This window comes from Triticum aestivum, chromosome 1A (assembly GCF_018294505.1).
Source record: "Triticum aestivum cultivar Chinese Spring chromosome 1A, IWGSC CS RefSeq v2.1, whole genome shotgun sequence".
Taxonomy (NCBI): Eukaryota; Viridiplantae; Streptophyta; class Magnoliopsida; order Poales; family Poaceae; genus Triticum; species Triticum aestivum.
The window spans coordinates 20,871,153-20,943,241 of NC_057794.1; the positions used below are offsets into that span (position 1 = coordinate 20,871,153).

The following is a 72,089-nucleotide window of genomic DNA, read 5'->3' on the forward strand; positions in this document are numbered from 1 at the left end:
TCATAGTTCGTAGGTTCACCATGGTCAAGTGACATGACTTCCAGAACAGCATTACCATACCACTCTGGTGTGGATCTTACTCTAGTTGACCTACGAGGTTCGATAGTAACTTGATCTGAAGTTTCATGATCATCATCATTAGCTTCCTCACTAATTGGTGTAGGTGTCACAGGAACCGGTTTCTGTGATGAACTACTTTCCAATAAGGGAGCAGGTACAATTACCTCATCAAGTTCTACTTTCCTCCCACTCACTTCTTTCGAGAGAAACTGATCCATTCTTAGCAACAAATGTCTTGCCTTCGGATCTGTGATAGAAGGTGTACCCAATAGTTTCCTTTGGGTATCCTATGAAGATGCATTTCTCCGATTTGGGTTCGCGCTTATCAGGTTGAAGTTTTTTCACATAAGCATCGCAACCCCAAATTTTATGAAACGTCAACTTTGGTTTCTTGCCAAACCACAGTTCATAAGGCGTCATCTCAATGGATTTCAATGGTGCCCTATTTAACATGAATGCAGCCGTCTCTAAAGCATAACCCCAAAACGATAGCAGTAAATCAGTAAGAGACATCATAGATCGCACCATATCTAGTAAAGTACGATTACGATGTTTGGACACACCATTACGCTGTGGTGTTTCGTGTAGCGTGAGTTGCGAAACTATTCCACATTGTTTCAAATGCATACCAAACTCGTAACTCAAATATTCTCCTCCATGATTAGATCATAGAAACTTTATTTTCTCGTTACGATGATTTTCCACTTGACTCTGAAATTCTTTGAACTTTTCAAATGTTTCAGACTTATGTTTCATTAAGTAGATATACCGATATCTGCTCAAATCATCTGTGAAGGTGAGAAAATAATGATGCCCGCCGTGAGCCTCAGTATTCATTGGACCACATACATCAGTATGTATGATTTCCAATAAATCTGTTGCTCGCTCCATTGTTCCGGAGAACGGCGTTTTAGTCATCTTGCCCATGAGGCATGGTTCGCAAGTACCAAGTGATTCATAATCAAGAGTTTGAAGAAGTCCATCAGTATGGAGTTTCTTCATGCGCTTTACACCAATATGACCTAAACAGCAGTGCCACAAATAAATTGCACTATCATTATCAACGCTGCATCTTTTGGCTTCAACATTATGAATATGTGTATTACTACTATCGAGATTCAACACAAATAGACCATTCCTCAAGAGTGCATGACCATAAAAGATATTACTCATATAAATAGAACAACCATTATTCTCATATTTAAATGAATAATCGTCTCGCATCAAACAAGATCCAGATATAATGTTCATGCTTAACGCTGGCACCAAATAACAATTATTCAGGTCTAAAATTAATCCTGGAGGTAGATGTAGAGGTAGCGTGCCGACGACGATCACATCGACTTTGGAACCATTTCCCACACGCATCGTCACCTCGTCCTTATCTAATCTTCGCTCAATCTGTAGTCCCTGTTTCGAGTAGCAAATATTAGGAACAGAACTAGTATCAAATACCCAGGTGCTACTGCGAGCTCTAGTAAGGTACACATCAATAACATGTATATCACATATACCTTTGTTCACCTTACCATCCTTCTTATCCGCAAATACTTGGGGCAGTTCCACTTCCAGTGACCAGTCTATTTGCAGTAGAAGCACTCAGTCACAGGCTTAGGTCTAGACTTGGGTTTCTTCTCCTGAGCAGCAACTTGTTTGCCGTTCTTTTTGAAGTTCCCCTTTCTTCTTCCCTTTGCCTTTTTTTCTAGAAACTGGTGGTCTTGTTGACCATCAACACTTGATGCTCCTTCTTGATTTCTACCTCCGCAGCCTTTAGCATTGCGAAGAGCTCGGGAATTGTCATATCCATCCCTTCCATATTATAGTTCATCACGAAGCTCTTGTAGCTTCATGGCAGTGATTGAAGAATTCTATCAATGACACTATCATCCGGTAGATTAACTCCCAATTGAATCAAGTGATTGTAGTGCCCAGACATTCTGAGTATATGTTCACTGACAGAACTATTCTCCTCCATCTTGCAGCTGTAGAACTTATTGGAGACTTCGTATCTCTTAGACCAGGCATTTGCTTGAAATATCAACTTCAACTCCTGGAACATCTCATATGCCCATGACATTCAAAACATCGTTGAAGTCTCGGTTCTAAGCCGTAAAGCATGGCACACTGAACTATCGAGTAGTCATCAGCTTTGCTCTGCCAGACATTCTTAACGTCATCAGTAGCATCTACAGCAGGCCTGGCACCTAGCGGTGCTTCCAGGACGTAATTCAACTATGCAGGAATGAGGATAATCCTCAAGTTATGGACCCAGTGCGTGTAATTGCTACCATCATCTTTCAACTTCGCTTTGTCAAGGAACGCATTAGAATTCAACGGAACAACAGCACGGGCCATCTATCCACAACAACATAGAAAAGCAAAATACTATCAGGGACTAAGTTCATGATAAATTTAAGTTCAATTAGTCGTATTTACTTAAGAACTCACACTTAGATAGATATCCCTCTAATCATCTAAGTGATCACGTGATCCAAATCAACTAAACCATAACCGATCATCACGTGAAATGGAGTGGTTTTCAAAGGTGAACATCACTATGTTGATAATATCTACTATATGATTCATGCTCGACCTTTCGGTCTCAGTGTTCTGAGGCCATATTTGTATATGCTAGGCTCGTCAAGTTTAACCCGAGTATTCTGCGTCTGCAAAACTGGCTTGCACCCGTTGTATAAGAACGTCGAGCTTATCACACCCGATCATCACATGGTGTCTCGGCACGACGAACTTTTGCAACGGTGCATTCTCAGGGAGAACACTTGTACCTTGAATTTTTTTTAGTGAGAGATCATCTTACAATGCTACCGTCAATCAAAGCAGAATAAGATGCATAAAGGATAATCATCACATGCAATCAATATAAGTGATATGATATGGCCATCATCATCTTGTGCCTTTGATCTCCATCTCCAAAGCATCGTCATGATCACTGATACGTCCCCAATGTATCAATAATTTTTGATTGTTCCATGCTATTATATTATATGTTTTGGATGTTTATGGGCTTTACTAAACACTTTATATTATTTTTGGGACTAACCTATTAACCGGATGCCCAGCCCAAATTGTTGTTTTCTTGCCTATTTCAGTGTTTCGAAGAAAAGGAATATCAAACGGAGTCCAAATGGAATGAAACCTTCGGGAGAGTTACTTTTGGAACGGAAGCAATCAAAGAGACTTGGAGTAGACGTCGAGGAAGCTTCGAGGAAGCCACAAGGTAGGGAGGCGCACCCTACCCCCCTAGGCGCACCCCCCACTCTCGTGGGCCCCTCATGGCTCCCCTGACCGACTTATTTCGCCTATATATGTCCATATACCCTAAAAACATCGGGGAGCAGAATAGATCAGGAGTTCCGCCGCCAAAAGCCTCTGTAGCCACCAAAAACCAATCTAGACCCGTTCCAGCACCCTGCCGGAGGGGGGAATCCCTCTTCGGTGGCCATCATCATCATCCCGGCGCTCTCCATGATGAGGAGGGAGTAGTTCACCCTCGGGGCTGAGAGTATTTACCAGTAGCTATGTGTTTGATCTCTCTCTCTCTCTCTCTCTCTCTCTCTCTCTCTCTCGTGTTCTTGACTCGGTACGATCTTGATGTATCGCGAGCTTTACTATTATAGTTGGATCTTATGATGTTTCTCCCCCTCTACTCTCTTGTAATGGATTGAGTTTTCCCTTTGAAGTTATCTTAACAGATTGAGTCTTTAAGGATTTGAGAACACTTGATGTATGTCTTGCATGTGCTTATCTATGGTGACAATGGGATATCACGTGATCCGCTTGATGTATGTATTGGTGATCAGCTTGTGAGTTCCGTGACCTTGGGAACTTATGCATAGGGGTTGGCACACGTTTTTGTCTTGACTCTCTGATAGAAACTTTGGGGCACTCTTTGAGGTTCTATGTGTTGGTTGAATAGATGAATCTGAGATTGTGTGATGCATATCGTATAATCATACCCACGGATACTTGAGGTGACATTAGAGTATCTAGGTGACATTAGGGTTTTGGTTGATTTGTGTCTTAAGGTGTTATTCTAGTAAGAAATCTTGAATATATCGATCAGAAAGAATAACTTTGAGGTGGTTTCGTACCCTACAATAATCTCTTCATTTGTTCTCCACTATTAGTGACTTTGGAGTGACTCTTGTTGCATGTTGAGGGATAGTTATATGATCTTATTATGTTATTATTATTGAGAGAACTTGCACTAGTGAAAGTATGAACCCTAGGCCTTGTTTCCTAGAATCGCAATACCATTTACGCTCATTTTTATCGCTTGCTACCTTGCTAATTTTATATTTTCAGATTACAAAAACCTTTATCTACCATCCATATTGCACTTGTATCACCATCTCTTCGCCGAACTTGTGCACCTATACAATTTACCATTGTATTGGGTGTGTTGGCGACACAAGATACTCTTTGTTATTTGGTTGCAGGGTTGTTTGAGAGAGACCACATCTTCGACCTACGCCTCCCATGGATTGATAAACCTTAGTTCATCCACTTGAGGGAAATTTGCTACTGTCCTACAAACCTCTGCACTTGGAGGCCCAACAACTTCTACAAGAAGAAGGTTGTATAGTAGACATCAAGCTCTTTTCTGGCACCGTTGTCGGGGAGGTTAGCACTTGTAGGTATATCTTTAGATCTTGCAATTGAATGTTATTGTTTCTTGTTTTATCACTAGTATAGTCTATAAAATAAAAATAAAAAATGGAATTGAGGGTACCTCATATGCTTCATATTTTTAATATCTTTCATGAAAATAAGGATTCCGATAATTGTGCCAAAATGCTAGAAGAAGAATGCATTAGAATGTTTGGCACTAAATCTTTGGATGATGAGCATGATTGCAATGTTGTTAGTATGGATTCTTTGAATACCCATGATGCTAATGATATGCAAAGCCACAAGCTTGGGGATGCTATGTTTGATGAAGATGATATTTTTTGTCCCCCAAGTTTTGATGAGCAAATTTATTTTGATGATAGCATGCCTCCTATTTATGATGATTATATTGATGAATGTGGGTTTGGAAGAGTGTCAACTATAGGAAGTAATGATCCCACTATTTTGGAGGGTGTTGAATCTTATTGTGATAATTATAAAAGTGGGTTTGGAGAGGTCATGACTTTAGTTAATGTTAATCCCACTATTTTGGAAGAGTGTCAACTTTTCATACACGTGGATCGTGTTAAGAATATGTTTTGTGATATCTATATTGTTGAATTTTCTTATGATCCTACATGTAATTATTATGAGGGAGGAACATATGCTTGTAGGAATTGCAATAATATCGAGTTTCCTCTCTATGTGCTTAAAGTTATGAAGTTATGCTTGTTTTGCCTTCCTATGCTAGTTGATTATTGTTCCCATAAATTGTTTGCTCACAAAATCCCTATGCATAGCAAGTGGGTTAGTCTTAAATGTGCTAGTTATATTATTCATGATGCTCTCTTTATGTTACAATTCTTATCTTTTATGTGAGCATCATTGAAATCATCATGCCTAGCTAGGGGCGTTAAACGATAGCGCTTGTTGGGAGGCAACCCAATTTTATTTTTGTTCCTTGATTTTTGTTCCTGTTTGGTAATAAATAATCTATCTAGCCTCTGGTTAGATGTGGTTTTATGTTTTAATTAGTGTTTGTGCCAAGTAGAACATTTGGGAAGACTTGGGGAAAGTCTTTGCGATCTTGCTGTAAAAAACAGAAACTTTAGCGCTCACGATATTAGCTGCCATTTTTTATTTGAGAGTGATATTTTGTTAATTATTTTTGCAGATGATTAATAGATGAATTCCTCACGTCAAGAAATTTATTTTAGAATTTTTGGGGTTCCATAAGTATACGTTTGATCCAGATTACTACAGACTGTTCTGTTTTTGACAGATTCTGTTTTCTATGTGTTGTTTGCTTATTTTGATGAATCTATGAGTAGTATCGGAGGGTATGAACCATAGAGAAGTTGGAATACAGTAGATATTACACCAATATAAATTTATAATGAGTTCACAACAGTACCTAAGTGGTGATTTATTTTCTTATACGAACGGAGCTTACGAGTTTTTAGTTGAGTTTTGTGTTGTGAAGTTTTCAAGTTTTGGGTAAAGATTCAATGGATTATGAACAAGGATTGGCAAGAGCCTAAGCTTGGGGATGACCAAGGCACCCCACGGTAAAATCCAAGGACACCAAAAAGCCTAAGCTTGGGGATGCCCTGGAAGGCATCCCCTCTTTTGTCTTCGTTCATCGGTAACTTTACTTGGAGCTATATTTTTATTCACCACGTGATATGTGTTTTGCTTGGAGCATCTTGTATGATTTGAGTCTTTGCTTTTTATTTTACCACAATCATCCTTGCTTTACACACCTTTTGAGAGAGACACACATAATTGGAATTTATTAGAATACTCTATGTGCTTCACTTATATCTTTTGAGCTATATAGTTTTTGCTCTAGTGCTTCACTTATATCTTTTAGAGCACGGTGGTGGTTTTATTTTATAGAAATAATTGATCTCTCATGCTTCACTTATATATTTTGAGAGTCCTTTAGAACAGCACGGTAATTTTCTTTTGCTATAATAAAACAACTTTCATATAAGTTCATTGAATACTAAGAGAAGTTTGATACTCGATGATTGTTTTGAGATATGGAGATAGTGATATTAAAGTTTTGCTAGTTGAGTAGTTGTGAATTTGATAAATACTTGTGTTGAAGTTTGCAAGTCCAGTAGCATGCATGTATGGTAAACATTGTGTAACAAATTTGAAACATGAGGTGTTATTTGATTGTCTTCCTTATGAGTGGCGGTCAGGGACGGGCGATGGTCTTTTCCTACCAATCTATCCCCCTAGGAGAATGCGCGTAGTACTTGGTTTTTGATGAATTCTAGATTTTTGCAATAAGTATGTGAGTTCTTTATGACTAATGTTGAGTCCATGGATTATACGCACTCTCACCCTTCCATCATTGCTAGCCTCTTCGGTACCGTGCATTGCCCTTTCTCACCTTAAGAGTTGGTGCAAACTTCGCCGGTGCATCCGAACCCCGTGATATGATACGCTCTATTGCACATAATCCTCCTTATATCTTCCTCAAAACAGCCACCATACCTACCTATTATGGTATTTCCATAGCCATTCCGAGATATATTGCCACGCAACTTTCCACCATTCCGTTTATTACGATATGCATCATCATTGTCATATTGCCTTGCATGATCATGTAGTTGACATCGTATTTGTGGCAAAGCCACCGTTCATAATTCTTTCATACATGTCACTCATGAGTCATTTCCCGGTACACCGCCGGAGGCATTCATATAGAGTCATATCTTGTTCTAGTATCGAGTTGTAATCATTGAGTTGTAAATAAATAGAAGTGTGATGATCATCATTAATAGAGGATTGTCCCAAAAAGAAGAAGAAAAAAATAAAGAATAAAAGAGAAAGGCCAAAAAAGGCCAAAAAAGGCCCAAAAAAGAAAATAAAAAGGGTCAATGCTACTATCCTTTTTTCCACACTTGTGCTTCAAAGTAGCACCATGATCTTTATGACAGAGAGTCTCTTGTTTTGTCACTTTCATATACTAGTGGGAATTTTTCATTATAGAACTTGGCTTGTATATTCCAACAATGGGCCTCCTCAAGTGCCCTAGGTCTTCGTGAGCAAGCAAGTTGGATGCACACCAACTTAGTTTCTTTTTTTGAGCTTTCATACATTTATAGCTCTAGTGCCACTAGTAGAAAATAGGGCTTTCGTTCGGGCCAGATAAGCCCATTAGTCCCGGTTCACTCACGTACTAGGAGTAATGTGAGCATTGGTCCCGGTTCGTGCGGCTAAAGGCATTAGTCCCGGTTCAAATGAGCCCTTTAGTCCCGGTTTGAGACACGAACCGGGACTAAAGGGTGCGATGCGCTTTAGTCCCGGTTCGTATCTCAAACCGGGACTAAAGATTACACCTTTAGTCCTGGTTTGAGACACGAACCGGGACTAAAGGGTGCAATGCCCTTTAGTCCTGGTTAGTGTCTCAAACCGGGACTAAAGGTCCCAGTTTCAAAACTTCAAAAATTAAAATTCTTCGAGATGTAGTTATATTACTACATCTACTACTTAGGAAAATTTAAAAACTTAAATTTGGACATGTTTTGCAAAAAAAAGTGTCATGAAAAAGTAAAATGGCCGCATCCGATTTTGACAGCCTATGGCTTGTTTCGAAAATTTTAGAATCCTCAAATTCTAAAAGGAAAAAAAGTTATGCTCAAATTTCAGTTTTTTTTAATTTTGGTTAAATCAGGTCAAACTACTTATTCAAGAAGTATTAGTGTTACTAAATAATTATTCAAGAATATTAGTGTTACTAAGTAATTATTATAGTTTTTTTTGAATTTTGGTCAAATCTGGTCAAACTGTGGTCAAACTATGGTCACACTACTTATTCAAGAAATATTAGTGTTACTACATAATTATTCAAGAATATTAGTGTTACTAAATAATTATTTCAATTTTTTGAATTTTGGTCAAATATGGTCAAACTGTGGTCGAACTACTTATTTAAGAAATATTAGTGTTACTAAATAATTACTGTTTTGGAATGACATCTTACTATTGTGAAATTATGGTCAAATTACTTCATGCTCAAGCTAAGCTCCTGATGGTTAATAGGATTGGCATCTTACTATTGTCAGGAAAACAATAAGTGCAGACTTGAAAATGAGGGGGAATAGAACCCGGAAGTTAAGCGTGCTTAGACTGGAGTAGTGAGAGGATGGGTGACCGGCCGGGAAATTAGATGATTTGTAATGATGAGGGGTGATTGGAGATTATAGGTTAAATAGAGCAGTGATGAGGGGTGATTAGAGATTAAAGTAGAAAATAATTCAGAAATTTGAAAACCAAAAAAAATAAAAAAATAAAAAAAATTACGGAAAAATACCTTTAGTCCCGGTTGGTAGCTCCAAACAGTGGCCACGTGGACAGCCTTTAGTCCCGGTTCGTGTAAGAACCGGGACTAAAGGGGGAGGCTTTAGTAACGAACCGGGACTAAAGGCCCTCTAGAACCGTGACAAATGGCCCTTTTTCTACTAGTGTGCATCCGTTGCATGGCAATCCCTACTCCTTGCATTGACATCAATTGATGGGCATCTCCCTAGCCCATTGATTAGCCGCGTCAATGTGAGACTTTCTCCTTTTTGTCTTCTCCACATAACCCCCTTTCATTGTATTCTATTCCACCCATAGTGCTATATCCATGGCTCACGCTCATGTATTGCGTGAAAGTTGAAAAAAGTTTGAGATCACTAAAGTATGAAACAATTGTTTGGCTTGTCATCGGGGTTGTGCACGATGAGAGCATTCTTGTGTGACAAAAATGGAGCATGACCAAACTATATGATTTTGTAGGGATGAACTTTCTTTGGCCATGTTATTTTGAGAAGCCATGATTTCTTAGTTAGTATGCTTGAAGTATTATTATTTTTATGTCAATATTAAACTTTTATCTTGAATCTTTCGGATCTGAATATTCATGCCACAATAAAGAAAAATACATTGAGAAATATGTTAGGAAGCATTCCACATCAAAAATTCTGTTTTTATCATTTACCTACTCGAGGACAAGCAGGAATTAAGCTTGGAGATGCTGATACGTCTCCGACGTATCTATAATTTTTTATTGTTCCATGCTATTATATTATCTGTTTTGGATGTTTATGGGCTTTACTAAACACTTTTATATTATTTTTGGGACTTACCTATTAACCAGAGGCCCAACCCAAATTGTTGTTTTCTCGCCTATTTCGGTGTTTCGAAGAAAAGGAATATCAAACAGAGTCCAAATGGAATGAAACCTTCGGGGGATTTATTTTTCGAACGGAAGCAATCCTGGAGACTTGGAGTAGACGTCACGGAAGCTTCGAGGAAGCCACGAGGCAGGGAGGCGCGCCCTACCCCCCTGGGCACGCCCCCCACCCTCGCGGGCCCCTTGTGGCTCCCCTGACCGACTTCTTTGGCCTATATATGTCCATATACCCTAAAAACATCAGGGAGCGGAATAGATCGGGAGTTCCGCCGCCAGAAGCCTCCGTAGCCGCCGAAAACCAATCTAGACCCGTTCCAGCACCGTCTACATCATCCCTCTCCGGTGGCCATCTTCATCATCCCGGCGCTCTCCATGAAGAGGAAGGAGTAGTTCACCCTCGGGGCTGAGGGTATGTACTAGTAGCTATATGTTTGATCTCTCTCTCTCTCTCTCATGTTCTTGACTCGGTACGATCTTGATCTATCGCGATCTTTGCTATTATAGTTGGATCTTATGATGTTTCTCCCCCTCTACTCTCTTGTAATGGATTGATTTTTCCCTTTGAAGTTATCTTGTCGGATTGAGTCTTTAAGGATTTGAGAACACTTGATGTATGTCTTGCATGTGCTTATCTGTGGTGACAATGGGATATCACGTGATCAACTTTGGTGTTTCGTGACCTCGTGAACTTATGCATAGGGGTTGGCACACGTTTTCATCTTGACTCTCCGGTAGAATCTTTGGGGCACTCTTTGAGGTTCTATGTGTTGGTTGAATAGATGAATCTGGGATTGTGTGATGCATATCGTATAATCATACCCACGGGTACTTGAGGTGACATTGGAGTATCTAGGTGACATTAGGGGTTTGGTTGATTTGTGTCTTAAGGTGTTATTCTAGTACGAACTCTTGAATAGATCGATCAGAAAGAATAACTTTGAGGTGGTTTCGTACCCTACAATAATCTCTTCGTTTGTTCTCCGCTATTAGTGACTTTGGAGTGACTCTTTGTTGCATGTTGAGGGATAGTTATATGATCTTATTATGTTATTATTATTGAGATAACTTGCACTAGTGAAAGTATGAACCCTAGGCCTTGTTTCCTAGCATTGCAAAACCGTTTATGCTCATTTTTATCGCTTGCTACCTTGCTAATTTTATATTTTCAGATTACAAAAACCTTTATCTACCATCTATATTGCACTTGCATCACCATCTCTTGCCGAACTAGTGCACCTATACAATTTACCATTGTATTGGGTGTGTTGGTAACACAAGAGACTCTTTGTTATTTGGTTGCAGGGTTGTTTGAGAGATACCATCTTCAACCTACATCTCCCACGGATTGATAAACCTTAGGTCATCCACTTGAGGGAAATTTGCTACTGTCCTACAAACCTCTGCACTTGGAGGCCCAACAACGTCTATAAGAAGAAGGTTGTGTAGTAGACATCAATCACCATCGTCACCGGCGCGACACCTTGATCTCCATCGTAGCATCATTGTCGTCTCGCCAACTATTGCTTCTACAACTATCGCTACTGCTTAGTGATAAATTAAAGCAATTACATGGCGATTGCATTTCATACAATAAAGCGACAACCATATGGCTCCTGCCAGTTGCCGATAACTCCGTTACAGAACATGATCATCTCATACAATAAAATATAGCATCATGCCTTGATCATATCACATCACAACATGCCATGCAAAAACAAGTTAGATGTCCTCTACTTTGTTGTTGCAAGGTTTACGTGGCTGCTACGGGCTGAGTAAGAACCGTTCTTACCTACGCATCACAACCACAACGATAGTTCGTCACGTTAGTGATGTTTTAACCTTCAACAAGGACCGGGCGTAGTCACACTCGGCTCAACTAAAATTGGAGAAACTGACACCCGCCAGCCACCTGTGTGCAAAGCACGTCGGTAGAACCCGTCTCACGTAAGCGTACGCGTAATATCAGTCCGAGGCGCTTCATCCAACAATACCGCCGAACCAAAGTATGACATGCTGGTAAGCAGTATGACTTATATCACCCACAACTCACTTGTGTTCTACTCGTGCATATAACATCTACGCATAAACCTGGCTCTGATACCACTATTGGGGAACATAGTAATTTCAAAAAAATTCCTACGCACACGCAAGATCATGGTGATGCATAACAACGAGAGGGGAGAGTATCGTCTACGTACCCTCGTAGACCGTAAGCAGAAGCGTTATGACAATGCGGTTGATGTAGTCGTACGTCTTCACAAGCAACCGATCCTCAATACCGAACGTACGGCACCTCCGCGTTCAGCACATGTTCAGCTCGGTGACGTCCCGCGAACTCACGATCCAGTAGAGCTTTGGGAAGAGTTTCGTCAGCATGATGGCATGGTGACGGTGTTGATGAAGCTACCGACGCAGGGCTTTGCCTAAGCACCGCTACAATATGACCGAGGTGGACAATGGTGGAGGGGGGCACCGCACACGGCTACACTAGTACATAACCGGGCAATAGCACCAGTTCGTAAGGCCATTTAGTGCCGGTTCGGTAACCGGCACTAAATTGTAGGCACTAAAGCCCCCCCCCTTTAGTACCGGTTCAGCATGAACCGGTGCTAAAGGGCAACCACGTGGCACGAGCCAGCTCCGTGGGCGCGTAGGACATTAGTACCGGTTGGTAACACCAACCGGTACTAAATGTTTGGGTGTGTTTTGGTTTTATTTTTTATTTTTACTTTAATTTTGTGTTTTCAATTTAATTTAGTGATTGTTTTACATTATAATGAGTTGTTAAATCATTAGGTGATTAGTTTGACTGGATGCGTGGATCCTAGCTAAGTCATCAAGTATATGTCATATCCATATTATATATACTTGATCACCTACTTAAGTGATCGAGGTAATATGGATATGGCATATACTTGATCACTTAGCTAGAATCCATCCAGTTGAAACTAATATGCAATTTCTTTCATAAATGATATAATAACTCATCATCATCATCATATTAATTAATATAAAAACTCTTGCATCATATATATCATCACCAACGGTTTTCATAGCAAAGATATCATCGAGTTCAACATGGTAATGATATTATAAGCGTTCATAACACCACAAAAGCAAATCACTCTTTGAGATTAAGTTCAGGACGAAGAACACGGACATGAGAGGACAAGTACTAAGAGCATGAACTAGCTAATTAATCACTCCTGCTGCTCTCTCTCAGGTAAAATAGCATAGAACATGTATAGCTTTGCTGATTCATCATATTGGAGCATGCAGATGAACCTGTCTCCTAATCGTGGGTTGCGCTTCTGATTGCTGCCCCCTAGTACTTCTCTGTGATCGTTCACAATTTTGCTCCAGTCTTTTACTATTAAGCATTCCTCGCTATTAGAAATCCTGAATGCACTAAAGTGCATTGTAGGATATCTTGGCCGTAAGCTAACAATATTCATGGTACCTTTAGTCTCGATCCAATCAGGCACAACATTCATCGGGAGTCCCTGTTGAAGAACATCGTATAGTAACATACTTAGCAATGAAGTTTAGCTTAAAAAATAATGTATGCAAAAGATGCACTGAGGAGAAATAGTAGAAATCTTACCATCTTTCCTAAATATATGTGACCGTAGTTCAGTACGAACACTATTGGTCGCACGTTTTGAGTACTAACATTTCTAAGTGCAGGAAAGAAATTTGTCTTGACAGCATCAAGATCCTCAAGCCATGAAACATAATGACTTGTCTCCTCGCAGTTTAGTTCAGCCCCGGGACAGTGGACGGTCCTGTCTACCAAGCGCCGGACATGTTTGCTTGATTGGAAGTAAGCTGTCAATATAAATTGAGATCTATTAATTATTCAACTGGTTCAAATAATCTCATATCGAAGACATAAATATGGTTGAGAAACTCACATAATGGTAGAACTGGAGGCGTCTGCACATCGACCCAGATGTCTCTATTACCTTCAATATCATCTTCCGGACGAATATCAAAGGTGATAACCATATCAGGCTCAAATGCATAAGCCTTGCATAGTGCTTGCCAAGTTTTGCATTCAAAATAGGTGTATGTGTCTGCATTGTATAATTTGACGTTGAAGGTATAACCATGCTCGGTCTTCAAGTAAACTCTTTTTACCTCCATAGTTTCGTTAGGACTGAAACCTATCTTATCCAAGACAAAAATTCTTGCATGGCAGGGGATACGCTAGTAGAATAGTGAAAAATTAAAATTAAAAGTTGAAGCAAATGAAGCATAAGTCATGCTTAATTACGAAAAAAGACTTGTTGTTGTGACTTACTGTATCCACTTCGAAGTTCTCATCCAGCTTGATGCTGAAGCGTCTATCATCAACTAGAAAATTTCTGCCGCACAGGCCGCGCTGGTCTTCGCAGTATTCGCACATAATGAAATCGTGTTCGTCGTCAGACGACATTCCTATGTTCATAGGTGAAACATTAAACACTTATTAGTTCTATTAATTCAACTAATTCTGTTAATTCAACTAGTTCAACTAATTAATTAAACTAATTCAACTAAGCACTTACGAAGAATATACCTAATTAATTGAACTAATTCAACTAACTAGTTCAACTAATTAATTCAACTAAACTACTTCTATTAATTTTCTTACTAAAAATAAGGTAGCTAGTTCTATATAATAAAATGTTAATTAGATAATGAAATCTCATATAACTAAATTAAATATATATCTAACATATAATTTATATCTAATTCATCTAACATTTGACATTAATATCTAACATATGTTCATATATAGGTGAAACATTAAACACTTACTAGTTCTATTAATTCAACTAAATAAACTAGTTCTATTAATTCAACTAAGCATTTACTAAAAATAAACTAGTTCTATTAATTTCTTACTAAAATAAAGTAGGTAGTTCTATATAGTAATATTTTGATTAGATCATCAAATCTCATATACCTAAATTTTCTTACTAAAAATAAACTTGTTCTATTAATTTTCATACTAAAAATAAACTAGTTATATTAATTCAACTAGTTCAAATCTCTTATATATACCTAATTAATATCTAGCTATACTAATTCAACTAGTTCAACTTGTTCTAATTCATGTAAAATATATTTGACATTAATATTTAACATCTTTTCTATATAATTCATCTAACATTATTATCTACGTAATTTATCAAACATTAATCTAAACAATAGAAAATAGAAAATAAGTAAAAACAATGTGTGTGTGTGTATGTGTGTGTGTGGTGTGTGGTGTGTGTGTGTGTGTGTCTGTGTGTGTGTGTGTGCGCGTGTGTGTGTATGTGTGTGTGTGTACGAGCGGGGGGCGGCGGCGTACGGGCGGCGGCGGGCGACGACAGGGACGGGCGCGGCGGGCGAGAGGCGGCGGCGACGGGCGCGGCGCGCGGGGGCGACGGCGACGACGGGTGGCGGGGGCGACGGCGATGACGGCGACGACGGTGGCGTGGGCGACGGCGGTGACGGCGACGACGGGCGGCGGGGCAGCGAGGGCGGCGCGCGATGGGCGACGGGCGCGGCGAAGAAGTTGGATCGAAAGAAGTACTGGTGGTCGATGAAACTGATTTTTTATAAGTGACATATATATAGGAGGGGTCTTTAGTACCGGTTGGAGCCACCAACCGGTACTAAAGGCCAATTTTCGCTAGGCCAAGGGGCGGGAAACGACCCCTTTAGTACCGGTTCGTGCCACGAACCGGTACTAAAGACCCTCCCCTTTAGTACCGGTTGGAGCCACCAACCGGTACTAATGGTTGTGCGCTGCCACCGGCGGTGCACAATGTTTAGTCCCACCTCGCCGAGCGAAGGGCAGCCGCACTGGTTTATAAACCCAGTCGTGGCTGCTCCTTCAAGCTTCTCTATATAGCAGGCTTCTGGGCCTAACTAGGGCGCGCTGCCTGTGAGTCTGCTGGCCCTTCTGGGCCTGCATTTGCACACCCTAGGTCTGGCAGGCCCACTGGGCAACGCGCCAACAAATTTTTATATAGTTTTTTCTTTTCTGCATTATTTATTTTCTTCTATTTATTTTTGAGTAATTTTTTATATAGTTTTTTTCTTTTCTGCATTATTTATTTCTTCTATTTATTTTTGAGTAATTTTTTTGTATAGTTTTTTTATTTTCTGCATTATTTCTTTTCTTCTATTTATTTTCTTCTATTTCCAGTTTGTACACGAAGTGCGTCCAGTTTTTGCCGTGACCCTCTCTACTCTTTCGCACATGCTATGCGGGTGAAATGATGATACCATGCCAAGTTTCAACATTTTCAGAATTCATTTTGTAGTGATTTTCAATTTCACGGTCATTTAGCTCTCTAAACAATTAGGTAAATGACCGAAAAACAACAAATGATGTCAGAACATGTTGGAAATTGATGACGTCGCTTTGAATGCTGCATACTGAACACAAAAGAAGTCCGGAGTTCAAATAAGTTTAAAAAACATTGAAGTGCCCGTGTAACAGATGAGTTCTCGTCCGAAACCCTGATACTCCGAAAGAGTTTGTCCAGTTTGTACACGAAGTGCGTCCAGTTTTTGCCGTGACCCTCTCTACTCTTTCGCACATGCTATGCGGGTGAAATGATGATACCATGCCAAGTTTCAACATTTTCAGAATTCATTTTGTAGTGATTTTCAATTTCACGGTCATTTAGCTCTCTAAACAATTAGGTAAATGACCGAAAAACAACAAATGATGTCAGAACATGTTGGAAATTGATGACGTCGCTTTGAATGCTGCATACTGAACACAAAAGAAGTCCGGAGTTCAAATAAGTTTAAAAAACATTGAAGTGCCCGTGTAACAGATGAGTTCTCGTCCGAAACCCTGATACTCCGAAAGAGTTTGTCCAGTTTGTACACGAAGTGCGTCCAGTTTTTGCCGTGACCCTCTCTACTCTTTCGCACATGCTATGCGGGTGAAATGATGATACCATGCCAAGTTTCAACATTTTCAGAATTCATTTTGTAGTGATTTTCAATTTCACGGTCATTTAGCTCTCTAAACAATTAGGTAAATGACCGAAAAACAACAAATGATGTCAGAACATGTTGGAAATTGATGACGTCGCTTTGAATGCTGCATACTGAACACAAAAGAAGTCCGGAGTTCAAATAAGTTTAAAAAACATTGAAGTGCCCGTGTAACAGATGAGTTCTCGTCCGAAACCCTGATACTCCGAAAGAGTTTGTCCAGTTTGTACACGAAGTGCGTCCAGTTTTTGCCGTGACCCTCTCTACTCTTTCGCACATGCTATGCGGGTGAAATGATGATACCATGCCAAGTTTCAACATTTTCAGAATTCATTTTGTAGTGATTTTCAATTTCACGGTCATTTAGCTCTCTAAACAATTAGGTAAATGACCGAAAAACAACAAATGATGTCAGAACATGTTGGAAATTGATGACGTCGCTTTGAATGCTGCATACTGAACACAAAAGAAGTCCGGAGTTCAAATAAGTTTAAAAAACATTGAAGTGCCCGTGTAACAGATGAGTTCTCGTCCGAAACCCTGATACTCCGAAAGAGTTTGTCCAGTTTGTACACGAAGTGCGTCCAGTTTTTGCCGTGACCCTCTCTACTCTTTCGCACATGCTATGCGGGTGAAATGATGATACCATGCCAAGTTTCAACATTTTCAGAATTCATTTTGTAGTGATTTTCAATTTCACGGTCATTTAGCTCTCTAAACAATTAGGTAAATGACCGAAAAACAACAAATGATGTCAGAACATGTTGGAAATTGATGACGTCGCTTTGAATGCTGCATACTGAACACAAAAGAAGTCCGGAGTTCAAATAAGTTTAAAAAACATTGAAGTGCCCGTGTAACAGATGAGTTCTCGTCCGAAACCCTGATACTCCGAAAGAGTTTGTCCAGTTTGTACACGAAGTGCGTCCAGTTTTTGCCGTGACCCTCTCTACTCTTTCGCACATGCTATGCGGGTGAAATGATGATACCATGCCAAGTTTCAACATTTTCAGAATTCATTTTGTAGTGATTTTCAATTTCACGGTCATTTAGCTCTCTAAACAATTAGGTAAATGACCGAAAAACAACAAATGATGTCAGAACATGTTGGAAATTGATGACGTCGCTTTGAATGCTGCATACTGAACACAAAAGAAGTCCGGAGTTCAAATAAGTTATTAAAATAAAAAGAGGTGCAATGCTGGTTAATTTGCTTCAGGCTTTTCGGAATAGTGTAGACTGCACTGCACATAGCTCAGTGCAATCTATGCTATTCCGAAAGGCTTGAAGCTAATCAACATGCAGGTGAGCATTGCGCCTCTTCGTCATTGTCTGTGCACTCACGGCTTATGAACCGCTCATACTGCCTCTCTCTTGGCGAGGTGGGACTAAAAATCAGCTTACTAAGAAACTCTAGTACCGGTTCATGGCATGAACCGGTACTAAAGGTCTTCGTGGGGGCCCCAGCCTGACCATAGCCTGACACAGCCTCATTAGTACCGGTTCGTGGCATGAACCGGTACTAAAGGTTGCCCACGAACCGGTACTAATGATGCCCGCCCGCCTAGCCGTTGGAACCGGCACTAATGGTCACATTAGTGCCGGCTCAAATTCAAACCGGCACTAATGTGCTTCACATTTGACCCTTTTTCTACTAGTGCTAAGAGATCAATGATCAATTGTTGTGTCTCCAAGGGGTGCCCCCTCCCTGTATAGAAATGATTGGAGGAGGGGGAGGGGCCAGCCTCGTATGGCGCGCCCCATGAGGAGTCCTACTCCCACCGGGAGTAGGACTCCTCCCTTCCAAGTAGGAGTAGGAGAGGAGAAGGAAGGGAGAGAAGGAGAGAAGGAAAGGGGGGCATCGCCCCCCTCCTTGTCCAATTCATACTAGAGGGGGAGGGGACGTGCGGCTGCCCTGGCCGCCCCTCCTCTTCTCCCACTAAGGCCCATTAGGCCCAATATATTCCCCGGGGGGTTCCGGTAACCCCCCGGTACTCCGGTATATGTCCGAAACCTTCCGAAACACTTTCGATGTCCGAACATAGTCGTCCAATATATCGATCTTTGTGTCTCGACCATTTCGAGACTCCTCGTCATGTCCGTGATCATATCCGGGACTCCGAACTACCTTCGGTACATCAAAACACAAAAACTCATAATACCGATCGTCACAGAACTTTAAGCATGCGGACCCTACAGGTTCGAGAACTATGTAGAGATGACCGAGACACGTCTCCGGTCAATAACCAATAGAGGAACCTTGATGCTCATATTGGTTCCTATATATTCTACGAAGATCTTTATCGGTCAAACCACATAACAACATACGTTGTTCCTTTGTCACACTACAAGAAATATGTCAACTTGTGACCCTCACTATTGGTCTCTAAAAGGTCATTGATTTTCATTTGCGACCTTTTTTTGACCAAAAACAGAAGGTCAAAAGCTGGCGGTCGTAAACTGAAATTAACGACCTTCTCTGTGAGAAGGTCGTGGAATTCCACGACCAAAACCAAAGGTCGTTGATTCTATGACCTTCTGTTTTGGGCGCTAGCTCTGTGCCCAGGCCACGTCGGATCCGACGTGGCAAACTGACGTGGAAAAATTGCGACCAATTGAAAAGGTCGTTGATAAGATTCAGCCAGGTCCAATTCGACACTTTACATGGGCCGAGCCCAACAATTCAGCCTATTTGTGTTTTTTCTCATATTAATTTTGGTCGGGTAGATGGGCCAAGCCCAACATTTCAGCCTTGTTATTTTTGGGCCTAGGCCTTTTTGTTTTCTTGGCCTTCACCTTTTCACAATTGATTTTTAAGCGATTTTCTTCACTTTCCCGAATTGTGTGATTTGTGGCCTTTTTAGGGCCCAAGTAGTATTTGTTTCATTTCTGATGTATCAGCAATTAATGAACTGATCCTCAAAAAACAATAAATAATCAACATTTCCAATATTTCAATCACCCAAATTTTCACAAATGGCGACCAAAATGAGTATATTATATATATTACAATCATGCATAGTTCACATCATCTGGTAATTTACAACACCCAGGAAGTGCAAACACCCAGGAACATCAAGGAACATCTCTGAAGTAAACACCCAGGAACACCCAGGAATAAACACCCAGGAACATAAAACACCTAGGAAGATAAAACTAGCTACAAAGATGAAGTGTTCCCTTCTTCGAACTTCTTTAGCCTAGAGCTCCTGTAGAAGAGAGGAAATTATGTTATCATGGCTGCCAATGAAAGCAATATCTTCCAACAAAGAACAACTAGGAAAAGAATAATGAACAGAATAATAAACAGATACACAAGCAGCTAGGAGCATGGATAACAATAGTATACTGTTGCTGAGGCATTAGCATGGATAACAGAATAATGAAGTATGGATAACAGGAACAACACCTAATATATTATACTATTGCTGAGGCGTTAGTATAATGAACAGAACTTCCTGAAGTATACTGCTGCTGCTGAAGTATACAATTGCTGCTGCTGAGTTTGCATTAGTTTGCAAATCTTACAGAATAATTTGTTTATGCTAGGAATTCATCAGTTTGTACAATACTATAAAGGGAAAATAAAACAACAGAATTGCATAGGGCAAATAAAACGTTTTAACCTGCTGTTGTTCTATACTTCAACATGGATAACAAATCTAACAACGATGGTTGTCGTCATCCTTGCGTTGATTAGTTAAAAATAAGAGCAGCAGAGCAAATATGTGTATTACGCAGACAAACAGGGGTGCTCCTGTTGGGTTGCAACATGAAAGAGCCAGGTTTTTATTACTGCTAAAAAATACTTAGCAACCACAACAAATTATGATCAAAGGAATGTCAACGAATCTAAGGGTTTATTTTTGGCAAAATATCCAAGGTTGAGAAATCCAAAAATGCAAAAAAACACCGATCAACTATAGTTGTTTAACCATGACCACACTAACGAACATGTGTTCAAGAGAGTTGTTCGATCCAAAGAATTGAAGACAAATAAACGAAAGAGAAATGTTTCAATTCTATTCAGAAGTATAGTCCAAGCAATATCTGACTTATGATGAAATGCATAGGTCCAGCCGATGACTACACAACATCAACTACTTCAGAATTGGCTGGAGAAATGCTTATCCTTTTTATTCTTCAATGATGTAAAAAGAAATGCCAACACTGCACCATCAACAACAAACTCTCACCCAACTAATATACTAGAGCTAGATCAACCAAGCATCAGTTTTAAAAAGCTCGGTTTAAGATACTTCAACGACGTAAAATCTCAGTAGCATCTCCTTGTAACATGATATGCTCAGCTGACAAACGATTCACATGCAACTCCTCTACATTATATCACACCAACACACGGAGCTGCATCTCTAGATGAGGAATGAAAAAACGTTGACGGCATGCTAAGCATCAGTTTTAAAAAGCTCAATTTTAGATCATCAAAGACCGGAAAGGCCGCAGCGGTCTAAATGTTTCACATCCTCTGCCCAGCACAACATCATCATCGTCACGGAAAGGCCGCAGCGATCTAAACAGTCAGCTATCCACAAAAACATAGTGACCCACATCACCAATGAGCTACTGTGAGCATGTAAGGACCAGATACAATGCAGAGCTACTAAGCAAATGGGATCGGGCAGAAGGGCAAAGAGAGGGAGGTGGCTACCTTCTCCACAGGGGAACTTCCTGGTGGTGATGTTGAGCAGCATCCTGACCGGGCCCTTGACCTTCAGCTGCTTCTCCTTGGCGCCCTTCACCATATCTGAGGTCACTGTTCAACACACGCACGCACAAATGCATCAGATCGGAGGTGCACAAATCCAGCCTCATCCAACCAAGCACTAACAAACACATGAATGATACTAACATAAGCCATATAGTACTCTTGGAAGTGTGTAGTGAATTTGCACAGGAGTACGTACGTACAACACAATAGAAACCTCAAGAATCATGGTGTGGAATACAATGAGGAATGTTTGTTTGGTCGAGGATGGGTCAGGCGCCCTTGATCACGAGACGGGGCAGCCCAGGCTGTTGATGCAGTACTTGCTCACACTACCCAAGAACATCCTGTTCAACCAAAGGAACCAGATCAGCTTGTTTCTTTCATACACGAAAGGTGACGCCTATCACACAAGCAGGCAGGCAACTGTCCTAGAAACTTCATGATCTAAATAGATTACAAGATGAACTCCCGGAAAAAATCGCTAAATGAACTGATCTAGAAGGTTACTACAGTGCTACTACATGGCTGCACTAAAGAATGTGAAGATGCAGTTCTAGATACGTAGGATTTGAATCAATTTTGGCTGTACAAGTAGAGTTCTTCACTGTGACCGTGAGAGATTTCCATGAAGCAGTGCAAGTCAGTTTTCAGTAGCTACTACTAAGACAGACTGCCTGAACAGTTCTATCCGCGGCATTCAGTTCTATGGAAAGAAAAGTGCTATGCCAAGGCGCAAATGCGCTACAGATCAAGAGAAATTTATCTATACACATGCAGTTTCATGTATGCAGGAGCAGATGTAACACATACTTCACACTGTATCAGATTCATAATGACACATCCTAGCAAAACTGAAGCTAATTTCGATCACGCAGTCGCCGCCATGGGCAAAGCTCTGTAGCAGGCTCGCCTGTCCACTCAGACAATATCCTCGATCTGCAAGGGCAAGAACAAGAGTAAGTTTTGGTCACGGATGGTGAAATGTACACAAGACAACATGTTTTATTGCTTCCTTCTGATTGCTCACAACAATAACATCCCGGTCCTATGTTTGCAGTACAGAAAGCCACAAAGAATTTGGTGGCAGACAGAATATTTATGCTTCCCTTTTCAATGGAGCCCCAAACCAAATACACCCTCGTCAATAATGCAAGTCCGTAGATGCAATGTAACATTGGACCACTAAATGACTATGTAAAGCATGATAATGGCCTAACTAGATCTGAGATTTCACACAAGTGGCAACTATACTAGTACAGTAGTTCACCCATGTCTCATGAAAAGCACGATCCTCGTACTGCAATTGCTTATCAGATCTAAACTACAAAACGAAATGGCTAGACATCACAGATCACATGCTTAAATTAGGAACTACGAACAGTTCATGTTCCTCATAAATTCAGAAGGGTCGCACAGATCGAACACTAATTGCCGCATTCCCCGGGGGAAAACAATTAGACCTACATGGGAAGGTAATCCAGTAATCCGATCACGGTTCAAATTGCGCATCAATTACAGCCTAAATATTCCAGACTAGAGAAGATCTGACATCGAAAGGGGCGAGAGATGGGATGAGATGGGGTATGACGAACCAGGATGCCGTGCTCGAGGCAGTAAAGTTCCCAGCACGCATTGCCGAACTGGATTACAGGAAGTCGCCAGGATGCCAATGCCGATGAGCGTGGCCGGCAGGATGCCGAAGATGAAGTCGCCGAAGGAGATGTTGTAGCTCCGAGGCGCGCGCCGTGGTGCTCCTGCCATGGGTCGGGCGCGCGAGGACGGTCGGGCTACTCCCGCTTCTCCTCCAGAGGCCTCCGTCGTGCGCTGCTCCCACGCAAGCCCTGCATGTCACCCAAGGAGAGGAGAGGAGCAATATGTTAGGAACTGCGTTAGAGGGAGGGGAGGCGTGGAGTGTCGTGCGCGTACGTGGTTGTGGCGGGGCACGCCGCCATCCTGGCCGTGGACTACCTGCCTATGGTCGCCGGGCCGGCGAGACGAGGCGCTGCGCGACAAAATCCCAAGGACGGAGTGGTTGGTTGGCTCAGAGTCGATAAGGCTAGGAGAGAACGGGAGGGAGGGAGGAGCTCGATCTCGTCTATGGTGAGGGTCGTCGATGGTGGGCGGCGGTGGATCGAGATCTGAGGGAGGGAGAGGGTGACTTGGAGATGGGGATATGGGATCGAGGGGCGTGGGAGAGGGTGGAGCAGCGGCGCTTGGGGGTGGGGGTCGAGCTCCGCTAGAGGGAGGTGGCCGACGCACGCAGGAGGGAAGGAGGAGAGGGGAGGCGACGGGGTTTGCCATGGGAGGGAGCGGGGAGGGGAGGAGAAGAGGAGAGCGAGGGGAGAAAGAAAGGAGGCGGGGGGTGAATGAAAAATGTCCACGAGGACTAGGGTTTCGGCTTAGGCGGGCTTGGGGTAAGGACAGCCGTTAGATCCGCAAAAATCCAACGGTGTTCCATCCACCATCCGCGTGAAACGCCATGGACCAGTCAAAATGCAGTACACGCATACGATGTCATGACCATCTAAATTGGTCATGGTTAACTAAAAAATTGGTCGTGGTTAACTAAAAATCAATTTTGTATTTTTCGAGTGCTCGAAATAAGTTTTTTTGTGAAGGACCTATAATATATTTGTTGCAAAATTGGATCAAATCATTTTTCTAAAATACTAGGTCATATTTAATTCACAATTGACCAAATAGTTGGGTGTAAAATGTTTTGATCCACCTCTCGTGAAAAAAACAAATTTTCGCCGATTCAGTTGGAAGCGGGTCAAATTTGAATTGTAGCTGCCTTGTAGTTTGCTCTTTATTTTTTCCAAAAATCGTTTCTAGGTACATAAGTATCTGTTAAATCAGAGAAAACACAAAAAAATTCTAAGATTCAACCACTAGCTAGGAACGGTTATTCCCGCCGTTTTGACCGCATTTTGAAACCGGCATAAAAATTCAAAAAAAATCAAAAAATTGGGAAACCTTCGCATTGTGTCGTTATATGTGGCCAAGTTCCCAGGAAAAATAACAAACTTGTAATACGTCAATTATTTTTAAAAAGTGTTCTCAGAAACGAGCTATCAAGTGTGGAGATCAATGGCTTTCAAGCCAAATGATCAATTTAAGGCCACATTCATGGCATAGTTTGTTCAAATGATCTCATATTGTGCAAAAGGGTGCATATTGAAATGGCAAACAATGTTGCCTAAGAAGTTTTCATTTTCTTTGGACGAAAAAACCATTTGCCATTTTTCGAGTGCCCAAAAGGAGGTTTTTTTGTGAAGGACCTCCCAAATAATTGTTGCAAAATTGGACCAAATCATTTTTCTAAAATACTAGGCCATATTTAATGCACAATTTACCAAATGGTTGGGTGTCAAAAGTTTTGATCCACCTCTTGTGAAAAAGACAAATTTCTGCCGATTCAATAGAAAGCGGGTCAAATTTGAACTGCGGCTGCCTCATAGTTTGCTATTTATTTTTTCCAAAAATCATTTCTAGGTACAAAAGTATCTATTTAATCAGAGAAACACCAAAAAAATTCCAAGATTCAACCACTAGCTAGGAACGGTCAAGCCCGCCGTTTTGACCGCATTTTGAAACGGGCATAAAAAATTCAAAAAAAATCAAAAAATTGGGAAGCCTTCGCATTGTGTCATTATATGTGACCAAGTTACCAGGAAAAATAACAAACTTGTAATACGGACAATTATTTTTAAAAAGTGTTCTCAGAAATGAGCTATCATGCGTGGAGATTCATGGCTTTCAAGCCAAATGATCAATCTTATGGCCACATTCATGGCATAGTTTGTTCAAATGATCTCATATTTTGCACAAGGGTGCATATTGGAATTCCAAACAATGTTGCCTAAGGGACTTTTTATTTTCTTTGCACGGAAAATTCATTTTCCATTTTTCGAGTGCCCAAATTGAGTTCTTTTTGTGGAGGACCTACCATATATTTGTTGCAAAATTGGACCAAATCAATTTTGTAAAATACTAGGCCATATTTGATTCACAATTGACCAAATGTTTGGGTGTCAAAAGCCTTGATCCACCTCTGGTGAAAAAGACAAATTCCCGCCGATTCAGTAGGAAGCGGGTCAAATTTGAACTGCAGATGCCTCATAGTTTGCTCTTTATTTTTTTCAAAAAATCATTTCTAGATACATAAGTATGTATTTAATCAGAGAAATATTAAAAAATTTCCAAGATTCAACCACTAGTTAGGAACGGTCAAACCCGCCGTTTTCATCGCATTTCGAAACGAGGCTTAAAAAATAAAAAAATCAAAAAAATTGGGAAAACCTTCGCATTGTGTCATTATATGTGACCAAGTTTCCAGGAAAATAACAAACTTGTAATACGGCAATTATTTTTAAAAAGTGTTCTCAGAAATGAGCTATCATGCGTGGAGATTCATGGCTTTCAAGCCAAATGATCAATCTTATGGCCACATTCATGGCATAGTTTGTTCAAATGATCTCATATTGTGTACAAGGGTGCGTATTGGAATTCCAAACAATGTTGCCCGAGGGACTTTTTATTTCCTTTGCACGGAAAAATTCATTTTCCATTTTCCGAGTGCCCGAATTGAGTTCTTTTTGTGAAGGACCTACCATATATTTTTTTGCAAAATTGGACCAAATCAATTTTCCAAAATACTAGGCCATATTTGATTCACAATTGACCAAATGGTTGGGTGTCCAAAGCCTTAATCCACCTCTGGTGAAAAAGACAAATTCCCGCTGATTCAGTAGGAAGCGGGTCAAATTTGAACTGTAGTTGCCTCATAGGTTACTCTTTATTTTTTCAAAAAATCATTTCTAGATACATAAGTATCTACTTAATCAGAGAAACATCAAAAGTTTTCCAAGATTCAACCACTAGCTAGGAACGGTCAAACCCGTCGTTTTCATCGCATTTCGAAACAGGCATAAATTTTTAAAAAAATCAAAAAAATTGAAACCTTCGCATTGTGTCATTATATGTGACCAAGTTTCCAGGAAAAATAATAAACTTATAATACGACAATTATTTTTAAAAAGTGTTCTCAAAAATGAGTTATCATGCGTGAAGATTCGGGGCTTTCGAGCCAAATGATCAAACTTATGGCCACATTCATGGCATAGTTTGTTCAAATGATCTCATATTGTGCACAAGGGTGCATCTTGGAATTGCAAACAATGTTGCCTAAGGGAGTTTTCATTTTCTTTGCATGGAAAATTCATTTTCGATTTTTTGAATGCCCAAAATGAGTTTTTTTCTGAAGGAGCTACCATATATTTGTTGCAAAATTGGACCAAATCATTTTTATAAAATATTAGGCCATATTTAATGCATAATTGACAAAATGGTTTGGTGTCAAAAGTTTTGATCCACCACTTGTGAAAAAGACAAATTTCTGCCGATTCAGTAGGAAGCGGGTCAATTTTGAACTGCATCTACCTTATTGTTTGCTCTTTATTTTTCCCAAAAATCATTTCTAGTTACATAAGTATCTATTTAATCATAAATACATGGTTTGGTGGCGATACGTCGAGGTTTGGATGTGGCCCAGGGCCCCAACTCCAAAGCGCGTAAACTCGCATGCCCGCCGTGGTCACCGCGTGACCTTGGCGTTGACATGCGTTCTGGGAGGCCTAGGCATGTCTAGTGGGTTGGGCACTCCCCAGGTAGGTGCTAGGAAGAAAATTACAACAGAAGAATCTCACGAGGAGACTGACCTATGCTCAAAGATGAATTAGCAGCCAAGTGTTTGATTAGCGGTACGGGAAATGCACATGGCCAATGGGCGTGAGTTTTGGCTGAGGATGATCATCTACTAAGGAGAATGTCTTAACAAATTTTTAGCTCAAAAGGAGGATCCTAGGTGGTACTTGCTTTGCAAAGTACCACGCCAGACAAAAATATGAATGTTGAAGCTGGGCTCAAAATAATGAATGGATTGAGCTGAAATTTGGTGGAGGATGGTTATTTGGGCATAGGAAAGCATTGTAGAAAATTGATACCATTTGGACATGCCAAAGTAGTACTTCCTTCACAATGCTCTTCTATGGACAGAAACTTGGGAAAACTGGTGAGAGAGATTGGATGAATGAAATGAGCTCAAAATTGGTGTAGGTAAGTTACATAGGTATGGTCATGTGCTGGTAAATTTTCAGATCATTTGGGTAAGCCTAGCTAGTACTTACTTCACAAAGCTTCTCTCGAGGTAGAAACTTTGGAAATTTCCTGAGAAAGATTTCCTAGGAAAATTTAGCTGAATATTATCATGTGGCAATGATTTGGGTATGGAAGAGTGCCCAAAAATTTTGAGAGTAATAGGAGGGGTCTAGATAACACTTGCTTTGCAACGTGCCAATTTGGCCATAAAATATAAATTGAACCTGGGCTCACATAGATGATTTGACTGAGCTGCAATTTGGAGGAGGGTGATAATTTGGGCATATGAAGGAACTGCATAAATTTCATGTCATTTCGATATATAAAAAAGTACTTCCTTCACAATGCTTCTAGGTGGACAAAAACTTTGGAAATTTGCCGAGGAAGATTTGCTAGGCAAATGGAGCTGAATTTTGTCATGCGGTAATGATTTGGATAGGAAAGAGTGCCCAAAAATTCTGAGGGCAATCAAGAATATATAAATAGCACTTCCTTCATAAAGTGATGTTGTGAACAAAATAGGAAAATGAATATTGTTGAATTAGTTTTGAACTAGGCAAGGAAGGATTTTTACATATTTGATGAATATACGACCCAAAGAATTTATGAGATTTTTTTGGGAATTTTGGGAATGGCATAAATATAGGTTGCTTCACAACCTAGGGCAAAAATTGACACATGGACATGACAAATAGGCAAAACTGATGAGGTGGCGCCAAGTCATACCAATCCACCACAATTTACAAGGTTATGACCATCTATATTGGTCATGATCAGCTAGAAATAAGGCAGCGGACTAGTGTTGTCTGCTTTATGACCATTTCGTGTAAGGAAATTACGACCTTTCTGACCAAAATGGTCGCAATGGTCGGAACAGCTTTTGACCAATTCTTTCAGGGTCACTGACAGAAGGTCACTAGTTGACATATTTCTTGTAGTGTCATCGGTATGTTACTTGCCCGAGATTCGATCGTCGGTATCTCAATACCTAGTTCAATCTTGTTACCGGCAAATCTCTTTACTCGTTTCGCAATGCATCATCCTGCAACTAACTCATTAGTCACATTGCTTGCAAGGCTTATAGTGATGTGCATTGCCGAGAGGGCTCAGAGATACCTCTCGGACAATCAGAGTGACAAATCTTATTCTCGATCTATGCCAACTCAACGAACACCATCGGAGACACCTGTAGAGCACCTTTATAATCACCTAGTTACGTTCTGACGTTTGGTAGCACACAAAATGTTCTTCCGGTAATCGGGAGTTGCATAATCTCATAGTCATAGGAACATGTATAAGTCATGAAGAAAGCAATAGCAGTAAACTAAACGATCAAGTGCTAAGATAACGGAATGGGTCATGTCAATCACATCATTCTCCTAATGATGTGATCCCATTAATCAAATGACAACTCATGTCTTTGGCTAGGAAACTCAACCATCTTTGATCAACGAGCTAGTCAAGTAGATGCATACTAGTGACCCTATGTTTGTCTATATATTCACACATGCATTATGTTTCCGGTTAATACAATTCTAGCATGAATAATAAACATTTATCATGATATGAGGAAATAAATAATAACTTATTATTGCCTCTAGGCATATTTCCTTCAGTTAGTTCGCGGATGAAGCCGTGGTAGACGGTGGCAAAGGTATATTTCCTAGAGTTAGGCCAACTTCTCACCGGGATTTGAAACACGGCACAAATGGTATTTCTCCCGGGTCTAAGTTTGGGACCTTCTTGGAATTGAAGATGTGGCTCGATGGCTACTCGGTTATGCATTATTGTCCACACAAGGTGGTTCACTCGGACGTTAATGTGCGTTACACGGTTGCATGCGAGGAGGATCGGTGTTCATGGATTGCGCGTGCAAGACCATGGAAAGGAGGGTCCACTTAGCATAGAGTGAGTTGTGTACCAAGTCACATGTGGCGAGGGAAGAAGGTGGATGTTAAGGTTGTGTCCCCAAAAACACAGAGAACTCACGTCCGAGTTCATTGCTTACAGGCTTTCAACTCAATATCCTCACTTCCAACCATGAGCATTCGACAAGTCATGGACTTTGTGAAAGCCATATTTTATTACAAGGTAAATACGTTAAGACATGAAAGGGGAAGCAAGCCGCATTTTAGTTGTTGTATGATAATTGAGAGAAAGCATACAACCGAATCCATCGTAGTGTGGCACCTTGCTATCGAGCGCCACACAAAAGGGTCAGCTGAGCGTATTTTTTCTGAAAGTAGTTCAGTTTCTGAATTCTTTTCGTCCTAAGGTCAATTTTGTCAATTTTTTTCCTTTTTTGTAATTGATGAAAATTTTCTTGATTCTGCGAACAATTTTTGAAATTGATGAAAAAAGAGAATATTTAATTTTCTTAAAATTCAAGTTTTTGACAATGAAAGACGCCATAGAAAGTGTTTCGGGAAACCATATGGGCGCTATAGAAAGTGAGTTTTTTTTTTGAGACAAGCTATAGAAAGTGAGTGATCCTTCGAGAGACAATAAGGAAGCGAGCGACCCATTGATGGCTGGCCCACCCACGGGCGCTACTTGAGGGAGCAGATGTATCACTCACTATGAGCGATATAATGTTTTTCATACAAATATAACATTTTTGAAATGTATGATTAATTTTTTTTATACATGATCACTTAAAAAAATTGTTTGACGTTTCATTTTTTAATTCACGTTCCACAGTTTTCATATACACCTGGAACATTCTTTTTACATGTCTAACATATTCGAAATATATGATTAATTCTTTTTCAATTTTTTGTGTTTGATGACTACATTTTTTGTATACATTATATATTTTTCATATATATAAAGGAATTTTAAATATTTTTGAAATATATCATTAACAATTTTTCCCGAACTAGCAAAACAATGAAAGATTTAATTACATTTGTACTTAACAAAAATGCAAAAAAGATAAGGCGCTTGCACGGGCAGGATTCGGTCTCACGCCACCACCGTCGAGGGAGATAGCTCCGGCTATTGCGACACACGCGTGTTATTTGAAGGAAACAAGTAGTACAATTTTTGCAAACTCATTATGGCCTGCCTGGCCATGGACACGGCGCTGCACAGGAGAGATTTCTTTCCGCCTCGCTTGAAGCGATACGTAGTCGTGCCCATAACTACCCCACAATTTATTTTGGTGTTATCTTTTTTAGGCAAATTTTGGTGCTAGCTTGGTCCGGCTATCATTTAATTGAAAATATGGGCCGTCTACAGGGTTTCCACACCCGCGACAAATACTAAACTAAAATAAAAATAATAAAGTTTCTAAAGAATAATGAATTTAGGGCATTCGTATTACCCTTAAAAGAAATAAGATGAAACAAAAAGTAAAATAAAATTAAAATAATGTAACTTTGTAAGAAAGAATGAATTTGTGGCATTGGTATTACCCGTTAAAGAAAAATAAAATGAAACAAAAACTAAAATGGAACCAAAATAATGAATTTTTCTTAGGAAGAATGATTTAGTGGCATTGGTATTACCCTTTAAAGAGAAAGAAAATGAAACAAAAAATAAATAAAGTTAAAATTATGAAGTTTTCTAAGAGATAATTAATTAGTAGCATTGGTATTATCCTTTAAGAAGAAAGAAAATGAAACACAAATTAAATATCAAAATGATAAAGTTTTCTAATGAAGAATGAGTTAATGACATTTCTATTACCTTTTAAGAAGGATGAAAATGAAAATAATATTATGCAAACAATGGAAATTGGCACACAATTAACACACAAATTATGTTTTTCATCGTATGCAAGAATAATCATATAATAGTGGTACTTCGGGATAAAGAAGTTTTGTAAGAAGGAATGAATTAGTGACATTCATATTACACTTAAAGAAGAAAGAAAAGGAAACAAAACTAAGAAATGAAAGGTAGATCGAATTACTGATATTGGTATCACCTTTAAGAAGGAAAAATATATGAGAGAAACAATTTTTAAAACTTGCACACAACTTAGCAAATTTTTAATATGTATATGAAATAAACATATGGTAGTGCAATTTTAACACTTTAGTACAATTTGTACACTTGTTCTATAGTAATTGCATCTATACATTTTACGCTCATCCAACGCCCCAAAAATACCCATGTAAAGTAGCTAAAAAGTAAAAAAGAAAAACAGAAAATGCGTAGAAACAGGAAAAGAACTAGCATCATCGGTCTTTTATGCAGGCAATACAAAATGGGCTTCAGCCCAATAAAATATCGACTGACCCAAAGCAGTGGTTTGTCAGACTATTTGGCCCAAAAAATGACAACAGACACAACAGAGAAAAAAGAACAAGGAGCACGAATCTTGAAGCAGAGATCAATGGCCCGCTGGGAAACTAACGATAGCCGCATCGGTGATCGCCGAGGAAGCAGCGAAGAAGAAGATCAAGAACGCCACCCCTCTGGTACCTCATCCTCGTCTGGTGCCTCGTGCATCATCTTTGGCCACCCCTACGGCTCCTACTTCGGTGCGTCAGGGCGTGCTGCTCGCTACAAGCGTTCGTGCCCGCCTAGTGGTCAATGAATTGCCTTCAAGGTAAAAAAAACTGTCTATGCAATTTTTGTAAAATGATGTACCAAATGTTTATGAATTTTTTAAAACATGTCCAAGTGTTTCAATAAATATGCTCAAAACATCTTTAAATAATGTTTACTCAATGTAAAACAATGTACGCATAATTTTAAAAATTGTTCATATCATTCAAAAAAGATTTTCTGACATTTAAAAAAATTCTAACACTTCACAAAAGTTTGTATGTTTAAAAAATTGTTCATGGTATTTATGAAAAAGAATTACATATTTTTAAAATAATATTCAGCCATACATTCATAGAATATTCAATGCACATTTCGCAAAAATGATCAATGTGTATCTGAAAAAAGTTCAACCAACATAAGGAAAATGTTCAACATATATTTCGAAACATTTGGCAAAGTATCTGAAAATAAATGAAAGAACAAACAAATTTGAAACTAAACATAAATAAATGACGGATTGGAAACCTAAAAGAAAACCAACAAAATAAAACACAAAGAGAAAACAAAGAAAAATAAACCGATACAGAAAACACAGAAAAAGATAATCTCGCACAGCAGAATGTAAATCAGGTGGCTAACTTTCTATAGAACCTTCCTAAAATCGCTCTAATCGGCCAGCCCACTAAGGCGTGCACGCACATTGGCGAGACCAGCCCAATAAGGGCAGAGCCTGGTCTACGTGTAGGTCTAGGTTGCGACCAAACACACACCCGCATGCCGGTTTCGGAAGATTATAGAATTTTCTTGGATTATCTTTTTGTTTTTTATTTTCAGTCTTGCCTTTTCAGGTTAATTTTTTTAATCATTTATTCGCTTGTTGCATTATGTAATAATTGATTTTTTTTAATTTGGACATAATTTTGGAAATCCAGAATTTAAAAAATTGTGAACATTTTTTTGAATTTGGCAACATTGTTTTGAGACTACATGAGACTTTATAAACTCAATTTTTGAGACTACAGTAAACCGATACAGAAAGCGCCACCCATCCTGCAAGTGGCGGGGGCCAATGGTTGACCGGAGTATGGCAGGTATTGTTTTTACATGTCTGGCCTTCCCATGCGTACTTAGGTCAGACACACTAGATACGACATTGTTAAAGTTTAGTCGGCTAAGATTTAGGAAAAAACTAGCCATAACAGCTCTATAAAGGAAAAAGGAACAGAGCCCTCGCTCCCATGTCGCGCCCAACGGGCGGCACCGGGGCGCCCAAATCCCTTTCTCCAGGAGCCCTTCTTCTCGTCGCTTCTTGCTGCCGTTGCCGCCGGCGTATGCGGCGGCGGTGGGAGGGCATGCTGCTCTCCAACGGATACGGCCTGGAGGGCTCTTGGTAGGCTGCGGGCACGATGCAGATCTGGAGGGGCGCTGGCTGGTCCACAAGGCTGCTCCTGGTGATGGATCTTGTGGCGATGGATATGGACTGCTCTCCAGCGAGCGTCTTGTGATGCGGAGATGCGACGGATTCGGAGGCCATTGGCTGCTGGGAATCGGAGCTGCATCTCGTCTCGCGGCGGCGCGCTCAGATCGGGAGCTCCATGTACGGTTCTAGCGGCATTCCTCGTCGGCCCTGGGGCTACTCCAAGTCGTCAGCGAGGTGCCTCTTGTGGCCGCGTCATGCTGCGTCACCGAAGCAGCGCCTTGCACGTGATGCTGCTGTTGAAGAATCTCGTTGTCTATGTGGTGTCATGAGATTATTGGGGCGGATATGGTCATTACTGTAAGTTGCCGATCACAGATTTGATCACTTTAGGGATTTTTCTTTTTTCCTCGCCTACACATAGCTTTGGTCTTATATTACTTTGCTAGTTGTTGGCATGTTTTCGTGTGTGTGAGTTGATATTGGCTGTGTGCATCCTAACTATACAGAGGCGGATGTGTGTTCATTGTGGTATGTATCTTCTTGATGCTTCATTTTGAGTCAATAAAATCCACCTTTTATTAAAAAAATAACAGCTTTTATAAGGAGCAAGGTGGTTGCACTACTAGAAAAAGGGCTATTTGTCCCGGTTCATAAGGCTCATCTGTCCCAGTTGTGGAACCGGGACTAAAGGGTCATTACTAATGCCCTTAGCCTTTAGTCCTGGTTCTTATACGAACCGGACAGATGGGCCTCCACGTGGCCATAGTGGCGAGCCCTGGCAGGAGGGCCTTTACTCCCGATTGGTGGCACCAACCGGGACCAATAGGCATCCACGCGTCAGCTGTTCAGGGGCTAGGGTTTTTGTTTTTTTTTCTAAAAGGGGGGTGGATTTAGGGGTTTTGCATGGTTAATTAAGGTGTTTCATATATTGTGTTAGGTGGCTAATTAATTAATAGAGATAAGTGTCCTCTCTTATCTCCGTGCTTGGTTGACGCTACGTACTATACCTATAGAGAGGCCTTCGACACGCTAGCTGGTAAGAAAATGAAAGAAACCATTAAGTACAGAAGTTCGTCATGCATACCGAGAGAAGTGATCGACCTCTCCTTCTCTGAGAGATTGGTCGAACAACAAGTTTTCGTATTATCTATCTGACGCTACTGGCTACATACATATACAATATGTAAGATCTATTACAATCCCCTAGCATCTGAAATAAAGTTCCACATGGTATTCTCCGGCTTTATTGATGACGTGGTCAAGAAAGAATCCCGCTAATTCCTCTTGAATTGCTTTCATGCGATCTTCTGGTAGGAGTTCATTCCGCATCTCCCACGTCTAATTTGAAGAAGGGGGTTAATACATATATATGAATGAAACTCAACAGAAATGATGTTGTAATAAAATAAAATTGTGAATATTATTGCTTACGCACATCAAATTGTCTTTTAGAGTAGCCCCGCTTATCTTTGCAAGTCGCGTTGTAGATGAACTCGCACACATAGTATCCACAGTAATCATTCATTTGTTCGTGCCACAAGCACTTTACGAGAAATAGAGGTCAATCAAGCTGATAATGAAGCATTATAAATGGCATTGATGAAAGTAGCTAGAATCAATGGGATCGAGATGCGCGGAACTAGCTAGCTAGTACTACTTACTTTCGGGTATGTCCATCGCAGCTCCCCCGGCAGTCTCGGAGCTTGTGCGGTGAATACTTTCCAAACCCTACGAGACAAAGAAAACAATTACTTGATATCAGGAAATGAACAAAAAGTTGCTGATATGGTGCGATGATGATCGATTGAACTTACTTCTCGAGCATTTTAGTCATGTCCGCATAGGTCTCGGGAGATTTTGGTCTCGAGTCTAAGATGGTTACTAGTCCCCGCTCAAGCTTAATATCCAGAAGAATATAGTGGAAGCTGCGCACGTATGCATAACTCATCAATTACATTACTATAACCTCGCTCGAGTAATAAGGGAAACCGAATATGCACGAGACAGTAACACTCACTCAAAGTTGTAAGGAAAGAGTATTTTATCTTTGTTTTGATTTATTATCAATGATTTGAGCAAGTTGGCCTCAGCATCATCGTTGTTCTTTTCAACCTCAAATTGATCTATGAGATTTGTGTTAATGAACCCAATATCATACATTTCTGCTTTTCTGCACTCGATGATCTTCAATCTGCATAATATAGTGAGGATAATCATATATACATGCAATGAAAGAGCTGAGCTATATATAGAGACTTAATGACAGAAGTAGTACTTACAGACAGTAGCAAGTGACCGTTAATTTATCCAGGGCCTTTTGATTGAACCACTGGAAGAACTCCTCAAATGGAACAGTCAACAAATCAATTCTAACGAGGTTGCGCTCCTCTCTAACTCTCAGATACAAAGTATCTGTCCCCCCAGACTATATGCAGGTTTTCATGTACCAATCATGGAATCTTCGTATCATCGTTGTTAGAGATTTTTCATCTTTGACAAGAGGCTTCCCGTAATGGTATTGGTGTTCTTCCACCTCCAAGAAATCATAATGTACATCATCGGGTAGGTAATCTTCAAGATTGCTATAACCGGGCACCATCCCCGGATCATTAGCGATAATATCGCTAGACACCTTGAGCGGGGGGCACAATTGGTCCGCTTGTTCGCTGAGCTAAGCAATTTTTTCCCAACTCGTCGTTCTGCTAACCTTCGATCACTGATAGTATTTCCCGACCGCTCCGCTTCGATATATACCTTTGCAGTAATGCGCTCATAGTTGTTTTTCAACGGAGACTTTGGTGGTTTCCTCAGGGCATCGATAGTGCGCTTTGCTTTCATCCGGTCTACCTTCTCCTCTGGAGGATGGATGTCTCTTTGCTTTCACCCCTTCAAAGAAGTCCTTCACTTCTTTTTCCACGATCTTTGCGTTTTCTTCCACGGGCCTCTCATATGGTAACTTCTCTAGAAGCTTGAGAGGTGGACCGACTCTGTATTGCCTCCCGCCTCTGGTTGTACTGCTAGACGCCGGAGGAGACAGAGCGGCTACGGCTGTCTTCTTTCGTGCTTGCTTATGAGGCGGAGGAGAAGGACTACGACGCGCCGGAGCAGCCGGGGCAGCGGCGGGTCTCTGCCGCCCTTGCTGGCGAGGCGGAGAAGGAGGAGGCTAGTGGCTGCTCGGGCGCGCCGGCGCGGGCGGAGAAGGAGGCGGAGTGCCACCACGCGCCGGAGAAAGAGGAGGCTGGTGGCCGCTCGGGGGCGCCGACACAGGCGGAGAAGGAGGCGGAGTGCCACCACACGCCAGAGAAGGAGGCTGAGTGCCCTGATCACTCGCCGGAGGAGGAAGCGGGGGAGGAGGCGGAGTGCCCTGACTCTCCGGAGGAGGAGGAGGAGGCGTCCAGTTCGGAAGGTTGATGAGCTCCTTTCGCCATAGGCATGGAGTCTTCAGACAAGAACTCATCCGAATCTCCCCGTCACCCGTAGGGTGGTCAAGCTGGAGGTCCTCAAATCCTTCTGTGATTTCATCGACCATCACCCTAGCATATCCTTCTGGAATCGGCCGGCAGTGAAAAGTTGCGCCAGGTTCAGGAGGTGCAACAGAGCCAACAGCCACCTTGAGTTTCAATTCCATCCACTACGTCATAAGGTGGAAATTCTGAGACTCCGTGATAGCATCCACGGGGTAGCTAGTAGGAGCCGTGAAGAAAGGCTCCTGAAGCAGGTCCGTGGAAGCCACGCTGCTTCTCCGCTGAGATGGCGGGATAGCTTCGGGTGTAGCAGCTTCGCACTAGTAGAAAACGGACCATTAGTACCGGTTTGTAAGGGCCTTTAGTGCCGGTTATGGAACCGGCACTAAAGTTTCGGCACTAAAGCCCCCCCCCCTTTAGTACCGGTTCAGCACGAACCGGCGCTAAAGTGTCACCATGTGGCGTGAGCTCGCGCCCTGGTACGGGGGACCTTTAGTACCGGTTGGTGTTACCAACCGGTACTAAAGGTTTTTTTTTTTGAAAATTTTGGAAAAAAAATTGATCTTTTTTTATTTTAATTTTTTTGAATTATTTGATGATTTAGTCTCTAATCACCTCTCTTAACTGCTCAAGTGTGGATCACTCATTCCAAATCATCTAACTTCCCGACCGGTCACCCATCCCTCTCACTACTCCAGCCCGAGCACGCTTAACTTTCAGGTTCTATTCTCCTTCGTTTCCGAGTCTGCACTTGTTGTTTTCCTGACAATAGTAAGATGTCAATCCTATTAACCCTCAGGAGTTTAGCTTGAGCATGAAGTCACACATTTCACCATTTGAGTTTGAAACTATTATTCTAAAAAAACAGTAATTATTTAGTAACGCTAATATTTCTTGAATAAGTTTGACCACAGTTTGACCATAGTTTGACCAGATTTGACCAAAATTCAAAAAATTGAAATAATTATTTAGTAACACTAATATTCTTGAATAATTATGTTGAATAAGTAGTTTGACCACAATTTGACCATAGTTTGACCAGATTTGAACAAAATTCAAAAAAACTGAGATACTTATTTAGTAACACTAATATTATTGCGTAATTATTTAGTAACACTCTATATTTCTTGGATCAGTTGTTTGACCGGTTTGACAAGATTTAACCAAAATTCAAAAAAACATAAATTAGAGCATATCTTTTTTTCCTTTTACAATTCGTCATTTCAAAAATTGTCCTAAACCCTAAACCCGGGACTTAAAACGTCGGAAACTCTATGCTAAACAGTAAAAACTAAGGGTTTAGACCATAAAACCTAACCCTAAACGCTGAAATCTAAACCCTAGCACTAAACGCTAAAATCGTCCAAAAAAACGTCTAAAACGCCCAAAAACTCTATTTTCCCTTTGGAATTTTGTGATTTTAAAAAATTGTCAAAACGGAAAACTGGTACCGGTTCATGGCATGAACCGGTACTAAAGGTGATCGTGGGGCCCCGGCCTAACGCCAGCCTGCCACCACCCCTTTAGTACCGGTTCGTGCCACGAACCGGTACTAAAGGTTTAACACGAACCGGCATTAATGCAAATCCGTTCGAACCGGCACTAATGGTACCATTAGTACCGGCTCAAATACAAACCGGCACTAATGTGCTTCACGTTTGACTCTTTTTCCACTAGTGTCGGCAAGTCGCGCGCTGCGGGCCTCGTCTCGTTCCTCTAGCGCTTCTACCCTTACATGCAGCGTCTGTAGTTGGGTCAACTCCTTTTCTTCTTCCTCTCTCGGCGTTTGTAACCGCCTGCGTCGGGAAATCCAGCCTTCCACGAAAGGGAGCCTGGCGTGCCTCCTATCCGTCCGGGGTGCTCAGGATTCCCGAGGGCCTCTGTGAGCTCGTTGTTCTCTCTGTCCGGAACGAATGTCCCTTGCTGAGCCTTTTCGATATACTCCTGAAGCTTCTCGACGGGTGTGTTCAGCTGCTCGTTGGTCCAAACGCACTTTCCTGTTACAGGGTACAATTTTCCCCCGACCCCGAAGAACCAAGTCCTGCAACGGTCTGGCCAGTGTCGTGTCTCTGGTTCGATCCCTTTTCAATGAGGTCATTCTCAGCCTTGCCCAACAACGGACGGGCTTTCAGGTAGCCACCTGACCCCGTGTGATGGTGATGCTTCTTCTTTGGAGCATTTTTCTTGTTTGTCGCTGACATCTTCGCTGCTCTCTTAGATTTATTTTTGGTGACAAATGCAGGCCACTGATCTTTGATCTTCTCAAATCGGCCGATGAATTCTAGAGTCTTGTGTTGGTCGACAAACGATGCTTTCAGCTCATTCTTCCACCTCCTGAATAGCTCAGCCATCTTCTTAAGAGCATAAGCCTTGATCATTGGCTTTTTAACTGGATTCTCCGGATCCTCCTCTGGCGGGAAGGTGAAATTTTCCTGCAGCGCGGTCCAAAGATCAGCTTTTTGCCTATCGCTGACATAAGACACTTGAGAGTCTTTTTCCTTAGGCTTCAACCATTGCTCGATGCTGATCGGGATCATGTCCCTAACTAGAACCCCGCACTGAGCATTAAATTTTTGATTGGTCCGGAGGGGTTCAATCCACTACTAGGGAAAATCCTATACACAGAATCTTACCAGCAGCGCGCTTTAAAATAAGACGCTGCTGCTAACTAGCAGTAGCGCTCGTGCACAAACCTCGCTGCTGAAATGAATGTATCAGTAGTGCGCCCACTCTAAGATGCGCTACTGCTATAATTTCCATGACGCCGCCGCGAGGCTAGTTCTAGCAGCAGCGCGCTTGTATGAAGAGCGCTACTGCTAGGGACCATAGTAGTAGCGCATTTACACAATAACCACGACTGCTAAGTTTACAAAAAAAAAATTAGTCCCACCTCGCTTCGTGAAGAGAGTTTGTACCACCTTAAATATGTTACTTCTCAAACTTTCACAACCACTTGGTCTTCATTGAACTCTATGTGTAAAATTTGTGGCCGCAATATGAGTCTTCAGCAGTTCCTAAACTGGTGAGGACTCATATTAACAAATCAGATTGTACACAAAAAGATCATTGATGATCAATGTATTTTTGATGTCTATTTTTACATGCTGACACATAGCAGTAGGGCACTCTTTGTGAAAGGCGCTACTGCTAGGTCGTTTAGCAGTAGCGCCTTTTGCTATAGCGCGCTACTGCTAAGGCATTCCATCTCCCCCACTCTCCGACCTAACCGATCCACTCACACTCACACTCACTCGATCTCCCCCTCAACCCACCATGCCGGTCCTCCCCCGTCATCCCTCCTCCGATCTGCGCCGCCGCCACCTTCTCCTCCTCGCTGGACTCAGTACCAGCCTCCTCATCCGTCCTCCCTCTAGTCGCCGCTGGCCGGCCCCTCCTCGCTCCGCCTTCCTTCTCCGTCCTACCTCCACTCGCTACCGGCTGGCCCCTCCTCGCTCCGTCTCCCTCCTCCGTCCTACTCTCTTCTCCCTCCTCGAGTCGCCCCTCCTTCTTCCTACTCCCTCCTCCATCCACAACCCCAACTCCCTGCTACATTCCGATTTAGTAGGCTAGTTGATTTAGTTGATTTAGAACATTTTAATTTAGTTGATTTAGTATGTAGTTGATTTACTTGATTTAGAACATCTTGATTTAGTTGATTTAGTAGGCTAGTTGATTTAGTTGATTTAGAACATTTTGATTTAGTTGATTTAGAACATTTTGATTTAGTTGATTTAGTATGCTAGTGGATTTAGTAGGCTAGTTGATTTAGTATGCACCATTTTATTATTATTTTTCTGTACATGGATAGGTAGATGCTTTTGTTTTTTTGTAATAAGTTATTTTTTTGGCAAAATGTAGGTGCCAATTTAGTTAAATGTGCCACTTGTTTTTTTAACCAATTATCTTAGGCAATAGGGGCCAGATGAGATGAAATGTCTTGGTAGTTGGTACCCTTATTTGGTAAATATTTGTGAAAAGTTTTTTCGGCAATAGGTGCCACCGAAATGTTTTGTCCATAAAATTGCTTCTCGCAGAAGAACCAAAAATATCACATGCTACTGTTTTTCTTTCCTGTGAAGTGAATCGTTAATCCTTTGCTCATATAGCTTTAGGAAAATGGCGCCACCACCACCACCGCTATGTCGACTGTGCAAGTCAAGGTGCACCAGCAGCCTTGCAACTGGCAAGCTGTTCGGCATCTACTTCCAACCGAGTTTTCATCATGCGGCGGTAAGAAATTAGATGAAATGTAACAACTATTTTATTTTTAGTGTTGGCATTACTGCATTGTGTCATTTTGCTTTTTTTACACAGATCGTCCCATGCAATGTGAGGTTGAAATTCAACAAGCTGACAGGAGACACTGTGATATTTGAGGCTCCTGGGGGGCCGTACACTATGGAGATCGAGAAAGGATGCAATATGTCGCAGATTGGAGGAGATGGATGGGCCCGTTTCCTTGCCCACATGCGTCTTACTGGTGGTGAGTTGATCAGCTTCTCCTTCAGAGCAGAAAGACCCAAGCCGGCTGTCATTTATCTCAACCTGGTGGAAGATGACGAGGATGATGAAGATAATGAGGACCCACTCGATGAAGATGATGAGAACCCACTTCATGAAGCCATCATAGCTCAAAGAATGAGGCTGAGCGAGGAGGAGGTGTGCAACCTATGGGACATAATTCTGCCACGTGATGACTTTGTCGGGGTGCCATTCGTGACCCGCCTGACAAGTACCATGGTCGATCGGCATGAAATGGTATGTTATACGTACTTCCTGTTGTAATTTGATGATATATATATGCTTTATTGTTATACTTACAAATGCAAATTATTCGATGATATGCTTAGTGAATCCGATGATATGCTTGGTGTAGAGTCCAATGATATGCTTTGTGAAATCTAGTCGATGATATGCATTAGTGTAGAGTTTGATCACATGCTCTTATTAGTGTAGAATCCAATGAACTATTAATAGTGTAGATAATCCATATATACTTATTAGTAGAATTCATGATTAGTTAGTACAAATGCGTAGTACTGTGTCTTTTGATAGTGTAGAAATCTAGACTTAATAGAAATATATTTGCAAGAGTATGTGCGAGGCTATTTATTAATTGATATGTTTTTCTTATTCAGAAATTGCCAAAGAACCTATCTGTAAGTTGTGGTATCGAGCCTGATGAAGAAGGCTCAGCTGGACTACGCCTTACCGCAAGGGGCTTCGTCACCACCTGTACTTACCGCATGGACACAGACGGTCGCACACACTTAAACTTGGTTGGGTGGAAGAGATTCCTCGTTGGCAAGAATCTTCGTGTTGGACATGCCATCCTAATTACTATCAGGAACACCCACCATCCAGGCTTGAGGATGATGATCGTCGTCGATATCATCTAGAACTACATGTGTGTGTGTGTGGCTATATCATCTAGAACTACATATGATGATCGTCGTCGATATCATGTAGAACTACATATGATGATCGTCGTCGATGTTATCTAGAACTACATATGATGATCGTCGTCGATATCACCTTGTACTGCTTGAGGATGCATGTTGAGTATATATGAAATTATTATCTAGTACTCCCTCGATTCCAAATTACTCGTCGTGGTTTTAGTTCAAATTTGAACTAAAACCACGACGAGTAATTTGGAACCGAGGGAGTACTACCTAGTACCTATAATGCTTTATGAAATTGATATGTAGTAGTACCTAGTATCTAGAAATTGATGTTTATTGAAGCTTAAATAGGGTAGGAAGCCGGGGGAAATGATGAAAGATATAGCAGTAGCGCGGGGCAAGGAAATCGCTACAGCTAATTAATAGTAGCGCGTTCCGAAAACGCGTTGCTGATACAGTCCAGAGTAGTAGCGCGTGTACAGACCGCACTACTATTAAAAGTTAGTTGTAGCGCCTTATTGGTAGCGCGGCTGCCCGCGCTGCTAATAGCCCCAAAACCCGCGCTACTACTAGGGTTTTCCCTAGTAGTGATCGGTTGGCCAGCGCGACCAATTTCGATGATCGTGTACCTTTCATCCGAGCGCAACTTTCTCTTCGGGCCTCGTCTCGTTACCGTAGTGTTGCTCGATCCGGAGGGCTATAAAAGAAGAAAAAGAAGAGAGTTAATATGTGTACATATCAAAAACAATTAATGCATCAATTAGCTATTGTCAGCACATGCTTAATTAATATATATATATATACCTGGCCGGACTTCGTTCGGTCACCGGAGCCGTCATCATGGTGTCCTTCCTCCTCCATTCGGTCACCGGAGCCGTCATCACGGTGTCCTTCCCCCTCCATTCGGTCACCGGAACCGTCATCATGGTGTCCTTCCTCCTTCATTGTTTGATCATCGTTGTAGCCTGCTTATTCATCCTGTCTTTCCAGACCATCGGTGCATGTGTCGTTGAGAAATGACAAGACGGCATCACTTCCGTGTGCGATTATCTCCCCCAACATCGCTTCTTGTGCTTCGTGTCGGGGGTGTGGATCCATAATTTCTGCAAATATTTACAACATGACAATTATTATTCAAACATGACAGATGGATATATTAGTGGCAGACGTTGAACTAGCTAGCTAAGCACAATAAGGAATCATATTAGTGGCCTGGCCTCGATGCTTCTCTAGGGTTTGGGGTGGCCTCGACGACAACGCTCTTTTAACTTGGTAAATTTGGGTGGCCTCAAGAGAGTTTGTCGATCGGGTAGGGGCGCAGAGGGAGGGGGTAGGAGACCGACATCATTTTTTTCTAGGGGGGGGGTGCTCCCGTGGTATATATATAGACTGCCCCTCATGTCAAAGTTATCCGGGAGGGGGTTATATCGAGAACGACGACATACATACATGGGAAAATAATGTTTTCGGGGAGGGGGTATATCGACCCCCCCTCGTGTTGAAGGTATCGGGATAGAAGAGAAGAAGAAAAAGTAGAATTTTCTTATTTTTTCTTAAATGTAACTTTTGCATATATGAACATACATACATAAATTATACATACATGGAAAAAATTGCTATGAACCAAAAAACATCATATATGAATATTTTATATATACATCCATATCCATCCATCCATCCATTCATACATACATACAAGGACAAAAAATGCTATGAACAAAAACATCAGTAGTAATTATTATTTTAATCATTTGGCCTCAAAAAATTCTTTTATTAGTATTTTCAAACTCTAGAATGACCTTTTTGCACTAGAACTATTTCAAATAATTCCTTTCAAATGCCACAAATTTTTTGAGAAGTCCTATGATGCCTATAGATCATTTTTATTCAAAAAGCCACTTTGGTCATTTGAAAATTTTGAGCACAACTTCCATTTTTCAGTTTTGGTCCAATCTTGGCATTGAACTACAACCCTATTTTTCCTTTCTAAAAAAATTCTGAATTTTTTACATCTTGTAGTCCTTCGTACTAAACCCTTAAGTCCAAAAGGGCAGCCCCAATTTCATCTAGCAAGTGCACCAAAAAAAATTCATGTAGTTTCTGTCCATCACTAAATTTTAATAAAACTTGCACTAACAAGTTTTTCATTTTATCAAACCAACTTGACCATCTTCACTAACATCCAAGGAGACATCATCATGCCAAGTTTCACATAAAACAAAGTTCCCTAGCTAGCCCTAGCATTTCATCAAACACCTTGTGTACATGGCTTAAAACATGCAATTCTCTGAAACTATGCACTGAACCAACTTCACCATCATCACATACATGAAGGAAGGATAGAGGAGAGGGGTGGGAGGGAGGAGGGAGTACCGGCCTGTCCAACGGGCAGTGGTGCGGCGGCGTTGACGGCAGGGCAGGGGCGTGGCGCAGCGTCGGGGCAGGGCAGGGGCGCGGCGGCGTTGGCGTCGAGGTCAAGGCAGGGGTGCACGGCGGCATCGTCGGGGCATGGTAGGGGGACGACATCATCGGGGCATGGTAGGGGCGCGACGGCATCGGGGCAGGGCAGGGGCGCACGACGTCGGCGTCGGGGCAGGTAGGGCGCGGCGACGGCGTCGGCGTCGAGGTCCAGCAGCTTGGCGGCGTCGAGGTGTACGTCGGTGTCGAGGCGTTTGGCGGCAGAGAGGCAGATCGAAGAACTGAATGAAATTTTTGACAAGTGCTGCTTATATACCAAGAGCATTCGTCCCGGTTCATGGCACAAATCGAGACCAATGCCCCCCTTTAGTCCCGGTTGGTACCACCAACCGAGACCAATGGCCTCTTTTCAGCAGCCCAAAGGGCGGGAAGCGGCGGCCATTGGTCCCGGTTGGTGGTACCAACCGGGACTAAAGAGGGGCATTGGTTCCGGTTGGTGCGACGAACCGGTACCAATGCACCCCTTTAGTTTCGGTTGGTGCCACCAACCGGGACCAAAGCCTTGCACAGCGGCGTGGTGGTGGGAGTTTAGTCCCACCTCGCTAGTTGACAGGGGCGCACAGTTGTTTATAAGCCCCACTGTCGCACCCCTCTCGAGCTTCTCTCCATTGCAGGCTTATGGGCCTAATTGTAACTGTTATGCCTGATGGGCCTACTAGGCCTTATGCGGGCCTAAATCCTGGCCCATGGATGGGTTTCTAGTCGTATTCAGGTCGTGGTGGCCCAGTAGGTGGCAATTTTTTTTCCAGTTTTTTTGTTTTCTTTTTTTTGTTTCTACTTACAACAAAATACTTATTTATTTTATTTTATTTTGTTTCTAATTACTTGTTTATTTTATTTTATGATAATTCTTTTTGCTATTAAAGTTTCTAACAAAAAGAGTTCTTTATGAAAATTCTTTTTGCTTTTAATGATTTTGAACAGAAAATACTTTGATAATTTTAGTTGCATCAATTTTATATAATTTTAGTTTCATAAATTTTAGAGGCTCCTTATAATGTTTTGAACAGAAAATATTTTGATAATTTTACTTTCAAATTTTTTATTTATTTATGTTAATAAATTTTATCTTATTTTGTTTCTACTTATATATTTTATTAAAGTTTATATTTTTTAAAATTACTTATTTATTTTATTTTATGATATTTCTTTTTGCTGAAAGACCCTGAAATTCGTATATATTATGCATTTACTGATTATTTTGAGCTATAAGACCCTGAAATTGAAAAGCACTACAAATGAACTCTGAAAAGGTTGAAAGTTGGCATGGTATCATCATTTCACTCACATAGCATGTGCAAGAAAGTAGAGAGGCTTACGGGAAAAACTGGATGCACTTCGTGTACAAAACGGACAATCTCTTTCGAAGTATCAGGGTTTCATACGGAAACTTGTCTGTTACAAAGGGATTTCATTTTTTTGAACTTTTTTGAACTCCATACTTTTTCTGTGTTCAAAATGCACCATTCAAATCCACAGCATCAATTTTCAACACATTCTGATTTCATTTGTTGTTTTTCATGCATTTACTGATTATTTTGAGCTATAAGATCCTGAAATTGAAAAGCACTACAAATGAACTTTGAAAAGGTTGAAAGTTGGCATGGTACCATCATTTCACCCACATAGTATGTGCAAGAAAGTAGAGAGGCTTATGGCAAAAACTGGATGCACTTCGTATACAAAACGGACAATCTTTTTCGAAATATCAGAGTTTCATACGGAAACTTGTCTGTTACAAAGGGATTTCATTTTTTGAACTTATTTGAACTCCATACTTTCTCTGTGTTCAAAATGCACCATTCAAAGCTACATCATCAATTTTCAACCCTTTCTAACTTCATTTGTTATTTTTCATGCATTTACTGATTATTTTGAGCTATAAGACCCTGAAATTGAAAAACACTACAAAGGAACTCTGAAAAGGTTGAAAGTTGGCATGGTATCATCATTTCACCCACATAGCATGTGCAAGAAAGTAGAGAGGCTTACGACAAAAACTGGATGCACTTCATGTATAAAATGCACCATTCAAAGCCACATCATCAATTTAGTACATATAGCTCTCATGAATAGATAAGTGACCAAATTAATAAAAGTTCATCATCACATTAAAAACAAAGTACATACATAGTTCTAATTGAACAACATATAGCTCTCCAGAGCATATAGTTAAACCATACATTGAAACTATGTAAAACCTTTCAACGCAACAACAAATGCGATCATAATCACAACCAAGGTAAAAATTGATCCAACGGCATAATGATACCAAGCCTCGGTATGAATGGCATATTTTCTAATCTTTCTAATCTTCAAACGCATTGCATCCATCTTGATCTTGTGATCATCGACAACATCCGCAGCATGCAACTCCAATATCATCTTCTCCTCCTTAATTTTTTTTATTTTTTCCTTTAAGTAATTGTTTTCTTCTTCAACTAAATTTAACCTCTCAGACAATAGGGTCGGTTGGAATTTCCGGTTCAACTACCTCCTACATAAATAAAATCTACGTCAACTTGATGGGCATAATTGTCAGAAACAATAAATGCAGCAAATAGTTATAAAAGATAATATATATATATACCACATCCGAATCATAGCCAGGACGAGGGCCGACGGGGGCGGATGCCAAAACCATCGCACTATATAATAACAAGCAATAATGAAAATAAAAAAGTTAGACAAATATCTATCTAAATAAAAAAAAATTCTTTCAGAAGAAGATGAGAGGCTCACCACGGTGGTGCATGCGACGAGATCGGCGCGGGCGATCGACGGAGGTGAGACGGGGACGGGACGTGACGGACCGCTAAACCTAGACAAATCTCGGGAAAAATGGAGCTTGGAGGTCGAGTCCGAGAGGAGAAAGCTTAACTAGCGTGGCTTGGGCATTTCATCGAACACCTCGTGTGCATAGAACGTGAGCTAGAGCACCCAAATTCCCTCTCCTCACTGGCCAGAAAAAACAGAGCACTTTGAAGTGCTCTGCTGCGGCGACGGGGTATATATAGGCAACTCATTTGTCCCGGTTCGTGGCTGGAACTGGGACTAAAGCCCAGCCTTCTGTCCCGGTTCGAGCCAAGAACCGGGACCAATGTTTGTGGGCCAGGAGCGAGGCCCATTGATCCCGGTTCGTGCCTGGAACCGGGACCAATGCCCACGAGGCCCCGACCGCCCCTCTAGGTTCACGAACCGGGACGAATGCATCCATTGGTCCCGGTTCATGGAAGAACCAGGACTAATGGGCTGGCCAGGCCCGAACGAAAGCCCATTTTTCTACTAGTGTTGATAACTCAAAATTGCAATCAACTGCTCTGAAAGAATTAATTAACTAAATATTTTTTGACACGGTACAATCGAAGCCGTTCACATACACGAGCATACACTCGTCTCTATAAATGCATGCACATACACTCTACCATTATAAGCATCTTCGACAGACTGAGCCGGCATAATATTTTGAGATTGATGAAGTTATCACAGGCAAATATGAAATTAATTAACTTTTGGTGGGTAGTAGTTTTGCAAATATGGAAATTACATGACGGTAGTTTGCACGAAATTTATTTTCACAAGTAAACATGTACACAAACAACCACGAGGCTATTATTTTGCTTATTATTTTGCACTTCACGAGAATTAATTATTTGGACCCCGGTTGGATTTTATGCTAGCTACGAGCTAGCCATACACTAACAAATGGATTCGCCACCACCAGATACGCACAACGAGCTAGAGTGCTTGTAGATAGCACTCTACTTGACTAGCTGTACTCCACCCATCACGGGTAGTTCAAGACGATCTTGTCGCACTGTCCGACCTCGTCGGCCGACTCGCCGGCGCTGTCGAGCGGGAAGAAGAAGGGGTACACCTCGTAGCGCGCCATGCAGCTGCTGTAGATCACACGGCACCCGCGCCGGTACCGGCAGTAGTTGGGCAGCTCGGCCACCGCCTGCGCCACGCACAGCCCGCAGTCCGCCGCGGTGATGTCCCTGGTGCACCACCCGAGCCCGTAGATGGTCGTCTTGGCTCCGCCGCCGTCATTTCCTAGCCGCGTCGTGTCCGTCGCCAGCCCCTTGTTCTGGGCGCCGCCGGCCTCCGACGCGACGCGGGACATGAGCTTCCCCTGCGCCCGGTCGAACGCGGCCAGGTCGACGCCGGTGGCGTTCTGGGTGTTGAGGAGGATGAGCGTGTACCCCGTGTCCGCGAGGCCGATGAAGTTGGAGGTGGAGTACCGCAGGAGGCAGTAGTCGTAGAAGACCCGGCCGTCCGAGCTGCCGCGGCAGGACGACGCGACCTCCTTGGCCGCGGCGGCGAGGCAGAGCGAGCAGTCCTGGCGCGGGACGTCGCCGCGGCACTGCGCGAGGCCCCAGACCGCGGACGAGGAGCGGCCGGCGGTGGCCGTGGCGTAGTAGGCGGCCGAGGCGCGCGGGACGAGGGCCGCGAGGACCTGGTCGATGCTGGCCTGCGTCTCCGCGCTGGTGCCGTTCTTGGCGCAGTAGGTGCCGATGGCGTCGACGGCGGAGCACGGGCGCGCCATGGCGAGCAGGAGCGGGAGAAGCAGCAGCAGGAGCAGTGGAGACGAGGAGGAGGACGCCATTGCTTGCTGCGCTTTGACGTGATGTGTGTGGGTAGGCTACCAGTGACTTGTTTGCATGCATGGGCTGGTGGGTGCGCGGGAAATTCTTATAGAGAGAGCGGGCAGTGAGTGATGGGTGCTTGGTCCATGCGCGCAGCCATAATTGACGAGAAGATGCATCCATCTCTCTTGTGTTTTAATGGTTGGAGACTGTGCGTGTGGACTGTGGCGGCACTTGATCCTGTCAACTTCTAGATCGTGCGGACTGGTCCATGGATGTGGATGAGTGTTGCTATACACACGACAAACTTGCGGCCGATGCATGGATGACTGTACGTGGCAGCACCAACAGTGCGCATGAGGCAATTGTTTTTCTTTTGGCTGATGCTTAGAGCCGTTGGGAGGAAGTATCGCTTCCAGGTCCTGCGGGCAGTGTCGTCCGTAAAGCAATTTCGGATGTGGATTGTTCCTGCCCAACTAATTAAGCGCGCTACGTAGGCATGCACGTACCCAAAAAATCTGCTCCATGCTCACTTGTTTATGATCGATTCGTGTTAATTAATTAATCGCTAGGGAATCGGCCATGTGCTTAGCTAGGTCATACCTCCAAAAAATAACCAAGTTATCTTGGTCATGCATGTGCTTAACCCAAAACGTATCCTCGCATAGTTAAGCCATTGTTTAGCAATGAAATTAAGAACAATCCATGGACTAATTTAGTGTTGGAGAAGGCCGGTTATTAGGACCTGCCGGGTCGGTCTCCGCGTCGGTGGTGACACACTAACGCAGCGCATTACTGGTCAACGCTTTTCTGGATGTGATGTGGAGACAACCATTCAATCGATCGTGACAGCAAAGTTAGGTCGTCGCCTTGCTGTGGCGGGCACCAAAGTAATACCCAGTTTTCTGTTCGTGGATTTAGGCTAAATGTCGCCATCGTCCAGAAGATTAATAGTATAGCTATTCCCCTAAACTGTAAATTTACTTTTGAAGATCGTGCAGTCAATGTCTATGCACATAGATTAGCCAAATTTGCACTCTCTTTATGTCCTGGTCGGCACATTTGGTTGGGCCAATCCCATGACCAGAGATGTATCCCACACACTATGGATTTTGCTGAATAAAAACTTGGTTTCCCCCTCAAAGAAAATTTGTTGCGTTGGTCAAACTCAAGTCATTGAAAACCTCATGCGCAATGGTATGCCTCGGTGTTTCCCGAAAGGAACTCCATATTGCCCGAACGTTCGGTGGGAGCCCTTAGCTGGCCTCCTGGCCCAACCAAAATACATTTCTCTCAAAAAATGTTAACGAAAAGGTTCGCTGGGAAGGTTCCCTCGACACGAACTGACTTTATGTTTGCTGAGTATATATCGTGCGGGGCTCGGCGGAGTTTCCCATGTGCCTTGTCCTATTGTTTGCCGAGAGCTACACTCGGCTTACATTTCTTTTGACGTGATCCCGTTGTACTGTACTCGGTAAAGGGTAATGTACTCGGTAATGGCGGTTTTTCCAATAGTGAGATAGATCACATGCGCACAAAAAATGGGTGCATGTCCTATTCGGACAGATTGACGTTAGCAAATCCATGAACGGAAAATTGAGTATTACTTGGGTGCCCGCCACAGCAAGGCGACGACCTAACTTTACAGTCACGATCGGTCGATGGATCCCGGTTGAATGACTGCCTCCACATCCATCCAAAAAAGCGTTGACCACTAATGTGCTGTGTTAGTGTGTCACCACCGACGCTGACAACAACCCGGTCCTAATAGCCGGCCATTACCAACACACTAACTCAGTCCATGCATGGGTTCGCCTTAATTTAACTATGCTTAATTAAGCGACACGTTTTGGCTTCAACACATGCCCAAGATAACTTAGTTTTGTTGGAGGTGTACGGCTGAATTTAAGAGATCTAGAACAGTTCAGTTCGATCAAGTCGTTTGCTTGCAGTTTGAGAGACGGTCCACGTACCTTGCGACTAGAACATTCACTTCATCGATCTCCTAGCGATTGAAGCAACATTGGTAAATCGTAAACAAGTGAGCATCGAGGATACTTGTGGGTACGTGCAACAAGTGAGCATGTCGCGTGGCACACTCAGTTAGTTGAGCAACAAAACCACGTACCACCCAACCCAACACCCAACCCAACAGCAATAATAATCCATTCGTGGACCAGTCTGCATGATCTACAAGTTGACAGAATCAAGCAGTGCCGCCACACATGCACACAGTCTCCAACCATTAAGACACTATTCCCTCTTTTTAAATATAAGTCTTTCTAGAGATTCCAATATAAACTACATACGAAGCAGAATGATCAAATCTACACTCTAAAATACATCTACATACATTCGTTTATAGTCTATATTGAAATCTCTGTAAAGACATATATTTAGGAACGGAGGGAGTACAAGAGACATGGAGCTCGTCAATTATGGCTGGGCATGTATCTATCTCTACTCCTAATGGAGTAGTTGGTGAATCGTCTTCACGGTTTATTTTCGCTGATTTTTTTCGTCTCTCCTCCCACCATGTGACGCCCGGGAAATTAAGCTACAGTGATCCTTTGCTAATGATGCCACGTCACCTCGTTTATAGTTGCTAATCTCGAGTTAGTTCGAAACCGATTAGGATTCAAATTCAAAAATAGGCAAACAATAAAAGTTTTCAAATATTAAAACTAAAATGTTCGGAGTGAACCTAATATTGCATAGATAATTATGGTGGAGAAACCACACTTTTATAAAATGTTTAAATACTGTTAAATGAATAAAAGGGTAGCAAAAACAATTAGTTTAATGCTTTAAAAATAATAAACATTTTCAAAACTAAAATTGTTATAAGTATTAAACTATTGTGGCAGTGGCATAATTTGTAAAATGCTATTTAGTTGCCACTTTGGTAATTTACTAAAACTAAAATAGTAGAAAACTAAAAGAAAGCAAAGTATAAAAAAGAAAACAGAAAACAAGACAAAAAAAGAAAGAAAGGGAGAACCCCCCCTTGCCCCTGGGCTTCGGCCCAGCAGGCCACAAGCCCCCCCCCCCCACCACTGGGCCCCTTGGCCCAGTTGGCTCAGCCGACCACGCCGGCCCAGCCGGCCCACCGACGGCGGCCCACCCCACTCCCCTTACCCCCCTCACCGAAACCCTAGCCCGATCCCACCCCCACTTCCCCCGTTTCCCACTCCCTCCCCACGTTCTGGATCGGGGGCGCTCACCCCTCGACCCCGACGCCCGCGTCGACCACCATCGCCGACCCCGCCGCCTCTCCCCGGCGACCGCGCCCCCCCCACTCCTCGACGCTGGCGCGCGTCCTCGGCGCCGCCTCGCATCGCCGCCGTCGTCCCCGCCCTCTTCCTCATCCCCTACTGCCTAGTCCCTACTCCCCCACCGTGAGCTACCCCCCCTCTCCCTCGCGCTCACCGCGGCCGTCCCGACGCCGCGCACGACCACCGCGCTCCGGCTGCGCACTGGGCTCGCCCGACCCGCGCCTGTTGCCCCCGACCACGTCGCCGTGCGTCTCCGCCACCGCAGCTTGCCGTCCCGGGCGCCTGGCCGCGCCGTGGCCTCCGGCCCCGCCTTGCGCCGCTAACCCCCCTGCTCCGGCCGTCTCGGCCATGGCCTCGCCCCTCTTCTGGCGTCGCCGCTGGCCGTTGGCCGCGCGCGCCCCACGTCCTGCACCGGCCGCACTGAGCAAACCCCGCTCCGGCCTCACCTTGCTACCAGGCGGGCTGCGGCTTCGCCCGCACCCGCATGGCCGGACGTCCCGACCACCGAGGCCTCCTGCCCGCCATCGCTCCGGCCACCGCTGCCCTTGCGCCCGCTCGCCGCCGGTCGGTTTTGGCCGCCCCTGGGCGTGCGCTCGTTCGGGCTATGCCCGCAACCAGCGCCCAAAACCGCTAGGCCCCTATGGGCCACAGACATGTGGGGCCCCAGCCCCAGAAACGTTTAAAAAAAAAGGAGTTTAAGTAAATAAATAAATAAAAACAATAATTAAAATAAAAACAAATTTAATTAATTAATTAATTAATTAAATTAAGTTAATTAACCTTAATTAATTAATCTAATTAACATGTTAGCTTAATTAAACAGTAATTAGTTTAACTAAATCCTAATTAACCTAACAGTGTATGACAGGTGGGTCCCACGGGACCCACATGTCAGGGTTGACTCAGTCAACCCCTGTTGACTGCTGATGTCAGCATGACATCATGCTGACGTCATAAATACATTTTTTCGAATTAATTAAATAAATAATTAAATTCCAAAATTGTTAAAATCTTTTAAAAATCATATCTTTTAATCCGTAACTCGGATTAAAATATTTTCAACATGAAAGTTGCTCAGAACGACGAGACGAATCCGGATACGCAACCCGTTCGTCCGCCACACACCCCTAACCTATCGAACTCGCAACTTCCCCCCTCCGGCTCCTCTGCCCGAAAACATGAAACACCGGGAATACTTTCCCGGATGTTTTCCCCCCTTCACCGGTATCACCTACTACCGCGTTAGGGCACACCGAACACCGCGTATTGCCTTGTTATATTTTGTGATGCTTTGTTTGCTCTGTATTCATTATTTCTTCCCCCTCTTCTCTCCGGTAGACTACGAGACCGACGCTGCTGCTGACCAGTTCGACTACGGAGTTGACGACCCCTCCTTCTTGCCAGAGCAACCAGGCAAGCCCCCCCCTTGATCACCAGATATCGCCTATTCTCCTCTATACTGCTTGCATTAGAGTAGTGTAGCGTGTTACTGCTTTTGTTAATCCTATTCTGATGCATAGCCTGACATTGTCGCTACATCTGTTGATACCTTACCTGCAATCCTAAATGCTTAGTATAGGATGCTAGTTTATCATCATTGGCCCTACATTCTTGTCAGTCTGCCTTGCTATACTATCGGGCCGTGATCACTTGGGAGGTGATCACGGGTATATACTATACATATATACATACTATACAGATGGTGACTAAAGTCGGGTCAGCTCATTGAGTACCCGCAGGTGATTCTGACGAGGGGGCTGAAAGGACAGGTGGCTCCATCCCGGTAGAGGTGGGCCTGGGTTCCCGACGGCCCTCGACTGTTACTTTATGGCGGAGCGACAGGGCAGGTTGAGACCACCTAGGAGACAGGTGGGCCTGGCCCTGTTCGGCGTTCGCGGATACTTAACACGCTTAACGAGATCTTGGTATTTGATCTGAGTCTGGCTACGAGCCTATACGCACTAACCATCTACGTGGGAGTAGTTATGGGTATCCCGACGTCGTGGTATCAGCCGAAGCACTTCAGACGTCAGCGACGGAGCGGCGCGCGCCGGATTGGACTGGAACGCCTACTAGGCTAGGTCTGCTTCCGGCCGCCCTCGCAACGTGCAGGTGTGCTATGGGCGATGGGCCCAGACCCCTGTGCGCTTAGGTTTAGACCGGCGTGCTGGCCTCTCTGTTTTGCCTAGGTGGGGCTGCGACGTGTTGACCTTCCGAGGCCGGGCATGACCCAGGAAAGTGTGTCCGGCCAAATGGGATCGAGCGTGTTGGGCTATGTGGTGCACCCCTGCAGGGAAGTTAATCTATTCGAATAGCCGTGATCTTCGGTAACAGGACGACTTGGAGTTGTACCTTGACCTTATGACAACTAGAACCGGATACTTAATAAAACACACCCTTCCAAGTTCCACAGACAACCCGGTGATCGCTTTTCCGCAGGGCGACGAGAGGAGGATCGCCGGGTAGGTTTATGCTATGCGATGCTGCTTGGAGATGCTACTAGAGATGCTGCTTGGAGATGCTACTTGGAGATGCTACTTGGAGGACTACAATCTACTCTCTTCTATATGCTGCAAGATGGAGGCTGCCAGAAGCGTAGTCTTCGATAGGAGTAGCTATCCCCCTCTTATTCTGGCATTCTGCAGTTCAGTCCACTGATATGGCCTCCTTACAAATATACCCATGCATATGTAGTGTAGTTCCTTGCTTGCGAGTACTTTGGATGAGTACTCACGGTTGCTTTCTCCCCCCTTTTTCCCCTTTCCTTTCTTTCTGGTTGTCGCAACCAGATGCTGGAGTCCAGGAGCCAGACGCCACCGTCGACGACGACCCTTACTACACCGGAGGGGCCTACTACTACGTGCAGCCTGCTGACGACGTCCAGGAGTAGTTAGGAGGATCCCAGGCAGGAGGCCTGCGCCTCTTTCGATCTGTATCCCAGTTTGTGCTAGCCATCTTATGGCAACTTGTTTAACTTATGTCTGTACTCAGATATTGTTGCTTCCGCTGACTCGTCTATGATCGAGCACTTGTATTCGAGCCCTCGAGGCCCCTGGCTTGTATTATGATGCTTGTATGACTTATTTTATTGGTAGAGTTGTGTTGTGATATCTTCCCGTGAGTCCCTGATCTTGATCGTACACATTTGCGTGCATGATTAGTGTACGATTGAATCGGGGGCGTCACACACCACCCCCTCCCACCCTGGTCCATCGGTTTATTTTTCTCTCCACTCTTTATTACAACTAGAACTTTCCTAACGTATAACAAATCACGGATCTAACTTCCTTAAATTATGCAAATCAATCGATTCCTTTTATTGGTTTAATTTGTCTTAGGAAACAAATAACAGATTTTCAGGAAACAAATAATATATTTTAATCTAACTTTCCTAACTTATCTAAATCAGTCGATTTCTCTCATTAGTGAAATTTGTTTTAGGAAACAAATAACAGACACGTCACAAACTTTCCTCCCAATAAATGGTTTCTTAACATTTGCAAACTTTCCTAATTAGACACGTCACAAACGGGGTAGGTACTGATATCACGTTACCAAACAATAAAACCCCATTTGCATAGAAATCAGTTCAAAATCCTAAGTTTCCTAAATTTTTACCTTCCCTTGATAACAACCAATCTCTACTCCTAATGGAGCAGTTGGTAGTCTCTGCCGGTCAATTTTCGTCCCACCTACTATTATTTTTTTCGTAGATTTTTTTTCGTCCCCTCCCCCCACTTCATCGGTTTACGAGTTGGTTGAATAGTCCCACCACTTTCATCTGGGTTTTTTTCGTCTGGTTTTTCTTTGTCCCACCACCAATCACCTTACCATACTGGTTTCTTATCTACCGGTTTATTTGTTTCTTTACTCTTTTATTGCAAATCAGCACTTTCCTAACATACAAAAGATCACGGATCTAATTTTCCTAATTTATCTAAATAAACGATCCTTTCATTAATGCAATTTGTTTTAGGAAACAAATAACAGATTTTCAGAAAACAAATAATCTCTGCCCAGTCTGCGGTTGTGATGGTCGGTCGGTAGTCGTTTCGTTTCGTACGCTCGATCGGTCTCACCTCTATTCACGCACAGTAAAAGGAAAGAGATCGTGCACGATAAAAGGAAAGAGAAGGAAACTTCCCTCGCTTGCCGTTTGCAATTTTCTTTCTACCAAATTAACGATGCAGCCACGCTAAAGAAAACCGATGCAGCCTCCTCAAAGAAAAAACAAACAGCCCACCAACTCCCGAGTCCCGAGCGAGGGTCCCCTGCTCGTGCGCACGCCACCTCCGTCCTTCCATTCGAAAGCCCCACGGATATCTCACACCACGCCCGACCCCCACTCCGGTTTTTTTCGTACCCAGCCGCCGGCGACCGGAGTCGCTTCTCTCCTCCATCGGCTGGATCGGCTCCACCCTCCCCAGAATCCCCATTCCCTTCGCTGCCTCCTGCTCCAACACCGATGGCCTGACGCCGCCGTCTGCTGGTAGGCCTACACGTCCACATGCTCAGCTGTTGGGGAACGTAGTAATTTCAAAAATTTCTTACGCACACGCAAGATCATGGTGATGCATAGCAACGAGAGGGGAGAGTGTGATCTACGTACCCTTGTAGACCGACAGCGGAAGCGTTTGGTTGATGTAGTCGTACGTCTCCACGGCCCGACCGATCAAGCACCGAAACTACGACACCTCCGAGTTTTAGCACACGTTCAGCTCGATGACGATCCCCGGACTCCGATCCAGCAAAGTGTCGGGGAAGAGTTCCGTCAGCACGACGACGTGGTGACGATCTTGATGTACTACTGTCATAGGGCTTCACCTAAGCACCGCTACAATATTATCGAGGACTATGGTGGCAGGGGGCGCCGCACACGGCTAAGAATATGATCACGTGGATCAACTTGTGTGTCTATGGGGTGCCCCCTGCCCCCATATATAAAGGAGTGGAGGAGGGAAGGGCCGGCCCTCTCTATGGCGCGCCTAGGGGAGTCCTACTCCCACCGGGAGTAGGATTCCCCCTTTCCTAGTCCAACTAGGAGTCCTTCCATGTAGTAGGAGTAGGAGTCAAGGCAAGGGAAAGGAGAAGAGAAGGAAGGAGGGGGCGCAGCCCTTCCCCCTAGTCCAATTCGGACTAGGCCTTGGGGGGGTGCCCAACCTCTCCTATCTCTTTCCCCTAAAGCCCAATAAGGCCCATATACTCCCCGGTGAATTCCCGTAACTCTCCGGTACTCCGAAAAATACTCGAATCACTCGGAACCTTTCCGATGTCCGAATATAGTCGTCCAATATATCGATCTTTACGTCTCGACCATTTCGAGACTCCTCGTCATGTCCCCGATCTCATCCGGGACTCCGAACTCCTTCGATACATCAAAACTCATAAACTCATAATATAACTGTCATCGAAACCTTAAGCATGTGGACCCTACGGGTTCGAGAACAATGTAGACATGACCGAGACACGTCTCCGGTCAATAACCAATAGCGGAACCTGGATGCTCATATTGGCTCCCACATATTCTACGAAGATCTTTATCGGTCAGACCGCATAACAACATACGTTGTTCCCTTTGTCATCGGTATGTTACTTGCCCGAGATTCGATCGTCGGTATCTCAATACCTAGTTCAATCTCGTTACCGGCAAGTCTCTTTACTCGTTCCTTAATACATCATCTCACAACTAACTCATTAGTTGCAATGCTTGCAAGGCTTATGTGATGTGCATTACCGAGAGGGCCCAGAGATACCTCTCCGACAATCGGAGTGACAGATCCTAATCTCGAAATACGCCAACCCAACATGTACCTTTGGAGACACATGTAGAGCTCCTTTATAATCACCCAGTTACGTTGTGACGTTTGGTAGCACACAAAGTGTTCCTCCGGCAAACGGGAGTTGCATAATCTCATAGTCATAGGAACATGTATAAGTCATGAAGAAAGCAATAGCAACATACTAAACGATTGGGTGCTAAGCTAATGGAATGGGTCATGTCAATCAGATCATTCAACTAATGATGTGATCCCATTAATCAAATAACAACTCTTTGTCCATGGTTAGGAAACATAACCATCTTTGATTAACGAGCTAGTCAAGTAGAGGCATACTAGTGACACTCTGTTTGTCTATGTATTCACACATGTATTATGTTTCCGATTAATACAATTCTAGCATGAATAATAAATATTTATCATGATATAAGGAAATAAATAATAACTTTATTATTGCCTCTAGGGCATATTTCCTTCAGTCTCCCACTTGTACTAGAGTCAATAATCTAGATCATATCGCCATGTGATTTAACATCAATAATTCACATCACCATGTGATTAACACCCATAGTTCACATCGTCATGTGACCAACACTCAAAGGGTTTACTAGAGTCAGTAATCTAGTTCACATCTATATGTGATTAACACCCAAAGAGTACTAAGGTGTGATCATGTTTTGCTTGTGAGAGAAGCTTACTCAACGTGTCTGCCAAAATTCAGATCCGTATGTATTTTGCAAATTTCTATGTCTACAATGCTCTGCATGGAGCCACTTTAGCTAATTACTCCCACTTTCAATATGTATCCAGATGAAGACTTAGAGTCATCCGGATCAGTGCCAAAAACTTGTATCGACGTAACTCTTTACGACGAACCTTTTGTCACCACCATAATTGAGAAATATTTCCTTATTCCACTAAGGATAATTTTGACCGCTATCCAGTGATCTACTCCTAGATCACTATTGTACTCCCTTGCCAAAAAGAGTGTAGGGTATACAATAGGTACACAACATGGCATACTTTATAGAACCTATGATTGAGGCATAGGGAATGACTTTCATTCTCTTTCTATCTTCTTTCGTGGTCAGGCTTTGAGTCTTACTCAATTTCACACCTTGTAACACAGGCAAGAAATCTTTCTTTGACTGTTCCATTTTGAATTACTTCAAAATCTTGTCAAGGTATGTACTCATTGAAAAACTTATCAAGCGTCTTGATCTATCTCTATAGATCTTGATGCTCAATATGTAAGCAGCTTCACCGAGGTCTTTCTTTGAAAAACTCCTTTCAAACACTCCTTTATGCTTTGCAGAATAATTCTACATTATTTCCGATCAACAATATGTCATTCACATATACTTATCAGAAATGTTGTAGTGCTCCCACTCACTTTCTTGTAAATACAGGCTTCACTACAAGTCTGTATAAAACTATATGCTTTGATCAACTCATCAAAGCGTATATTCCAACTCCGAGATGCTTACACCAGTCCATAGATGAATCGCTGGAGCTTGCACATTTCGTTAACACTTTTCAGATTGACAAAACCTTTTGGTTGCATCATATACAACTCTTCTTTAAGAAATCCATTAAGGATTGCAGTTTTGTTATCCATTTGCCAGATTTCATAAAATGTGGCAATTGCTACATGATTTGGACAGATTTTAAGCATCGATACGAGTGAGAAAATCTCATCGTAGTCAACACCTTGAACTTTGTCAAAAACCTTTTTCGACAAGTCTAGCTTTGTAGATAGTTACACTACTATCAGCATCTGTCTTCCTCTTGAAGATCCATTTAATCTCAATGGCTTGCCGATCATCGGGCAAGTCTACCAAAGTCCATACTTTGTTCTCATACATGGATCCCATCTCAGATTACATGGCCTCAAGCCATTTTGCGGAATCTGGGCTCATCATCGCTTCCTCATAGTTCATAGGTTCGTCATGGTCAAGTAACATGACCTCCAGAACAAGATTACCGTACCACTCTGGTGCGGATCTCACTCTGGTTTACCTACGAGGTTCGGTAGTAACTTGATCTGAAGTTACATGATCATCATCATTAGCTTCCTCACTAATTGGTGTAGTAGTCACAGGAACAGATTTCTGTGATGAAGTACTTTCCAATAAGGGAGCAGGTACAGTTACCTCATCAAGTTCTATTTTCCTCCCACTCACTTCTTTCGAGAAAAAACTCCTTCTCTAGAAAGTTTCCGAATTTAGCCACAAAAGTCTTGCCTTCGGATCTGTGATAGAAGGTGTGTCCAATAGTTTCCTTTGGATATCCTATGAAGACGCACTTCTTCGATTTAGGTTTGATCTTATCAAGTTGAAACTTTTTCACATAAGCATTGCAACCTCAAACTTTAAGAAACGACAACTTAGGTTTCTTGCCGAACCATAGTTCATACGGTGTCGTCTCAACGGATTTAGATGGCGCCCTATTTAATGTGAATGTAGTTGTCTCTAATGCATAACCCCCAAACGATAGTGGTAGATCGGTAAGAGACATCATAGATCGCACCATATCTAATAAAGTACGGTTATGACGTTCGGACACACCATTATCCTGTGGTGTTCCAGGTGGCGTGAGTAGTGAAACTATTTCACATTGTTTTAACTGAAGGCCAAACTCGTAACTCAAATATTTTATTTCCGCGATCATATCGTAGAAACTTTTATTTTTGTTACGATGATTCTCCACTTCACTCTGAAATTCTTTGAACTTTTCAATATTTCAGACTTGTGTTTCATCAAGTAGATATACTCATATCTGCTCAAATCATCTGTGAAGATCAGAAAATAATGATACCTGTCGCGAGCCTCAATATTCATCGGACCACATACATCAGTATGTATGATTTCCAAGAAATCAGTTTCTCGCTCCATTGTTCCGGAGAACGGAGTCTTTAGTCATCTTGCCCATAAGGCATGTTTCGCAAGTATCAACTGATTCATAATCAAGTGATTCCAAAATCCCATCAGCATGAAGTTTTTTCATGCGCTTTACACCAATATGACCTAAACGGCAGTGCCACAAATAAGTTGCACTATCATTATTAACTTTGCATCTTTTGGTTTCAATATTGTGAATATGTGTATCACTACGATCGAGATCCAATGAACTTGTTTCATTGGGTGTATGACCATCGAAGGTTTTATTCATGTAAACAGAACAACAATTATTCTCTGACTTTAATGAATAACCGTATTGCAATAAACATGATCAAAGCATATTCATGCTCAACGCAAAAAACCAAATAACACTTATTTAGGTTCAACACTAATCCCGAAAGTATAGGGGAGTGTGCGATGATGATCATATCAATCTTGGAACTACTTCCAACACACATCGTCACTTCACCCTTAACTAGTCTCTGTTTATTCTGCGACTCCTGTTTCGAGTTACTACTCTTAGCAACTGAACCAGTATCAAATACCGAGGGGTTGCTATAAACACTAGTAAAGCACACATCAATAACATGTATATCCAATATACCTTTGTTCACTTTGCCATCCTTCTTATCCGCCAAATACTTGGGGTAGTTCCGCTTCCAGTGACCAGTCCCTTTGCAGCAAAAGCACTTAGTCTCAGGCTTAGGTCCAGATTTGGGCTTCTTCACTTGAGCAGCAACTCGCTTGCCGTTCTTCTTGAAGTTCCCCTTCTTCCCTTTGCCCTTTTCTTGAAGCTAGTGGTCTTGTCAACCATCAACACTTGATGTTTTTTTTGATTTCTACCTTCGTCGATTTCAGCATCACGAAGAGCTTGGGAATCATTTCCGTTATCCCTTTCATATTATAGTTCATCACAAAGTTCTACTAACTTGGTGATAGTGACTAGAGAATTCTGTCAATCACTATCTTATCTGGAAGATTAACTCCCACTTGATTCAAGCAATTGTAGTACCCAGACAATCCGAGCACATGCTCACTAGTTGAGCGATTCTCCTCCATCTTTTAGCTATAGAACTTGTTGGAGACTTCATATCTCTCAACTCGGGTATTTGCTTGAAATATTAACTTCAACTCCTGGAACATCTCATATGCTCCATGACGTTCAAAATGTCTTTGAAGTCCCGATTCTAAGCCGTTAAGCATGGTGCACTAAACTATCAAGTAGTCATCATATTGAGCTAGCCAAACGTTCATAACGTCTGCATCTGCTCCTGCAATAGGTCCGTCACCTAGCGGTGCATCAAGGACATAATTCTTTTGTGCAGCAATGAGGATGAACCTCAGATCACGGATCCAATCCGCATCATTACTACTAACATCTTTCAACAAAATTTTCTCTAGGAACATATCAAAATAAACACAGGGAAGCAACAACGCGAGCTATTGATCTACAACATGATTTGCAAAATACTACAAGGACTAAGTTCATGATAAATTGAAGTTCAATTAATCATATTACTTAAGAACTCCCACTTAGATAGACATCCCTCTAATCCTCTAAGTGATCACGTGATCCAAATCAACTAAACCATGTCCGATCATCACGTGAGATGGAGTAGTTTCATTGGTGAACATTACTATGTTGATCATATCTGCTATATGATTCACGCTCGACCTTTCGGTCTCCGTGTTCTGAGGCCATATCTGCATATGCTTGGCTCGTCAAGTAAGTATTCTGCGTGTGCAACTGTTTTGCACCCGTTGTATTTGAACGTAGAGCCTATCACACCCGATCATCACGTGGTGTCTCAGCATGAAGAACTTTCGCAACGGTGCATACTCAGGGAGAACACTTCTTGATAATTTAGTGAGAGATCATCTTATAATGCTACCGTCAATCAAAGCAAGATAAGATGCATAAAAGATAAACATCACATGCAATCAATACAAGTGATATGATATGGCCATCATCATCTTGTGCCTGTGATCTCCATCTCCGAAGCACCGTCATGATCACCATCGTCACCGGCGCGACACCTTGATCTCCATCGTAGCATCACTGTCGTCTCGCCAATCTTATGCTTCCACGACTATCGCTACCGCTTAGTGATAAAGTAAAGCATTACAGCGCGATTGCATTGCATACAATAAAGCGACAACCATATGGCTCCTGCCAGTTGCCGATAACTCGGTTACAAAACATGATCATCTCATACAATAAAATTCAGCATCATGTCTTGACCATATCACATCACAACATGCCCTGCAAAAACAAGTTAGACGTCCTCTACTTTGTTGTTGCCAGTTTTACGTGGCTGCTACGGGCTTAAGCAAGAACCAATCTTACCTACGCATCAAAACCACAACGATAGTTTGTCAAGTTGGTGCTGTTTTAACCTTCGCAAGGACCGGGCGTAGCCACACTCAGTTCAACTAAAGTTGGAGAAACTGTCACCCGCAAGCCACCTATGTGCAAAGCACGTCGGGAGAACCGGTCTCGCGTAAGCGTACGCGTAATGTCGGTCCGGGACGCTTCATCCAACAATACCGCCGAACCAAAGTATGACATGCTGGTAAGCAGTATGACTTATATCGCCCACAACTCACTTGTGTTCTACTCGTGCATATAACATCAACACATAAAACCTAGGCTCGGATGCCACTGTTGGGGAACGTAGTAATTTCAAAAATTTCCTACGCACACGCAAGATCATGGTGATGCATAGCAACGAGAGGGGAGAGTGTGATCTACGTACCCTTGTAGACCGACAGCGGAAGCGTTTGGTTGATGTAGTCGTACGTCTCCACGGCCCGACCGATCAAGCACCGAAACTACGGCACCTCCGAGTTTTAGCACACGTTCAGCTCGATGACGATCTCCGGACTCCGATCCAGCAAAGTGTCGGGGAAGAGTTCCGTCAGCACGACGATGTGGTGACGATCTTGATGTACTACTGTCGCAGGGCTTCGCCTAAGCACCGCTACAATATTATCGAGGACTATGGTGGCAGGGGGCGCCGCACACGGCTAAGAATATGATTACGTGGATCAACTTGTGTGTCTATGGGGTGCCCCCTGCCCCCGTATATAAAGGAGTGGAGGGGGGAAGGGCCGGCCCTCTCTATGGCGCGCCTAGGGGAGTCCTACTCCCACCGGGAGTAGGATTCCCCCTTTCCTAGTCCAACTAGGAGTCCTTCCATGTAGTAGGAGTAGGAGTCAAGGCAAGGGAAAGGAGAAGAGAAGGAAGGAGGGGGCGCAGCCCTTCCCCCTAGTCCAATTCGGACTAGGCCTTGGGGGGGCGCCCAACCTCTCCTATCTCTTTCCCCTAAAACCCAATAAGGCCCATATATTCCCCGGTGAATTCCCGTAACTCTCCGGTACTCCGAAAAATACTCGAATCACTCGGAACCTTTCCGATGTCCGAATATAGTAGTCCAATATATCAATCTTTACGTCTCGACCATTTCGAGACTCCTCGTCATGTCCCCGATCTCATCCGGGACTCCGAACTCCTTCGGTACATCAAAACTCATAAACTCATAATATAACTGTCATCGAAACCTTAAGCGTGCGGACCCTACGGGTTCGAGAACAATGTAGACATGACCGAGACACGTCTCCGGTCAATAACCAATAGCGGAACCTGGATGCTCATATTGGCTCCCACATATTCTACGAAGATCTTTATCGGTCAGACCGCATAACAACATACGTTGTTCCCTTTGTCATCGGTATGTTACTTGCCCGAGATTCGATCGTCGGTATCTCAATACCTAGTTCAATCTCGTTACCGGCAAGTCTCTTTACTCGTTCCTTAATACATCATCTCACAACTAACTCATTAGTTGCAATGCTTGCAAGGCTTATGTGATGTGCATTACCGAGAGGGCCCAGAGATACCTCTCCGACAATCGGAGTGACAGATCCTAATCTCGAAATACGCCAACCCAACATGTACCTTTGGAGACACATGTAGAGCTCCTTTATAATCACCCAGTTACGTTGTGACGTTTGGTAGCACACAAAGTGTTCCTCCGGCAAATGGGAGTTGCATAATCTCATAGTCATAGGAACATGTATAAGTCATGAAGAAAGCAATAGCAAGATACTAAACGATCGGGTGCTAAGCTAATGGAATGGGTCATGTCAATCAGATCATTCAACTAATGATGTGATCCCGTTAATCAAATAACAACTCTTTGTCCATGGTTAGGAAACATAACCATCTTTGATTAACGAGCTAGTCAAGTAGAGGCATACTAGTGACACTCTGTTTGTCTATGTATTCACACATGTATTATGTTTCCTGTTAATACAATTCTAGCATGAATAATAAACATTTATCATGATATAAGGAAATAAATAATAACTTTATTATTGCCTCTAGGGCATATTTCCTTCACCAGCAACTACCGAGGTCGATGATGGAGCAGCACCGAGACCCTCCTTGTGTTGAAGTGGGAGCGGAAGAGGCAACACACGCCCAGGGAATCTGCTGAGAAGACGCCGTCGCCGCCGACCTTGAGGTACAGGTCTGTCTCCATGAGCTCGAGGAAGCCATGGCCGATGCATCCAACCATGGATGCCGCACCTTCGTGGCTGCCGCCCTCCCTTACCGCCCTACACAACCTACTCCTCGGTCACCTCATTGCCACCGGCGGCTTCAGTATGTCGTGATCGACCACGAATCTTCTTATTGTTTGATTTTGAGATTCCATCAGTTAGGATTTCATTTGGTTCCTTGTCCACTTTTGCAGGTTTTGTGAACTCCATTTGCAGAGGGAGCTTAAGTGCAATTTCATTTCAGGAAGAGTTGGCACATATGTCTCCTTTTAGTCTGATACTTCAGACTTCAGTACACATCAATATTTCTCCGTTTTTAAGCTATGCTACAAATGCTTAAGTACAGCTTCAGGTTTCAGTTACAGTTTATGCACATTGCCATGTTCTAAACTTCTGATCCATGGAGACATAGTATGTTTTCTACAAAAATAAATAATCGTAACCTAATCTCATGCAACTTGATGTACTATGCTTTGTTGTACTGAGAAGCTGCAAAGCCTAAGCCTCATGTAAATATAGGAGGGCATCTCTGAAGCGATGTGGTGAATGATCTACATAATTTTTGGGATGCCGTAAATCTAAATCTTACCTCTCCCTCAGCCATTCGCGATCTGGCACCCCCCCTGCATATATAGATAAGTACATGGTGTTTACCATAATTTACTTTTGCCTTTATAGTAGTCTTCTTAAATGTTTACTGTTGAGTATCTCATTTCCAGCATATTAGTAGAGGAGCCTGCAAGTTTGGATAGTTATGTTTGTTGATGGGATTCATTGTGCTGGTTAAAGTCGTAATATATCAGCAGGTATGGCATGAGATTCATTGTTCTGGTTAGATGAGAGTAAATCATGGGACACATTTCACCGTATTGGATTATTTTGTTTAGAATTCTTTAGTCAGGTACCTTCTTTCTCTTAACACATCTCCCTCTACATGTTTTATATATTTACAACTTCCAATTTAATAGCAGATCTCAATACTTTCTTGCATGGTGTAAGAATAAAGAAGTATGTTTTATTTTGGCTCCTAGCTGTAGTCTACAACTGGGTGTTCCAAGAATTTGTTTCGGCATGGGCGATCCTCCTTATTTGTTGGTTGATTCTCTATGCAAGAATCTTGCCTAATGATCGAAAATATATGGTCACATATTTGCTCCAGGGATTTAATTTTGGTCAGAGCCGATTGACAAATGATCAGCCAATTAGTATAATTTTCTAGCTTAATACATGTCACGTAAGTATGTTTTCCTTAATGTGATAGGAAATGTAAATTTTGTGGGTCTCTCAGTTGTTATGAGCCTAATATAGTTAATTGGAAAGCATCATTCTGATGGAAATGCAAAAGAAACAGAACCTGAAATAATAGTTAATTGGATTGCATGATTCCAATGGAAATGCAAAAGAAACAAACCTGGAATAATAGTTAATTGGATAGCATGATTCCGATGGAAATGCAAAAGAAACATATTTCTACTATTATTGTACAACATATTTTTATTTTATCATTTTACTGCTTAAAAATAAAGTAAATCAAGACGTCGAGGAATGCTAAAAATATATATGTAAATGAGGAAAGGAGAGCCGAAGTTCAAGGCATGTTCAGCTCCAATGATTTGCTCTCAATGAAGTGTTAGTCCTCTGAATATTTTTATTCCTCTGATCTCAAACATCGTCTACGCAAGAGTCTAAGCTTCGTCTGCCACCGCTCTTCAGTTCACGCCATTGATGTTGTGAGGACCGGCAGCTCTTCAGTTCATGCCGCCAATGTTGTGAGGACTGGCAGGACTTCAATGGGCATGGAGGATGCAACCTAGGGCGAGGGCATCAGTGCGTTAAGTTGGCGGGGCTGCGTCAGTGGGGGGCGGCGATGGCGGCAGCACCGCCGATGTCCACCAGGATCTCTAGCCGCAACAGATCGAAGAACAACTTGGGGGTGTCGTGCAGCTCCTACATGTAGTAGATAAATCACCGCCCAGATAAATCACCGGGACACTATACCAAGTGTGTCGTTCATTGGGCCAGGATAAAAAATCTCGAGGGTGCCTCGAGTGCGACTCTAGCTATTGAAAGTCAACGAACCTGACTACTTCCGGAGTTTGATAAGGATTTACAGTGAGTTCTCATAGTAGTTTATGTGCATGATGGGATGTTGGTACTGCTGTTCTAGTTTACTGCAGTTGTTATTAAGCAGATTTTGTCAAAGTAATTGCTATGTGTATGCCATTTTCTTGTTCTAGACGTGGCTGTTTTCCATGTTGTAGACATGGATATGATGATTGGTCGATGAATCAATTGATTTCTAATACTAACAATTGTGTTTCTGGCTATTCTAATACTGACAGTTTTGTTTCATTGTCCAGCGTTGAAACTATTCATATGGTGATGGATGCAGCATAACCATCAGTTGAACTAGATAATCTTCAAGGGTGTTTACCATTATCCAGCTGGTTTATTCGAATTTATGTTTGTAGTAATTTATTCAACATCCAGGTTTGTAGTGTTAACACTGATTTATTTAGTTTCAAATTAGTACATTTCATATGTATAAAGGCATAAACATCTCTCATTTCTGAATAAGTTGTAGATGATTTCCTAGCTTTAAGTATATAGGAAACACACATTATATTCAGTTCACTTGTTATCTGCACGTGTGGCAATTAATTTGGATAGGACCAGTTAAAGTACATCTCATTCAACGGCGTTTTTTGTCGTGTGTTTTAAGTTTTTATTATTAGTAGCATGGGTTTCTATAGCTAGCCTAATGATGACCCCCACTTTAACCGACATGTTGTCAAGCTCAAGGCTACCAGTGAACATCCATATATAGCTCATCGGTTCATTTTCAGATCACTAACCCTATTGTCATCGCGTCATTTTCATGATTGTCAAATGCCTAATCGATGCTCTAATTAATTCATTGCCTTCAGTTCGTGTAGCGTGCTGGTAACATAATTTGATCCATTTCATGAATGATGTGAACTAACAGAGTAGCCATAGTACCAAACCATGTGTAGCAGGGTGTAGGGAGTTTGTCGATTTTATATATGCTAATCACTGATTGCTACAGTTAGGAAGAATTTTCATCAACCACCAAAGATTGACATGTGATAACCATTGTTTTTTTCTTTGAGATTCACCGAGGGGAGTTTCCCCGCCTGAATATATTACTCAAAGTGGCCAGAATGCCAGAGTGGTGATCCAGTTTATAACGAAAACCGGATCAAAAATCTTAACAAATTGACCCCGTTTATAAGGGAAACCGGGCCGAAAACCGTACAAGGCACGACCTAGCTGGCAGACATAAGACCATCATCATGAGAGACACAAGTATATGTGGGTGTCGTCGAGAGATCACAATACCAGGACTTTGCAAACAACCCAACGCATCGGCGGGCATACCGGCCCCATGGCACAACTCAGGAGCATCCACAATCAACGAGTGTCATCCCAGACACGAACCTTGACTGGGGCTCCGCCACAAAAAAACGGAACGAATAGCAGTTTGAGAGGCATCTTGCGCCATCCTTGAGCAAAGATGAGTCGAGACAACACCAAGAGCACCAAGCTCACCGCAACACAACGGTAACCATGAGATGGTCTTGAGCAACCATTACCAACCTGAGCCGCATGAGAACACCACCACCGTAGACGAAGAGCTCCAATCAACCGAGACTATCCATTATAGATATTTTGTATCACCCATGTAAATCTATGGTGCCATTCTAAGTAAAAGAATCAGAATTTTAATCGCTTGCAAAAAAGAACTCGACATATTATGTGAAAAACACTCGGCTTACATGTGTGGCCCGGGAAGCACCTGCCACATGGCTATCCCCCACCGCACTTGTCGGCGCCGTGACGACGAGCTCTATAAACCGAGTGCCCTCTAACGTCATACTCGGCTTACGCATGCCTTTTCTGTTTTAGAAAATACCAAACACGTAAGCCAAGCGTCCGATATAAAACTGTTAACTTGTTTTTTTTCGTGCCCCGCCCCCTTTGTTTTCCCATTATAAGCACTTCATGGTGCGGCCTGCGTGTAACCCAAGCCCTCCTCCACCTCAACCTCTCTGCGTGCCCCCCCCCCCCCCACCGCGCCACAACCATCGTCCCTCCATCCCATAGTCGTCGTCGCCCGCTCCATCGTGACGAACATGTTCCACACCCGTCTTGGATGGACGATGCTGATTTTGGGGTGCGCGCGTGGCTTTTGAGGCTTCTTGATTTTTTTCTTTAAGCACACTTGAGAAAGAAACTCATGTTAGCAACTTTGATCCACTTCTGATAGTATTGACCTATAGGCTAATTGTGATCTTGGATAACGAAAATATAAAATCTAACTAAGCGAGCTGGGTCATCTCTTAAACTGCAAGGAAACGACTGATCGAACTGACCTGTTCCTGCATGCAGATCCCTTAAAATAAGCCGTACACAACTTAGCTACGTAGGTCATACCACCAACAAAACTAAGTTAATCTTGGCCATGTGCTTAACCCAAAACGTATCCTCGCATAGTTAAGCCACTGTTTAGCAGTGAAATTAAGAACAATCCATGGACTCTTAGTGTTGGAGAAGGCCGGTTATTAGGACCTACCGGGTCGGTCTCCGCATCGGTGGTGACACACTAACGCAGCGCATTACTGGTCAACGCTTTTCTGGATGTGATGTGGAGAGAACCGTTCAATCGATCGTGACAGCAAAGTTAGATCGTCGCCTTGCTGTGGCGGGCACCCAAGTACTGTAATACCCAATTTTCTGTTCATGGATTTGCTAACGTTAAGTTGCCCAAAAAGGACAGATGCTCATTTTCTGAGTCTGTTTGGATATAAGAAAATCTCCAGCTGTTCGGCCCCAAAAACACCGAAAAAGAGCCGCTTGGGGCCGAACAGGCATTTGTTCTATACAACAACCACTGAGCTATTATACATTATGCTTGCACAAAATAACAAATTTTCCCGTTGCAACGCACGGGCATATGTGCTAGTATACAATACAGAAAATTCATAAAATGACATGTATCGTAGGCAGTACCATGAGTTGCACAAAAAGAAAATCAATTTGCCAAAGGTTTATTACATTTCTAAAAAAACATGTATATTAACAATTGCCATGTAGAAAATGCACAGAGACAAAAGCCGCTCTATAGCTAGCTCACCTTGGGGTTGTTGCCGTCAAGGTGGGAAGGGTGGTCGGCCGGCAGCAAAATGTGTCAACGGCGAGGTTGTGGTGGCGCCGGCGGCGAGCTTGGGGCCGGAGCCGTGTGGCCTCGGGCAAAGCTGGATCCGACCGGTGGCTCGCACGGCAGCGGCCCGTGGGTACGTATAGGCCCGGTGGCGGAGGGGAGGGCCAGTTGCGGCGACTGAACCACGCAGGGACGAGTGGCGGCCTGCCCCCGATCGAGAATACCGTGAATAAGCCGAGTTCCTTTATGTTCGCCGAGTATACACCGTGCGGGGCTCGGCAGAGCTTCCCATGTGCCGTGTTCTATTGTTTGTCGAGAGCCACACTCGGCTTACATTTCTTTTGCTGTGATCCGTGCTAGTGTACTCGGCAAAGGGTGATGTACCCCGTAACGGCAGTGTTTTTTCCAATAATAGTGATATGGCCCACGCGCACAAAAAAATGGGTGTCTGTCCTATTCGGACAGCTTGACGTTAGCAAATCCATGAATGGAGAATTGGGTATTACTTAGGTGCCCGTCACAGCAAGACGACGACCTAACTTTGCTTCACAATCGATCGATGCCCGGTTGAATGGCTGTCTCCACATCCATCCAGAGAAGCGTTGACCAGTAATGCGCTGCGTTAGTGTGTCACCACCGAGTCACCGACGCAGAGACCGACCCGGTCCTAATAACCGGCCATCTCCAACACTATGTAGTCCATCGATTGTTCCTAATTTCACTGCTAAACGATTAATGGCTTAATTATGCGATACGTACGTTTTGGGTTGAGCAC

The 72,089-nt window shown here is 42.7% G+C and overlaps 1 protein-coding gene and 2 pseudogenes across 1 annotated transcript; all 3 read right to left on the reverse strand.

The window, feature by feature from the left end:
* Positions 1-21,100: 21,100 nt before the first annotated feature.
* Positions 21,101-21,184, reverse strand: LOC123072288 (uncharacterized; annotated as a pseudogene).
* Positions 21,185-21,283: 99 nt separating this feature from the next.
* LOC123072307 (uncharacterized) lies at positions 21,284-21,368 on the reverse strand (annotated as a pseudogene).
* Positions 21,369-48,536: 27,168 nt separating this feature from the next.
* On the reverse strand, positions 48,537-49,754 carry LOC123075750 (cysteine-rich repeat secretory protein 55). The gene has a single exon (XM_044498307.1). The coding sequence runs from the start codon at positions 49,635-49,637 to the stop codon at positions 48,819-48,821; it is 819 nt and encodes a 272-aa protein (XP_044354242.1). The 5' UTR covers positions 49,638-49,754; the 3' UTR covers positions 48,537-48,818.
* Positions 49,755-72,089: the final 22,335 nt, after the last annotated feature.

Bases quoted from the DNA above. Each gene is read 5' to 3' on its own strand.
- LOC123075750 (XM_044498307.1), bottom strand. From the start codon at position 49,637: ATGGCGTCCTCCTCCTCGTCTCCACTGCTCCTGCTGCTGCTTCTCCCG.